Source organism: Bactrocera neohumeralis, chromosome 6 (assembly GCF_024586455.1).
Source record: "Bactrocera neohumeralis isolate Rockhampton chromosome 6, APGP_CSIRO_Bneo_wtdbg2-racon-allhic-juicebox.fasta_v2, whole genome shotgun sequence".
In the NCBI taxonomy this organism is placed as follows: Eukaryota; Metazoa; Arthropoda; class Insecta; order Diptera; family Tephritidae; genus Bactrocera; species Bactrocera neohumeralis.
This window is the reverse complement of record NC_065923.1, coordinates 47918682-47990770: the sequence shown is the minus strand read 5'-3', so window position 1 is coordinate 47990770 and position 72089 is coordinate 47918682. Positions and strand designations below refer to the sequence as shown.

General features: G+C 36.9%; 2 protein-coding genes and 7 non-coding genes across 13 annotated transcripts; 2 read left to right on the top strand and 7 right to left on the bottom strand.

Moving 5' to 3' along the window:
• Positions 1-19328: 19328 nt before the first annotated feature.
• Positions 19329-19401, bottom strand: Trnar-acg (transfer RNA arginine (anticodon ACG)). Its single transcript has one exon. It is a non-coding gene; the product is annotated as a tRNA-Arg (tRNA).
• Positions 19402-28391: 8990 nt separating this feature from the next.
• Trnar-acg (transfer RNA arginine (anticodon ACG)) lies at positions 28392-28464 on the bottom strand. The gene has a single exon. It is a non-coding gene; the product is annotated as a tRNA-Arg (tRNA).
• Positions 28465-31804: 3340 nt separating this feature from the next.
• Positions 31805-31877, bottom strand: Trnar-acg (transfer RNA arginine (anticodon ACG)). Its single transcript has one exon. It is a non-coding gene; the product is annotated as a tRNA-Arg (tRNA).
• Positions 31878-35058: 3181 nt separating this feature from the next.
• Trnar-acg (transfer RNA arginine (anticodon ACG)) lies at positions 35059-35131 on the bottom strand. Its single transcript has one exon. It is a non-coding gene; the product is annotated as a tRNA-Arg (tRNA).
• A 2100-nt stretch (positions 35132-37231) lies between these two features.
• Positions 37232-37304, bottom strand: Trnar-acg (transfer RNA arginine (anticodon ACG)). Its single transcript has one exon. It is a non-coding gene; the product is annotated as a tRNA-Arg (tRNA).
• Positions 37305-38724: 1420 nt separating this feature from the next.
• Positions 38725-38797, bottom strand: Trnam-cau (transfer RNA methionine (anticodon CAU)). Its single transcript has one exon. It is a non-coding gene; the product is annotated as a tRNA-Met (tRNA).
• Positions 38798-39177: 380 nt separating this feature from the next.
• Positions 39178-39250, bottom strand: Trnar-acg (transfer RNA arginine (anticodon ACG)). The gene has a single exon. It is a non-coding gene; the product is annotated as a tRNA-Arg (tRNA).
• A 1237-nt stretch (positions 39251-40487) lies between these two features.
• Positions 40488-47917, top strand: LOC126762589 (protein pelota). 2 transcript variants are annotated; one of them, XM_050479458.1, is made up of 2 exons: positions 40488-40582; positions 46464-47917. In XM_050479458.1, exon 2 carries the CDS (start codon positions 46467-46469, stop codon positions 47628-47630), a length of 1164 nt encoding a protein of 387 aa, XP_050335415.1. In that variant the 5' UTR covers positions 40488-40582; positions 46464-46466; the 3' UTR covers positions 47631-47917. The 2 variants fall into 2 exon arrangements, with proteins under 2 accessions (XP_050335415.1, XP_050335416.1); XM_050479459.1 differs by having other exon boundaries at positions 40539-40598.
• On the top strand, positions 40693-65134 carry LOC126762579 (homeobox protein 5). Of its 4 annotated transcripts, XM_050479442.1 has the most exons (4): positions 57256-57585; positions 60679-61213; positions 63051-63495; positions 63559-65134. In XM_050479442.1, exons 2-4 carry the CDS (start codon positions 61067-61069, stop codon positions 64461-64463), a joined length of 1497 nt encoding a protein of 498 aa, XP_050335399.1. In that variant the 5' UTR covers positions 57256-57585; positions 60679-61066; the 3' UTR covers positions 64464-65134. The 4 variants fall into 4 exon arrangements, with proteins under 4 accessions (XP_050335398.1, XP_050335400.1, XP_050335399.1 ...); XM_050479441.1 differs by lacking the exon at positions 57256-57585 and adding an exon at positions 40693-41131 and having other exon boundaries at positions 63051-65134; XM_050479440.1 differs by having other exon boundaries at positions 63051-65134.
• Positions 65135-72089: the final 6955 nt, after the last annotated feature.

The window sequence follows — 72089 nt, the reverse complement described above, 5'->3', positions numbered from 1 at the left end:
TTTTCGCCACGTAGCGAAAAGAAGAAACGACTGGCGCGCTGTTGTTAACTCGGCTATAATCGCGTAAGCGGTGTCTACGCCAATTAAGAAGAAAAAGAATACCAGATCACCCGAAAGCGGCTAACAGGGAAGATAATGCGACAAAAGTCGACGTTCTCGTAATGAGAGACCGCCGATTGATCATGCGCCAAGTAGCTAAGATCTCAACAAACTCAGAAATATATTGTATGAAATATTGGGGACAAAAAAGCTGCCGACACGATGAACATACATATGTATGCATGTTTGTCCCCCTTTGGTTAACAAGCGCAGCAACCGTGAGATCAGTGGCAGCAGTGTTCTATTTACTTCTACTATTTGAGGAACGGCATAAGAATCACAGAGCTCTATTATGTCAAATTAGTGGACCAATGCGACGCCGAACTGCATAATGACAACCATCATAACAACGCACTGACTTCCGTTTATGCCGTCACCAGTGATTTTTGGAGTTAAGCTACGAACTTCGTGCTCATTCACGGTATTTTTCAGACTTGGAGAATCCTCTCAGGAGGTTATCACCTCCAGCTGATAATATATTTATCATACGGGTTAAAGAAATTAGAGAATTGTCGGAACAAGTTTATCGTTATGAAAACAGAAATGATTATGATAGGAAATGTCGTAATTTTTCCGAAGTTTTCAATCTTTTTTTGTGTGCTTTTGGACCACCCTCGTATGTAAAATAATATTGATTTATTTTATTTGGACAACATTTACAAATTCTCAATAGAATCTCATTAGAAAGTAACAATATAATTGAATTTTGCACTCAGATTTACTCAAGGTCGATGTCTAAATTTGGTATCCCCGCAAAACTAATACGGCTATGTAAACTTTCGTTGAGCTTAATCAAAAGCTCTGTCAGAATATAGATGGACCTCTCCTAGCCGTTCGATACCAAAAGGTTTCAGACATAACATCGTGCGTCTTTGGAGAAGTTCGAGCTGCAGAACTAAACAGAGAAGGTTATATATTTAATATTGATATCATCGGCCTCAACACCCGCGCCGTTAGTTCCGCTTTCTCTAGGCTGAAGAAGAAAGCACAGAAAATGGGTCTGGCAGTAATTTTTTCAAACAAACAGTCGGATAACGTCACTGTTGACAGTCATAACTTTGAAGTCGTGATAATTTCGTCTATCTTGGAACCATAAACACCATTATATTATATATAGAAAATCCAACGCAGGATAACTCTTGCCAACAGGTGCTACTTATGAGTAGAATTGAAAAGTAAATTTCTCGACGAACAAAAGCCAAACTCTATAAGTCGCTCAAAATTCCCGTCCTGCTATATGGTGCAGAGGTTTGGACGTTGTCAACAAGTGATGAGTAGAAGTTGCGAGTTTTCGAGAGAAAAGTTCTGCGAAAGATTTATGGCGCGTTGGCCACGGCGAATATCGCATTCGATGGAACGATGAGCTGTACGCGATATACGACGACATTGACATAGTTCAGCGAATTAAAAGACAGCGGCTACGCTGGCTAGGTCATGTTGTCCGAATGGACGAAAACACTCCAGCTCTGAAAGTATTCGACGCTGTACCCGCCGGGGGAAGCAGAGGCAGAGGAAGACCTCAACTCCGTTGGAAGGACCAAGTGGAGAAGGACCTGGCTACGCTTGGAATATCCAATTGGCGCCACGTAGCGAAAAGAAGAAACGACTGGCGCGCTGTTGTTAACTCGGCTATAATCGCGTAAGCGGTGTCTACCAATTAAGGAGAAGAAGATTTGAGGAACGGCATAAAAATCACAGAGCTCTATTTTGTCAAATTAGTGGGCCGATTCGCCGCTGAACTGCATAATGACAACCGTCATAAAAACGCACTGACTTCCGTTTATGCCGTCACCAGTACCTAATTTTTGGAGTTAAGCTACGAACTTCTTGCTCATTCACGGTATTTTCCAGATTTGTAGAATCCTCCTAGGAGGTTATTGCCTCCAGCTGATAATGTATTTATCATACGGGTTAAAGAAATTAGAGAATTGTAGGAACAAGTTTATCGATAAGAAAAGAGAAATGATTATGATAGGAAAAGTCGTAATTTTTACTTTTTTTGTTTGCTTTTGGACCACCCTCGTATGTAAAATAATATTGATTTATTTTATTTGGACAACATTTACAAATTCTCAATAGAATCTCATTAGAAAGTAACAATATAATTGAATTTTGCACTCAGATTTACTCAAGGTCGAGTATTTAATTCCGTTTTCATCAAATATGCAATATTTTTCGAGCCAATCCATAACATCGGCCTTTGAGAAAGGAACTAGTTCTGCAAGAATATTTAAATGTTCCGTAGTCTTCTAGAATGAAATTCTTTCCTGCTTTTCCAATAATTGGTAGAACTTCTAAATAGAGAAGGTATCATCTTCTATAAGAGCGGCCTCGAAATCCAACGCAGAATAATTCTTGCCAATAGGTGCTCCTTCGAACTGAGTAGGCAATTGAGAAGTAAAGTCCTCTCTCGACGAACTTTAGACCAAGCTCTACAAGTCAATCATTATCCCCGTCCTGCTATATGGTGCAGAAGCATGGACGATGACAACATCTAGCGAGTCGACATAACGAGTTTTCGAGAGAAAGGTTCTGCGGAAGATTTTTGGTCCTTTGCGCATTGACAACGGCGAATACTGCAGTCAATCGATGAGCTATAGGAGTTATAGGACGACGTTGACATAGTCGAACGAATTAAGAGACAGCGGCTACGCTGGTCATGTCGTCCGAATGGATGAAAACACTCAAGCTTTGAAGGTTTTCGATTCAGTACGCGCCGGTACTGTCGGTCGAATTAAGAAGACAGGCCTCCACTCCATTGGAGAGATCATGTCGGAGAATGGATGCATCCCTGCACTTGGTTCTCGAATTGACGCCAAATAGTGAAGTGAAAAAACGATGTGCGCGCTGTTATTAAATGAGATATAACCGCGTAAGCGGTGTCTTCGCCAGTAAAGAAGAAGAAGATATGCACCTATCTTATAGTCTAGATCTGACACTAAGAGATTACTACCTATGCCTGCTTATATTAAGTTTGCTACGAAGATTGTAACAACCAGAAGGACACCTCATAGACCCTGTGTACATGGTATATACATATGTACATAAATGAACCTCAGTTTTTGAGATACCGTTCTGAAATTTTTAACCCGCTCTTTTCCTTACGAGAAAATCGCCGATATGGTTAAATATGTTTTGCTTGCTCAAAACTAAACGGAGCGAAATCCAACAAATTTTCACAAACAAAAAATTCTTGAAATAGTTCACTTAAAAATATCACTTAAAATGTCAACTCAAATGAAAAATGCGCTCGTCATTGTTGCCTCACGTGCTGCTGCTCGCTCTCTCTTGGCTCTCATACCTTTTAACTAACGTACTACATATTTATTTGTATTAATTTGTTTCGCTTTTCGTTGATTTAGAGCACATAAATTTTCCATAATTTTGTTTTTGTATTATTTTTAAGGTTTTTCTCTTTCTTTGTTTTTGTAAAAAGCTAATCTTGCCTTTTCAGACTGTTCAGACTTTTGTGTATTAATTTTCCTTTTGTTTACATTAGTTTGTACCCATATTTATGAATGTGTGTGTGTATCTGAGTATATTTACGGTAGATGAGTTTGTGTATGCTCGTTTGCGCTTCACGCTTTGAAATAGACAATATTTGGTAATCATAAATTTTTCGTTGTTGCTGCTCTTTTTGTTGTCAAATTTGAAATTTATCGTTTATTCAACTTTTTCCTTTATGGATTGCTCGTCTTGTGGGCAGAGACCAAAGCGATATAGGAAAACCATAAAGTTATTTTTACTTCGCAACAATTTTTTCTTTGGCTTTTTCGTTGTTGTTGCTTTACTGAAATTACAGAATTTTAAAAGTTGCTTGGCAAACATGCCGCCAAAGTGTTTATTGTTTTAGTTTTTGTTTGTGGCAGCATTTGCATTTCAATAATTAATCCCAATTTTGTAATTTTGTTTCCATTTCCGCATCTTTTGTGAAATTTTCCGCCTATTTTTTGTGTGTTTTCGAATACCCTGTAATTTGCATGACCCTCTACGCATTAACTTCGTTAAACCTTAAATGTGAAGACATCTGAAATACCCAATTTGAAATAGTTATTTGTTTTCGTGCTGCCTCAAGGTCGCCATTTTTTGGTGTTTTTCATCTCCAAAGCAATAAAAATTGGAAAATTATACAAAAGCATGATTGTTGTTGGCTACTTACAAATGTATGTATGTACTTATAAGAGTAGTTTTCGCCGAATAATGAGCGCAAGCATTTGGCGGCTTGTAAGTGTTAGTTGTATGGGCGCCAGCTTGAGCAGGGCTTTTGCTGTGCCATATTAATTACAAAATGCCTACATTGAGCAATATTTCTATAGAGACACTTACATACATACATATATGTACATTTATGTGCATTAAAATTTTTTAATGAATAAATAATATCAAATAAATATAGTAATCTCTGAATTCAATTTGCGGTCTCCCATAATTATTTATTATGACAAAGTGGGGAGCAAAGTAATGACGTGGGGATATTTGTATTTACATGCTGTATAATAGTTCTAATGAAGGTCAAATAAGTCATTCATTCAGTAGCGAAGTATTGCACAAGAATATTATTGGAAATATTCCCATTTATGAATGAATAAATGAAAATCATTTATAATGCGATTATTTTGATTAAATCTTTAGTTAATGCATGCATTATATAAGCGAGAATCTTTGTTATTTGCTATGCGCGGTATTGACGTATTAACTAGACCTGAAAAGACGTTATACTACATAATTAGAACCATAGAGTGAAGTGATCGACTGTATTTATGCCACGGACTATAGAAAAAAGTAATGCTCGTTTCAGAAATCTTAATGGTATAATTTAAAAATTAGAGACGGTGGTCAATAAGTAATCAATCATGGTATAAGGCTTAAGCGCCACCAAAATCGTAGACAAAGTGTTCAAATTCACTCCCGATAAAAAAGAACTACAGTATCAGTTAGTTTAAAATTTAATGGAAATTTTACATATTTTAAAGATATTCTTCTTTATTGGCATAGACCCCGCTTACGGGTTATAGCCGAGTTTACAACAGTACGCTGGTCGTTCTTCCTTTGTTTGTCCAACGGAGTGGAGATCTTTCTTCTTCCACAAAACCATTCACTCGAAAACTCGTAACATCGACTCATCAGATGTTGTCATCGTTCATGCTTCTGCATCAGCAGGACGGGAGTGATGAGTTTGGTCTTTATTCGAGAGAGGACTTTACTTTTCAATTGCCTACACAGTCCGAAGTAGCACCTGTTGTCAAGAGTTATTCTGCGTAGGATTTCGAGGCTGGCGTTGTTGCTAATGTTAATGCTGGTTTCAAGATAGGCGAAATTACCTACATATATACGCCTTCGAAATTATGACTATCAACAGTGAGCCAAGTCGCGAGTGCGATCACTGTTTGTTTGATGACAGGAGATACTTCATCTTGCCCTCGTTCACTACCAGACCCATTTGCTTTGCTTCTTTATCCAGTCTGGCGAAAGAAGAACTAACGGCGAGAATGTTGAGATGAACTGTACTCTCTTATAAAAGATTGTACCTTCTCTATTCAGATCTGCAGCTCGAATTATTTTCTCCAACAGCAGATTGAAGAAGTCGCACGATAGTCGCCTTGTCTGAAACCTAGTTTGATATCAAACGGCTCGAAGAAGTCCTTCCCGATCCTGACGAAGCTTTTGGTATTGCTCAACGTCAGTAAACACAGACGTATTAGTTTTGCGGGTTTACCAAGTCAGACATAGCGGTTTAAAAGCAGCTCCTTTTCATGCTGTCATAAGCAGCTGTGAAATCGACATTTAAATTCCAATCGTCGGGCATGCTTTCGTCTGACCATATTCTACAAAGAAGTTGATGCATGTTTATCCTGATCTGTTTTTCGCCGCCGTATTTGAATAGCTTGGTCGGCAATCCATCGGCCTCCACCGCTTTGTTGTTCTTCATCAATTGGGGAATCGGGTTTACCATCTGCTGATGTTATGCTTTTCATTTAGCAGGCTGGAGAAGTGTTTCCTCCATAATTCAGTATACTCTGGACATCAGTCACTATTTGAAGGATACACAATAAAATTTTTCAAGAAAAAATTAAGTAATTTCCCTCGCCGTCAGAGGCTCAAAACAAATCTTGAAAATCATTCAACTGAACGTCTGCAATTTAGAAGGCTGTAACTCAATAAATATTTGAAAGTTTATAGTATGATTTTTATTAATTTTCGCATTGTCAGTAAGGGATTAATAGAGGCAAATTTGGTTATTGCAGTTTTAGTGTTTAGGAGATGTGTACATTAAGCCAATTAGTGGCCCAAGACCATTTTTTCTACTTCAATCCCCTGTACAGTTTTGTATCCTAATTTAGTGCTAAGCTATGTATGTTTTCGATTAATGCCGTTTTGTGGTACAAACCCTTCAAAGACGGTCAAGAGAGCGGTAGGGAGAAATGCCTTATTCTGGTCGACCATCGACCTTTTCAACTGAAGAAATTATTAAAAAAGTGAAGGATATGGTGCTTGAAAATCGTCAGGCAAGTATTAGAGAGATGGCAAGAGAGCTCGACATCTTTCGCAAGTTCGTTCGAATGATTTTGGTGGATATTTTGGGTATGAAACGCGTGCCTGCTCGACTCGACCTGATAAAGCTGTATATTTTTCAAAAATATTAACGAAAACAGATGCTTTTGGACATGCTTCCACCTTCATGGAGGGCATTATAACTGCCAATGAGACATAGGTTTATGAGTTTGACAGGCAAACAAGTCAACAATCAGCGGAATGGAACCCGTTTTCGGTCGATCGAAGCGATAAAACAAAATTCACTGAAGAAGCTGAAGGCCTTCCCAAAAAGTGCTTATGAAAAGTGTGTTGAGTACTGAAAGAATCGTTGGTGTATTACATTTGCTGGGGATTACTTTGAAGGCAACCAAATTAATATTGATGAATAATTGAATATTTTGCGTTTTATTTACAATTTCCGTTTACTTTTTTGTCACAATATACATAAGAACATTTGAGAGTATCACAGGGATGTTCGTGTTTTAATATATTCTCTGGGAAACTGAAAGTTGAGATTTCTGTTGTGGTTCCCTTATTAGAAACAGAAATATATGGATGTGTAGTATGTACCTTTGTATGTATGTTTATACTACATCTAAATACACATATATGTATGTATGTGTGTATATAAAATCGAAAATTTACACTTCCAACGATAATTAAAATGGCATCTGTTTAATGTGCATTTCTATTAAAAATTTGCAAAAATAAGCAGCCGCAAAAGGAAATAACATGTATTTACGTATGTATGTGTAGCGTATATAAGATCGCAAAGGTCCGTACGTGCTTACGACGACGAATATGAGAAAAAATTTAATTATATATATGTATGCACTTAAAAACGTTTTGAAACTTACCAGGCGGTCAAAGATAAACAAAATGCGTCGGCCAATGGAACATACAGACGCTGAAAAAAGTGTGTATGTGTGTATTTCACTTAAATTTCGCTGCAAACACAAACGTTTCGAAAGCCACACATAACGGCACAATACACAAATTTATTTTTATTTCAATTTCTTTTTTGTTTTTTTTTCGAAATTTGCTTTCTTCTTTTGTCGGACGGCAGGAAAAATGCTACACTTGAACTTTTCCACACGCAAAGTCAACTGAGTATCCGTTAGGCGCGTGCAAGGCGCTGGCCGGGCGTTTGTGGCAGCCAAAATGTTTGCCATATGTTGCCACAACTCTGCATATTGGACCGCACAAACACTTGCAACTTTCCTAACAAAAAAGTCGCCGTTTTATTAATAGCGAAAAAATTGAATTTTCACAACGTTAAAAACATTTTGCAAGCCAGCCGTGTGGCTGTGTGTGTGTGTGCGTGTGCGGCGGCAAATAATAAGTGGAATATTACTTTAAATGCTTGCGGACTTTTGCCGGGGTCGTCAATCAATAGCAGATGCAGTTATTTGTTTATTGACGTATATACATACATATGTACATATATAAGTAATATGTACTTTAATTATATAAAACAGCTATTTACTCTGCTGATGCTTTTTGTGGCTGAATTAATATTTGAAATATTTACTTCAACTAATTGCTCAAAAAACAAATACCAAAATCTTTTCCAGACACTTTTAAGCAATTAATTTAAAAAAAAATGTATATTTATTTTATTTGTTTTTTTTAATTATATTTTTTTGATTTTGATTTTAAATTTTTCGTTATGCTTTTTTATTAAATTATATATTTTCCACAACTTCCCCAAAAATGCTAATATTTTTTCTGACACTTTTAAGCAATTTTTTTAAAAAATATTTTTTTTTTTAATATTATTTTTGGATTTTTATTTTAAATTTGTTTGTTGCCTTTTTTATTACATTTTATCTTTATTTATTTTTGTTATATTTTTTGCTTTTTCTTAATATTTTTCTATATTTTTTATTTTCTTGTATATTTTTCAATAAATTTCTTTCATATAAATTTACTTTTCATATATTTGTTTACCGTTATTTAATTTTTTTTAATCTATAACAATTAATTCTTAAAATTTTTTATTGCTCAATAATTACTCATTCGCCCTGTCGGTCTTATCATCACCCAAACAAATTATTTAAGCATTTGAAAGCTTGATTTAACTTTCTTTCTACGTATTTCGAAATAAATTTATTTGTTTTTTTTTAATTTTAATTTTTTTTTTTAACAATTTAAGTAATATTAAACACCAGAAATTAGAAGAAAGCGCGACGTTGGAAACCAAACAGCAAAAAATTCCAAAAACACACACAAAAATCTACAAACTGCAATTTGCCAAATTACTTTTTTTTATTTTATCCGCTATCGCACGCTTAGATATTTAAGCGAATTTTTATTTTCTACTGCTTTACTTGTTCACGTTATTGCATAAAATTAACTTGATCGTTTCGAACGCATATTTCGCGCGCGCAACTAAATCGTATCGCCGCGTCGGTGAACTGTTTCGTTCCGCTTATAAATGCGCACTGCTCTAGTCACGCTGGCGTCCGACTGCTCCAACTGAGCTGTGGCTGAGTGGCTGCCCCAGCGCGCACATGCTCCAACGCTCTCCATCGACTTGCGAACATGCGAACATGCGACTAACCACGCTCACTCATTGTGTTCACATTCGCCATAGTTGCTCAACGAACGCCCAATGCACTTTCCTACGCCGAGTGGCTGGCCGCTTGCATTCTGCGCGCGCTCTTTGTTAAATGTTTTAGCACTCCATACTTTATTTTATTTTTTTAGACTCTATTTTTTGTGTTTACAGCGACTCTATTGCATTGGTTCAATATTTTTAGCACTAAAATGAGTGCAGTTCGGAGAGTAATAGTGTTTTTTAAAGAAAACAGAGTTGCCATATTGCGCGCTTTTCGATACATATGTAACTGAAACTGGTGTTTTAGTTTTCGAGGGCATTAGTCAAAACATTCCTATAAGTTATTAGTAGTTCAACTTTAACTGGGTCTTAAAATTCTTAGTTTGCTTAGAGGGCTCTCTTCCTCTCTCAAGCAATGGTGCTACACATCCATTGTAAGATCAATTCTGCTTTACGGTGCAGTAGTATGGTAGACAGACGTACGGAAATCCACCTACCGAAAGCCATTGAAAAGGGATCAAAGGCTCACTGCGCTGTGCATAACGGGAGTTTTAAGAACAACTCGAACGGCGGCTTTTGAACTGGTACAAAACTTGCCTGCTCTTCGCTGAAAACTGCGCATCAAAATTGGCGATACGAATACTGGCTACAGCAGAATTTACATATAAAACCTTCAAGTATAGTTCGGCGGGTAATGGTGGTTTAGCGAGTACCGACTACTAGATCCCACTTTTCAACTGGGAAAGAATGTTCAAAGAAAGCATTGAAAAAGATCGTTGGCTTAAATTATGTTAGCGGCACGTACCACTCTAAACATTTATACTGTCCAGAGGTAGGCATAAGGCAACCTTTTAAGTTGCTGGACCACTGTAGAATATATCAAGCTGAGGCCTTTGCTATTGCGAAAGCCGCAGAGATGGCCTCTAATATACCTGCAGGCAATTCCAGAGTAAACATCTACGTAGACAGAAGTGTCTTGGGAAGCAGGACAGGAGTGGAACGTGTTACTAAAAGCAAACAACTTCACTTCTACTGTGTACCACGTCACAAAGGCATCGAGAGCAAAGAAATAGTGGTCGAAATTGCCAAGAAATGTGTACGGCTAACATCCGCAACGTGATTAAAATTGGGAAACCCATGCATTGTCAATACGCTGATCTGGACAGAAGCATTGTAAAGAAAATCAAAACCCGATGGAACGAGCTACCGGGGTGCAAACTGTAAAAGTCATATGTACACAAAATTTCTATTGGCAATTGATAGATGAAACTGTAGAAACATAATGAGTTCGAACTAGTCACTGTCTGATGGCGACACATGGCCGCATAATGGGGCTGAGAGAAGAAAAGATTGCACGAAATGTGTAGAGCAAGACACCAGAGAAACAATGGAGCACCTCTTGTGTACATGTCCCGCATTGGCAAGATTACGCTGTAAGCATCTGAGGACCCCACGGTATGATACACTGTAAGAGGTATCGAGAGTGAGGCCTTAGAGTATGTTGAAATTCGCGTCAAGCGCAGGCATTCTAAAGGAGGACTACTCCTCATGGACCCAGTAAATGAACTCCATCTGGTACCGCAAAGGACCAAAACTGGTTTATGCGTGGCTCGTTGGCCTACCAGACTAACCTAACCTAACCTATTTATCGATAGCCCCTAGGAAAAAATCTCTAAATAAAGTATGGATTTACCCATGTTTGGTGGATTCATTGGAAGAAAATCGGCCAAAGTTGATTACCTCTTGATAAATTATGTTCCTAGTCTGTCTAAAATTTCAGAACGTTCAATGGTTCAAAAAATTTTACTGAGTTCATATCTAACAATCTGTGCGAACGGTTTAAAGTAAAATCTCTCTAAAGTTGGTTTTCGGCACGCGCCTGCTAACTGAACTTGCGCTCAATTGGTTCAGCGCTAGAATGCAAGACGCCAATGGAGATCCAAAGCTCATCGTCTTTGCAGTTGTCAGAGCTTCCCCTGTGACCAGGCACCCAAACGAGCCTGATGATGCTATATCTAGTGAGAGCAAACTCTCCTTGACTAGCTTTGAACACACAATTAGCGAGTTTAGCGCAAGTATTGCCGCTTTGTTGTCGGAGTGAATGCTCACTTCCCTCGGCCATCTTGATAACAGCCACTTCTGCTTGAGACTCTACAGTGATCTAGTAGCTTAAAGCTAAGACTGGCGGAGAGTTCCCTACAGAAATTCCCTCTCCAACTTCCTTCCTAGCATCAGGGAAAAAGCTCACTGAGCCTCTTCTCCAGCGACTTCTCCCCATCCAAATCTCCCTCGTCGGTATGTGAACAGAGTGGCCGAGTGACCTCTGCGACGCAATGATCCAAGTTTTCAGGAATGCATTTGAAGGAGGAGAGAATCTCGACGTGTTCTTGTTCCAACATCTTCATAAACCCAGCTACCCTGAGCCTTAGAGCATAATTCGCAGCAATACACCTTCCTGCAATGTCCACGGGTGCTATGTTTAAAATGGCATTGGCATTCGGTAAGCTTGTAGACGGTATTTAGGAATTTTCCTTTAACCATAAGAACAACATCCTCAGCGTAGGCTATCATTCAACTATCCTCCTCCTCATGCTCTTTAAGTAGGTCGTTAACTACCAAGACTCAAAGTAATCCCCACCTTGCGGGATACCCCTATTAACCTTTAGTGATGTCTTTGCACTACCCCAACCGCTAAGACCGTTCTGTCACGAAGAAGACTACATACTTGTATGCATGAGGTGCTAGGAGTACCTACTACAGATTGTGTTGATTATGCCACTTCAGAGTATATAAGAAAAGAGAAAAGGTTTTTTCTCAAATAGATAAAGCAATTATTATGAAAGATTGTAGTGTTCATCTCGCACGATATTAATTGAATACAAGTATTTCGAAATTACAAGGAAAACATAAATGAAGATCACTGCCAGAAAATAATTATTTTAATTCAAAAATTATCCACCAATATTTTTCAGCCTTGATTAGGAATGATAATAATACTTTGAAGCATTAATTGTTTAATTCAATTTTTGTAGTTTGTTAAAGGTTAAGATTTATAAAACTTGAAGTTCGCATGAGGCAGTACTTTTGGATATTAAAATAAGGTACATAGTCTCTACATAAACATAAAGTGAAAATAATACAAAAAATGTATCAAGATTATTTTTAAAATCAATTACTTTTAAATAAAAATTTTTGAAATTACTGTTCAGTAGATGCTAATGTTTAAAATACTCGTACTGAGTAAATACCCACGTTGCTTCTAAATGCTTACTTTTTCTAACAAGAAGTACTAAAGATTTTTTATGTATAAATATTTAAAGTATATTATTGTTTCTACGCATTTATAAAGACAAATCTGCATATTGAAATTCTCTAACTTCACCCACATATTGATGCAAATATTAATTGATTCGTGAACAAAGAACAAAAATCTAGTTTAAGATCGAAAAAAATTAAAACAAAAGAAAGCAATTAATTAAGAACAACGCCAAAAAAATCTCGCTGAAATTGTGGATTGAAACATCACAAACATTCTATATACATATATGTATGTATGTATATGTAGTGGTCGAAAATTAAAAAAATATATATATGTACATATGTATACATATATGTATATGTATGGACTCAGAATCAATCGATTGATTGTAAATATGACTGAATTAATGGTAAACGCCTACGACGCCTTAGCGGATTGAGCAAAAAATGCGCGATCGGATTAAAAAAACATCAAAATATAAACGAAAAAATTAAATTTCGATTAAAAATAAACGAATTTGGAATTTCGTCAGACGCTGCAGGGGTCGGAAGTCCGACAACGGTAAGCTTAGCAGTATTTTCGAAAAGCTAATAATTAATAACAGCAACAAAAAAATTAATAACAACAAACCAAATTTGAACCGTTAACAAATGTTGGAGTCAGTTTGTATATACTATATATATATATATACATATTTATATCTGAACGTATGTATTTTTATACTATATACATATGTAAGTATATATCTTGTGTGTATGTTTAATTACTTCATAAAAAATTTGATTTATGGAATCTGGGCACTTTACACAACTCTCAAATCAGTAAATATTAGAGGAGGGCGTGACTTGAAAGTATGTTGTTGTGTTTTATTGTTTAATGATTACTTTTTTTATTCAAGATATTTTCTTTATCGCCAATTGCCATAAGTGGTCTACCTAATTTTAGACAATTTGGCTTTGAACTTGAATTTTGGAGTTCATTCACACTCTTAATGCATTTGTACATACAAACTTGTATGTATGTAGTTTGAATTATGTGAAGTTCATAATAACAAAGGCAACAAAAGGCCAACCGCTGCGAAAAGCAGCTGCAAAGAGAGAAGAGTAACAGTGACCAATTGAAATGTTATGGATTTGTCCAAAACTATTTCAATAACAAAGGCCGTCGGCATAAAATGGGCATATATACAAATAGATATGATTATATTCATTTTTTTTTATAGTAGGGGAAGCATCGAACCTAACCTACTCCCAACTCACGACTCTCCCACGGAACCACCGGCTAGGTATTACGTCGTGGGATTGACAGGACATTTAAGTCTCCTCTATTGCGCGGACTGACGGACGCCTAGTCTGTTGAAGAGATCTCAGTTTGGTCATTATGAATGTTGACGCTTCGCTGACGGCTTTCCATTTATCAGTCGACTGACACATGAGTGTCGTCAAGTTATCGACCGTAAAACTACCACCGAGTGTGGTTTTTAGCTGTATGTCCACTAAGTATTTGGGTCAGATAGAAATCTAAGTCCCCATGTCGTCTGTCTATCCACGAGTGTATGTCTCCTCTATTGCGGTATAAGTCGATGGGATCTCATTCATTATGAACACTGACGCTCCTGCCACATTTTAGTACTGACACTTGTTTCTAAAACTACCACCTCTGTCCTTACCGATACTGTTTTAGGCGTTGATAATTGATATAAACGCTCGAGCTCATCTCCCTGGATGTCAATGGGCGGCATGCTGGCTAATACTTCAGCAGCGTCGGTTGATATAGTCCGGAAAGCACTTGTTACCCGAATTGCAGAAAGCCTATGCACTGCAATTATTTGTTTTGCATACGCTTTTATATCCATTGCCTGTATCCATACTGGTGCCGCATACAGTATTACGGAACTCATTGCTTTCGCTATTACGAATCGCCGGCTGGAACGCACACAGCCTCTATTGGTCATCATTCTCGATAGGTCATTATAAATTCTGTTTGCCTTGGCGGAAGTATACTCCAAGTGTTCTTTAAATTTTAATTTGGAATCTAATATTACCCCCAGATATCTACTTCAATTGCGGCTGCGAGGTAATCTTGCATTCCCCTATGGTGAGCTCTATTCGTTCTTCTATCTTCCTAGTGCTTACCAGTAAAACTTCTGTTTTTTTCCTCCGCCATTTTCAGACTCATAGAAGAGAACCATTGGCGTAGACTATTTAAGCACTCATTACATTTATTTCTCAGGTCGGCTAGTTGTTTGGCGGCTGCTACCACCATGAGGTCGTCCCCATAAGCTACTAGTTTCACGTCTGTTGGTTGCTGTCTTCCTAGCACCCCGTCATACATAAGGTTCCATAATAGTGGGCCTAACACTGAGCCTTGTGGTACTCCACTTGAGATAGAGTAGCTCTTCGTGCCTTCGTCCGTCTCAAAAATCAGCTTTCTGTTTTTAAAATAGCTCGTTATTATGTTTATGAGGTATTCAGGGGCCCGTATTTCATCCAGGGCTTTAATTATGTCTGCCCATTTTGCTGAGTTGAACGCATTTTTGACATCTAGGGTAATCAGCGCACAATACTTTTTTGTGCCACCTTTCCATCTTTTGCCACTTACTGCACATTTCGCAATATCGACGACTTCTCGTAGTGCGTCAATAGTGGATCTCTTTTTTATGAAGCCGTATTGTCTCTCTGATAATCCGCCGGCTTTTTGGATTGCTAGTTCCAAGCGGTTTCTTACAAGTAGGTAAAAATAAATAGATTTGCAAATTTGGTCAACATAAAAATAACGGTACAAAAATTGCATATAAATCTAACAACTAGGTACTTTTGATATGTGAGTTTCTGAAACAAGAGGTACCCAAAAATCGGTCAAATTTTTATGAGTATTTGTCTTAGGAACTGCAAGTGCTTGATTTGGCTTACCGCTTCCCATCGCAATAATATACTGCCGAGTCCAGAATTAATTTATTAAAATATTTAAAGCAATATATCTTACGTCATACGATACCGGAAAACTCTTTGACTCATAACTTGCACAAAACAATAAAGCGATCTGAAACTGGCATAAATGTTTGATGTGACTAATTTCGATAACCATTAATTCGTCTGGACCACTGAAGGTATGTCAAAGGGGCCTAAATATAAGCCAATTTTCTCGGTCGCATAATATACATATGTGCATATGTACATACATATGTATATCTATTTAAATAATCATGAAAGTCTATGGAGAGAACATTGATCTCATTATTAGACATACCAATCCTCAGTACTTAATTTAAATTTCGCGCGAAAACCCATTCTTCGAAACATTTTAGTATTCGCTTGTCTTTCTGAAGTACATAAAGTGCATTCGCCGATTTTTGCGATGAGTGAAATTATTCATCAAAGAAGTTCCATTAATTTTGTGTGCGGAATCATCATTTCTGGTGCAGAAAGATTCAGAATGTTGGAAAAGACTTTCGGTGATAATTGTTTGTCTCGAGCAATTGTTTTTGATTGGTACAAATTATTCAAAGAGGGTCGAGAACGCGTTGACGACGGACTTCCTGGACAACCATTAATATCAACTGATGATCAACACATCAACGAAATAGTAAAGGAATTGATGCTTGAGAATTGACAATTAACATTCAGAGATTTAACTGGAATAACGGAAGGATCAGTAAAGATCATTTTGGGAGATCATTTGGGACTAAGAAAAGTGGAGGCACGATTGGTTCCAAAATCACTAAATTTTTTCGAAAAACAGCTTAGTGTTAACGTCTGTGAAACAATGCTTTTTGACTACCAGGATGTCATGAAACGTATTATGATTGGCGATGAGTCGTGGAGCTATGCTTACGACCCGAAAACAGACGATCAATCGGTCGAATATCGTGGCAAAGGTGAGCCGAAGGCGAAAAACCCACGACAAAGCAGGGCAAAAATAAAGGTTATGTTGACAGTTTTCTTCGATTATCGAGGTCTGGCGCACTCCGAAATCCTTCCGACCGGCCAGACTATCAACAAGGAATACTACTTGAGTGTTATGCGTTGTTTGCGTGAAGCTATTCGTGAAAAGAGACCAGAATTTTCCACCCATACCGTTTCGCAACCACCGTATTCGCCCGATTTAGCTCCATATGACTTCTGGCTATTCAGCAAACTCAAACGACCGGAGAAACCGTTTCGATCCAATTAAAGACATTATACGTTGGCACAATAGTATTTAAAAATTTTAAAATTATGAACACAGTTTTACAATTTTTTGCTCATAGTAGTATACAAGAAAGCTTAACAGATCGATATCATTAAACTAAACAAATTCATCTTCTTCTTCTTTGGCACTACAATCGGGTTCGGTCTGGGCCGAAAAAACATATCCAAAACGCAGACAGGACGCTGTGTACTTGGTCCTTCCATTGGAAGCCTGTGATCCATGTGAAGAAAATGGCCTAACCGCCATGTCTGTTAGGTTTTTATGCGCTTAACGATATCCATGTCGCTGCAGAGCTCATACAGTTCGTGGTTCCATCTAATCTGTCATCAAACGACTCGGAGAGGTCCTTCACGATTTTGGCAAAGCCGATAGTTGAGCACAACTGCATAACTGTATGAGTTTCGCAGGAATATCAATTTTAGATCTGGCGTCGAACATGTAGCTCCTATCAGTGCTGTCGAAAATGGCTTTGAAATCAACAGAAGGGGGTGGGATCTGCTTGTCGAGGGTCTTCTCCGGAATGTGACGTGTTGTGAAAATCTGGTCTTGGTGCACTGCCGCAAAGCCGCACTGATAGGATAACGTAGCCAATCTACGAGGTTACTAGATGCTGTCGCTCGATCGGTTCTTATAACCGGTCAATAATTAGCTTTATGACGCCAAGGTTTTGTGAAAAAATTGCAGGCCCGATGATGTTTAGACTAAATGTGATATGGGATTAAACTCGAATCACACTTGTCCTTCATTTAATGGAGAAAAAGATAGTGGATGGCCCAAGGTCTAGCGCACGGTTGTATTAGCTAAACTGCAACTAAAGATATGAACCATGACCTGGTTCTAAATTATTCCAGCCATCGTCGTTATCTGCTTGCAATAAATATTGCTTGCAATAAATTTTAAATTTTCTTTTGATTAATAATTCTTTAAGCTTGTTGATTGTCCTATTAATGCTACGTTTATGGCATCCAACACCGAATTACAAACGAATAACTGCCGAACGCGGTGACCACCGAGTGAGCTTTGACGAAAAGCGCCGCCTCAATTAAACTATCTGGAAAAATTGTGTTAGCAAAATGATGATTAATGTTTCAAATCGTATTTTTCACTTAAATCGCAAACATTTTGCTACTACAACAACACAAACAACACGGCGACTGCTCAGTGAACGATTTATCAATTTTGTATTGTGCGCAACTGTTTAATTGACACACTGAGGTATGTATGTATATGTGCACATAAGTGAAACATACATATATACACTTATACATATTTACAAACATACTTTCATACAACCATTTAAAATCCACCTTTGTCTGCCCACTACATTTGACCTATATTTGCAGTGAGCTCAAGTGCTTATGTATGAATGTATGTATATGTGTGTGTATATAAATTTGTTTTTGTATTTTAATGCTTAAGTAGCGCTAATCCAATAAACTTATTTCTCACCAATAATTGTCTATACATATTTATATGTACTTACATACATATATGTGTATGTATAGAATTTTCTTAGGGGATTAGGGGCGCGCTCATAGCGGTTGGCGGGTTAATGGGCGGCTGCCTTGCTTGCTATTAACGCACAAATTTTTATTATTTTATTATGAGAATAATCAATGTTGCCTTTTCGAAGCATGTTTGCGCATTTTTATGATTACATGCTTAAATATGCATTTGTATGTGTGTAAGTATGTATGTTCAATAGGCATTTGCATGTTACATAGCTTGTTCGCTGACTTTTCCATGTCAATTCGAAATCATCAATCACAATTTTATGTGCGTAGCCGTGGGCTAATTGCAACAATTGCTACTTGCAATAGCAACAAAAACACATAAATAGTTTGGAGACATAGTAAAACCTAATTTCACAGTGCCATTTATCATTAGGCTGCGAAAAGCCACTGGCCACGGACAGATTAACTATTCGACTGACACTTTAGAAAAGTTGCATAGAAACATACATACATATGTATGTGTATAGATACAAGCAACAACATTAGCTTAATAAAATATATAAAAATATGTACATATGTAAATGTATATGTATATACATAATCACATACACATAAATTTATGAATTCGTAATAGAAGTTTGTGCACTAAGCAAGATCACGTCAAGGGGACCCCCTATTTACCACTTGATCATAAAAATTGAGTCCATGAATTTTTTCATAAATAGTTGCAATGAAAAATGTTACCCCATAAATCTTTTTAAAAATATAAATTTGATAATAATTTTTTTCTTTTATAATGAATTTTTTTGATACTCTATCCACTAAGTTTCAGAAAAAACCGGGTTTTTCTTTGAGAGTTTTTTTTTTAAAGCGACATTTTGTCTAATAAATAAATAAAAAATGTAAATTCAAAGAATTTTATATAGAACTTTATTAAACGGCTAATCAATTTGTAAAAATGACGTAACCCTTTCTCCCGTAGCCGATCTCTAGGAAAACCTAGAAAAAAGTTGTCTGAGGTTGAGGAAGATTCTTTTCAAAACCAAAAAATTCAAAAATGTATTGTTGCTACAGATTTATGCAGGCAAAGATTGAATAACTAATCTAACTTTTCATTTAATACAATTTGGGCGGACTCTCTATCAGAGGTAAACATTTTACATCTCCGGTTTAAATTCAAAAATTGTTTAATAAATAAAAAAAACGAATACAAAAAAAAAAAACTTTTTGTCGATCCTGCCAGGAGTCGAACCTGGAATCTTCTGATCCGTAGTCAGACGCGTTATCCATTGCGCCACAGGACCGTGTGTTTGAAATAAGCCCAATGAATTATTTTAGCTCAGAATTACGTATTATGTGTGTCAGTGTTGTGTATACTACGCGTTCTATGCGTGGCTATTTATAGCACTTACTGTAGTGTGGAAAATGAAAGTAAAACCATATTTACAAGTGGTCATAATTTAATGATGATTTTTTCCATTTTATGTTCAACCATTGATTGGAGCTTTTGACTAAGGTAAGCTTTATTGTAATAAAAATAACGGTATTGATTAGTGTAATGACAGATCATATTTATGTGTCGAGGCATTAGCGAGGTTCGTTTAATATACGACAATCAAATCATCTAGTTTAGCTACTGGAACGTTAGAAAAAAAAGTCACAGGTGAAAAGCAACAGGTAAGAAGTAAAGTTGGTATCGTTTCTATGAGAGACAGCCACTGAAATTTAAACGGTATTATTTCTGGTTAGATCTAACCTTCAAAAGACAGGCGAATATTTTAACACTGCTTTAATCTTAGCTAAAAATACGGGAGAGTATACGAGTAGAAGTTATTTTTGGATTGATATTTGGATTGTAGTATATAGATAAGTGATTAAAACAGTAATTTGCTAGAAATTACTTTTTGAATGTTATTAGATTGGTTAGACAACGAAAATGAAGTAAAAAACTCCAACAGCGAGGATGTGGAATATGGAAAAGGGAAGAGGTGTCATTAGATTATATATTCTATTTCGTATTTTCTATCTCCATACAAGCTGGCATCACACAAAAACTTGATTCACTCATTTATCATCTGTCGGTTCAGTTGGATTTCAGTTTTAACAGACTCTGCAGCCTCACTATCGATAGCAGTGTATCATACCGTGGGATCTGGATGCTTACAGCGTAGTCTTGCTAATGTGGGACAAGTGCACAAGAGATGCTCCATTGTTTCCCTGGTTCCCTGCTCTAGAAATTTGCTGCAGTCTTCTCGATCTGTCATCCCCATCCTGCGGGCGTGTGTCGCCACCAAACTATGACCAGTTGGTATTCCCGTAATGTTCCTACAGTCTCTTCTATCGAGTGCCAAGAGGAATTTTGTGTACTTCCGATCTACTCTTTGATAATATTGTTATAACTTTTGCTTTCCATTTGGGAACCACTGACAGCAAACCAGCAAAGCACTGCAGCCTTTGCATTGGCGTTCAGCAGTGATCGCACACCCACAATAGGAACTACAAACTTGACACTGACACTTCTTTACCTCTCAGCAAAACTTGTTTCCAGAAGACAAGAATACATACATATGTACATTCTTACATGACATTGACACATTTTCCATAAATAATTTACAACACCTATAATAATTCTTTTGATAAGACGACTAGGAGTAAAAAAATTGTTATTACAAATCGAAATCACTTTTTAGTCATTCATCAAATTCGCCGTAGATTTGACAGCGAACAATCAATAAATGTTTAATAGCTTTGAGAATGAGAAATTGCAAAATATGTGGATGTATTACATTACTGTTTCTACATATTCTTTCACGTATATTTTATAAATTCAAAAACAAAAAAATGTTTTGTACAAATTTTAATAACTCTCCGCAATTGCTTTTCTAAATTAGCTTACTTCTAAGTCTTAGCAAAAAACGTCTGACCTAATCAAAAGATCCGATAATTTATGCATATTCGGAAGATATACTATAATTGGAATGCTGTACGATTGTGCGGTTTCTTATGAGAACAAGGAAAACTACTGTGGTATTGTAAGATTCGGGAACACCTGTAGCCTGAGCCTGTCGTTTCGAGGTGAGATTAAGCTCCTTAAAAACACCTCAACACCTTCAGCAGAAACTCACACTTTTCTCCACTAATTTCATTCGAATTAAGCTTTAGACCAGAGACCTAACAACCATATCTGATAACTATCGGTCTGTTAACTAACTTAGAAAAAAATATTTATGTAGATATATATTGCATACGCTCTAGAGATTTTAGGCTCAGAACAGGCTCAACGAACCACAAAGCGCCGAATCTCTCTTGCTGGTAGCCTGAAAGGACTTAACTTAGTATTTCTTTGCCAAGTTGTTCCGAAATATACTTGTTTTTAAGCTCTTGAATTCATCTTAAGCTAACAAACTCCTCATTTGTTGGACACCCATTCATTCATATTACACTCCATAAACCGGAATTGAAGCTTAAACTAAACCTTTCAAGGTTCCGTGCGACATTCCACAGTTTTTAATGAACAAAAAAATTAAGTAGATTTTTTATATACATTTATACATACATACATATGTTTGCATGCATTCAAATTTCGGGTTACAAAGTTAGCACGCTGCCTTAATAGCTTGTGACAGGCGTGACTGTCACTTGTCGCCTGCTCCACTTGCCGTTGGTGCAATTTAATTGAACTATCGTTTTGTTGAAATGCCACCGGCGAAGCGAATTGCACGAATATGCATAAAATGCATATTTACATACATAAATTTGTACATACATACATATATACATATTTTCACAACATTGAAACAGCGAATCCGGTGAATGCTGCCTCGAAGTTCTTTACATGTTGCCACACAGGGGCGGCGCTAACATTGAATGCTGTCAGTTGTTGCAACATCAATCATGACAATTGAGCTACGATTAGTGTTTGGAAAATTTTCAAATCATAATTTTTCAAAATGTTATTGGCGGCTTAAGTTCTGAGTATAAATGTTTGCTATCGCTCACGATTTGTCAGCTTAAGTGCTTTATTAGATACGAAATTATTGACCAAACAAATTTCATAGTGCAATGTGCAAAGTGATTTGTAATGCTAAGAACATGCATTTGTTTAACCCTCTTGCGGTCACATGTACTTGACGGACCTTCCTCTTCTTTCATTTTTCTTTCGCTATCGTGATTTACCCAAATATGTTGTTTGGATACGAATGAAAAGAGTTGTTGAATTCCACTAAGACTATGTTTTTATTATTACCCATCGCATCATCTGATTACTTTTTAAATATAATTTTATTTACTTCTACATATTCTACTTACAATTTTGAGTAAAGATAAGAAACTTTCGATAAGTGATAAATAGATAATAATTGAAGTTTTGCACTGCGAGCTATAGTCCTCTCCTATATCACATATGGTCACAAAGGTCCTGCACTCTGAATAATATCAGGAGCTTGCTGGGCGCGATGAAGGTAGATGGATCCAAGGTCCTTGAGCTAGCTTCCACAAATTGTTGGGAAATCTAGAATCAGGTGTTCTGGAACATCTTGTTCCATGTCGCAAAACCGGCAGTTTGCGCAACAGACTATGCTCATGTTGAAATAAGTGTTTCTTGAGCCTGCATTGCCCAGTATAAAGCGAAACAAGGAGACGAAAGTTGTCTCGGGGGTGGTTGCTCATATCTCCAAACTTTGATTCGATGCGATACTTAACATATCATGTATTTTTGAAAATTTTTGCTAGATTTGCTTAATTTTTAGTGCCGAACTCAATCGATCCGGAACTCTCAATACGATTACTTTTTCTGTATTCTTGCTTTAGTCATAAAAACGAGTTTAGCTGAATTTAATTAGTAGATATAAAGCAAAAAAGGTATAACATACAGTGTTTTTCCGGAAAGTAATAGAACTGAGTCGATTTAAACAAAAATGTATTGTACCAATCGTTAAAATTCTTTAAAAACTTTCAAAATACGCCCCTTCTGCATCGGTGCAACGCTGCCAGCGCGATTTCCAAGCATTGAAGGCGTCACGGCAGACATTTTCCGGAATAGTCTTGAGAGCCAAGTTGCATGCTGCTTGGATCCCCTCTGTCGTCTTAAAATGCTTGCCTTTCATCGGCTTTTTCAGGCAAGGAAACAAAAAAAGGGCCGCGGGGAAATCTGGGCTGTAGACCTGCTGCGGAAGCATTGGCATGCCGGCCTTGGTTAGGTGGCTGTTCACAAGAAAGGCGGTGTGAGCTGGGGCATTGTCGTGGTGCAATTCCAATCGGCTGCGATGTCTTGACGGACCCGATCGACGCTTGATTTGAGTCTCTTGAGGACTTCCACGAAAAACTTGGCGTTGACGGTTTGTCCAGGAGGAACAAATTCATGGTGGACGATGCCTTTGATGTCAAAGACAATGAGCATCGTTTTCACTTTGGATTTGCTCATTCTTTCGGTCTTCATCAGCGACCTCTTTTCGGCCATCCAAAAAGGCCTGGTGCCACCGAAACACACCACTTCTTGCTCAAGCAACATCTGAGTAAGCCTGCTTGATCATATCAGACGTCTCTGTCGCAGTTTTACCGAGCTTCACTCAGAATTTAATCGCATACCTCTGCTCTAACAAACGCTGCATTTTTGGCTTGAACTATTCACAGAAACACGTCGCGCGAAAATGTTTGTCCTGCCGCTCGTTCGTTAGCTAAGAACGCTCTCCACCGAATCCAGTCAGTCCTATTACTTTCCAGACAAAACCTGTATATGCACTGCAAGCCTGCTTAAAATAGACAAATAAGAATACAGGAATCAAAATTCAATATTGGAATTGAGACTATTCCAATGCCTTTAAAATGTTTACATATGGAATACTAATTGAACCAATTTCTAATCAAACGATTCACTCTAAGCTGATCTGCGCCTGTGTAACTTCGGCGCGCTCTTATTGTGCGTAAATTGAAATGCGTTTAATTTTGTTTGTATGTATATGAATATTACACTATACACCCCCGTACCCCCCACACATAGCCTGCTTGCTTATTTTTATTTTTGCTGGCATAACATTCAAATACTTGAACCACTTAAGTTAAACTCCCTAAGGCGATAATTGTCATTCAACAACGCCTCAAACAACAACAAGCAAAAAAAGCAAAAAGTAGCAATAATTTATGCAATCAATTGTAGTGCGAAGCGCCAATATTTTTTCTATATTAGTTACAAATTTCTTCTTCTTCTGCCTATTTATTTATGTTTTTGATCTTTTTGCTCCACTTGGCTCGTGAGCATGTTGCTGACATTTGCCGATCACAGACAAGATAGTCATGTTAATTTAACCGTTTGCAATTTGTTGTTACTCTAATCGCATGCGCATTGCAATTGCCCATTAGCCACATACTCTATATACATACATAAACGGTGCATATGTGTATGCTTAGATGCATGGCTCGTTTTGCAAATTGACCCAGCTGTGAAATTCAGTGGTTCCAACCACCTAGCTCCTTATAATCTACTTTATTTTGAGAGCTTCTTTGCTCCATTCGTACGTTACAATGCTGGCACAGCTGTCATAAGAACCCCAAAGAAATTTCAAAATCAAATCAAGCGGTGGTAGAGAACTTGGCTACCCACCTTCAGTGCGCTTCTAACACAAGCTGTCCACTTTCATAAACCATCTGAACAAAACTTATCCGAACTGACGTCATTATCATGAATTTTAATACAAATAAGCAAATACAAGCATGCCAACGCTTAATCCAATTTTTGAAACACTTATTTTGAGTCTCGGGTGGGATGTCCTTCAGTTCTTTCAGTGAGTTTTAGTTTTTCGGTTTTGGCACAATTTTGGAGCGGTTTTCGCTAGATTGTCGGACAGTTTCGACGTCGTGTCCATAGACCCACGCGTCGTCAACAGTAATGATGTGTTTGATGAATTTAGAGTTCCCAGTTACGTTGTCAAACAACTCTTTTGCGACCTCTACTCGTCGTTGTTTTAGAAAAAGATTGAAGTGGCTTGGTACTAGTCTAGCTTTGATACGCTTAATACCTAAAACTTTAACCAAAAGTTCTCTAGTTGAGGCCATAATGAATGCAGGATGGAGCCGTGTGTAGAAATTCACGCAAGTGAGGAAAGTTCTTTGAGCGCCATTCACTCAAGAAGCTCACGATTTAGACCAAGTTTCCTTTGCATAGCCAAAAAACTTCCGTTTAAAGGCGAGCTAAAGTGAGAAGGCAAATCACCCCTCCCTTGGGTTTTGAGCAGAGTTTGAAACCCGCCACATAAAAAACACCCCCAATGAAGTAGACACAACAGCCTCAGATGAGAGATTCCCCTTTTGATAACGACCACTGCATACATATTAAGGATTACAATTTAAAGACGTGTACCTGGAAGGTCCGGTCCCTTAATTGGGAAGATGTCCTCGCAAAAGTAAAGGCTCGCATCAGCGCCGTCCAAGAAGTGCGATGGACGGGCCAAGGACTGAGACGAGAGAGTCCGGTGTGTTTTACGTGAGTACTTGCCGGCGACGGCCTAATCTCACAGTGCTTTCTATTTCTAGAAGCACGTAGATCAATACAATGCGTTGATCAGCGCCAAAGCATAAATGCATTCAGCACTTATACCTTGGTTCCAATTGTTTCAGGTGGATAGGGATAGGTTCGTCGGGTGCGAGGCCTACCCAAAACTTTGCCGTACTCTGGGTCCGGCACACGGCCGCAATGCGACTCCATATTGGACAAAATGCCCTGCCTGAATTTAAGTTCAAGCCACAGCCACCATGATTCTCGACAAAGGGCCAAACCCAATCAGCAGATTGGAGTAAACTCCAAGGGCTAACTGCTCCCCGTGGTACCAGGTTTAAGTCTCTGGTGAGACCTTGTAGCTTTTGCTACTACCAGTTGAGTCCCCAAAAACTCAATGACTGGTGACATTTTTAGCTTGTTCAACAAATGCCTTATATTATGAAATAATATGAAGCCTAAAATATGACTTCATGCTGAATATTTTAGCACTATTTCTGACATAGACTATGCTGACATTTCAAGGCAAGCCCAGAATGACAGACATAGTGCATATGGATTTTAGTCGCCTCTTACGATAGCCATGCCTTACCACGGGTATATTCTTCCCCCTGCAAGCAGGGGGCCCCTACCCGCAGAGGAAAAGGACTAAGACGAATAGGTACTTGTCGCACTTACTACAGTGGCCATAGAAAGGAGAGCAAATTCGGTGTGGGATTCGTGGTGGGAGAGAGACTCCGTCGCCGAGACCTGGCATTCACCACTGAAATGAGCAGCTTCTTGTGGAAAAAATTTCAGACCGGTATCTCAAAAACTAAGAGACTAACGGACGGACCGATAGACTAAATCGACTCAGTCCGTCAAGATCTTTTAAAAATGTATATATTTTAAAGCGTCTCCGACGTTTCCTTCTGATTCGTGCAAACTTAATACACCCTCTTCAGTGTATAAGAATCTGGCTAGGCAGTACATAGCGATATACAAACTACCTGGTGTAACTTTAGTTGGCTTACAACTAGTTATTTATTACTGTTTAACGCAATAAATACTGCTGACTCTGAATAAATATTTGTACATATACCTATATATGCCTAAATACCACAGCACGCATAGAGGGCGCTTACTGTTGTTGTCATTGAATGCCTCCGGTCTTGGAGTTGCAACCACAAATCGTGCTTTCGGTGTGAGAATTGTTGGCGTTGCAATGTCATCTCTCCGCGTTCGGGCGGTCGCGCGGTCTTCGTCACTGTCGCCGCCAGACATCTCAACAATTAATCAACGAAAGCAATCAGACTGACGAATACGAATGCAGGCATTTCGTTTCATTGTAATTTGGGTGGGAGTTGATTTTGAAGTGCAATTTGTGAAGTGTGACTGGAATTCATTAATTTCAATGATAACTTAATTCTTTACAAATTATTTATGTGCATTTTGTTCTCAGGTTTATTTTGCATTTACGACTATAAATGCTGGGAGTTCCCAATATGTAACCAACTGGAAATAATCAAAAAATAATAAAGGCAATTACAGTCTGGTGGTTTTCTTTTGTTTTGTTCTGAAAGTACTACTTGTTAAATGAAACCTCGGATTTTGCTAAGCAACATTAGAAATACCTTATCACACATATCTCACACATGAACTTTGTCCAATTTCAATTTAAAATTTAGTTTAGGTCGAGATGGCAAAAAGTTGTGTCGGCTAGTTTGTATGTCAGCTATATCGATAAAATACAGTACTAGAATCCTCCAACCGTCATGCAAGCACTCTTTCGATTCCTTAAGCAGTACAGAAAAGCCGTTTGGAACAACTAAAATAAGGCTGGAACGAAGCTCTTTGTATGGGACATACACGAGTTAACGCCAAAAAACTTTATTGACTGAATTGCCATCTTGGAATCACAACAGAATGGATCCATTCTGAAACGATTGATTACCGCCGATGAAAAGTGGGTCACTTACGTCAACTTCAAGCGAAAACGGTCGTGGTCGAACCGCGGTAAGCCGTCGCAAACGATTGCCAAGCCAGCATTGACGGTCTGCTATATGTTTGGTGTGGAAGGCCAGGGAATTATCTAACATAAAGCTCCCTTACGGCCATACTCTTTATTCGAACCTAACAACAATTGAACCGCCTGACAGAAAAAATCTTTAAATGGTCGTCAACTTTGGCTAATAGGGGAGATATTGTGTTCCATAGACTAAGGAACTATGGGAGCTTGGATGGGAGCTCTTCATCTTATAGTCAGGATGTGTCAGCAAGTGATTACGACACGTTTTGTCTATGATGGTTCGACTCAAGAGAAGAAATCGTGTGTATTTTTTGCCAATAGGCACGAGAGTTTCTATGGAATAATATGACACAGTGGGGGGTGATCAATTTTCAAATATAATATTTTATACTTAGCAACATGTTGCACAGTTAAGTTATAACTTGGCACAATTGACTAAAGCTTCGTTGGTTGGTTGTTCGTTATTGGTGGATCAGCTAAAATACTGCAACTCAGTAAGGTATCGTGCTGCGAAACGCAAATTCGGATAATAAGGCTATATAAGGAGATGAATGAGTGAGTTTAAAAGTCGCAAAGTTCTCGACTCTTCACCATAAAGCTTAGCAACATTCGTATTTTAATGAAACCACGCTAACATGTGACCAATAGTATAATTGTTTTGAATTCCCGAAGCGATCTCTGTTTCGCAGATAACTCTAAATATTAGTTGACTTCTAAGAATAGTAGAAGTATCTCAATCTTTTACATACAAATGAGCCTTTCTGATTTCGGAATTTTAGTAAAAAATGGAGAATATTCGATCCTGCCAGGAGTCGAACCTGGAATCTTCTGATCCGTAGTCAGACGCGTTATCCATTGCGCCACAGGACCCTGTATTTCACTTATGAAATTGTTGCATTTTTTTAAATACATAAATTTCAAACTAATACAATATAAGAATTTTTTTGATTAATTAAGAAAAGCATCGAATAAAATATAAAACTCATAGTAAATGTATAATAACTTTTAAAGAGTTAAGATAGTTCAAGTATCATAGAAAATAAATATACACACATATACTATCATTATAGGCATATAAACCAGTTATCAGCATATTAAGAAGTCATCTTCAAATCTTATGCTAATTAGTTGACAGTTTTGGAGCCGAAGCATGTTATTACTATATACACTTGCGGTCAATAGAAAGACACCACCAAATATAATTGAAATAACATCACATGAGCGATTTGTTTAGAAACTAAGAATATTAGGCCCATTTTTATTTGTTTGGCTACACAGTGTAAATAGTTGTGCACAAAAATATTTTTCGAAAATGATTCTTAATTTTATCTTCAAAATCTATGTCGTCCCCTCAAAATAATCCCCAAGGTCCCAATACACTTGTGCCAAAGTTTTTTCCAATTCTGGAAAGAGTTGTTAAAGTCAATTTCCGTTATGAGCTTCAATGCGAGTTGTGTTTAAGTTTAATGCCTTTAATTGATTGAAAACGGTTCCCCCCGTTTGAGCTTTCTGAATGAGTTTGCCAGAAATCACAAGGAGCTAAATCAAGCTAATACGGTGGTTGGGGCACGATAATGGTAAAAAATTTGTCGAAAAACTCACGAAGAATCAATGCAGTGTGCGGCGGTGCAAAAACGAACAGTTGTCGGCCCTTAATTCTGGCACTCATTACACTTAAATAGTATTCCTAGTTGACAGTTTCAGAGTACACCACACCAATCGAGGATAACTGTCAACATAAACTTGATTTTTGACGTTGTTGTTTCGGCTTCGGCTCACATTTGTCGAGATATTCGGCCGATTAATCGTCCGTTTCTGAGGCGTAAGCCTACCTTCAAGACCCAACGCCAGTAATAATTCGCTTCATAACATCCTAGTAATCGGAAAACATTGTTTCACAGACGTTATCCCGACGCTCTTTTTCGTAAAAATTGAGTGATTTGGAACCAATCGTGCTTTCACTTTTCTTAGGCTCAAATGATCTTTCAAAATGGTTTTCACTGATCCTTCCGATATTCCAATGATGCCGGTAAGATCTCTGACTGTTAATCGTCGATTCTTAAGCTTCAATTCTTTTATTTTATTGACGTATTGATCATCAATTGATGTTGCTGGATGCAAATTAACGCTTTCTCGACCCTCTTTCAATAATTTGTACCAATCAAAAGCACTTACTCGCGTCAAACATCTATCACCGAAGACCTTTTCCAACTTTCTGAACGTTTCGGTACCATAAATTTGATTCCGTACACAAAATTTAATGGAACTTCTTTGTTGAATAATTTTACTCGTAGTAAAAATCGCCCAATGCACTTTATGTATGGTACTTCAGTAAGACAAGCGTAGGCTAGACTGATTATTTTGATGTAACATTTGGCGAAGATGTCTCTTCTTTTAGCAATTTGGAGCCAATTCGAGATACCAAGTACAGCTGGGTCCTTCTCCACCTGATCTCTCCAACGCAGAGGAGGTCTTCCTCTTCCTCTGCTTCACCCGGCGGATACTGCGTCGAATACTTTCAGAGCTGTAATGTTTTTATCCATTCGTACGACATGACCTAGCGAGCGCAGCCGCTGTCTCTTTATTCGCTGAACTATATCAATGTCGTCGTATATCTTGTAGAGTTCATCGTTTCATCGATAAATCCATAACCATAACCATAAATCTTCCTCAGATCATTTCTCTGGAAAACTCGTAACATCGACTCATCAGGATGGAGTCATGTGTTGAAGTTGGAAAATAGAGCCATGTGTAGAAATTCACGCCAGTGAGGAAAGTTCTTTGATTGCCATTCACTTGCCAGAAACGATTATTTAAGATATGGCCAAGTATCCGCTGGGTAGCCAAAGCACATCCGTTTGAAGGTGCGCTAAAATAAGAAGACGAACCATCCATTCTAAGAATGGTGTGCTGGGTTTGGGACCCGCCACGTAAAAAACGGCCCCAATGAAAAATAAAGAACAGCCTCTGACAGTCATAACAACCTAAAAAAAACTTCGGCGAATGGGTTTTCGTGCGAAATTTAAATTATAAAGTCTTACTACTTTTTGCTCACAGTAGTTAGTGCTCAATAGAGTTTAAATAGGGCGAGTTTCCATGCCAAGCGTTGAATTCTTATCTTGTATAGATGTTTTATACAAGATTTGTTTCCAATCAAAACTTAGCCATTTTGCCCGATGGCATGGTGATGACTCAGCGATTATGAGAAGATTATGAGTTCCGTATAAAGATAATACTCTTAAATTTTGGTTATTAAAAATTTGTTACCACTGTCGCACATTTCTGTGCATTCATTAATCCGTCAAAAGATGTAGCGTTCTCTGAACATGGTATGAAAAGCGGTATCAAATAACTTGTCTTTGAGGAAACTTAATTTTCTCTACTGCTCAATTATACTGGAACCTCTACTGCCTGAACGGCGCACGTAAAGCAAATTTTATGACCTTAGAAAATAAAATTTGCTTCCGTCAGACCACACAATCTGCTGTCAATAATTTTGATCTCAATTTTGGTACCTTTTAGTCCAAGAAAGTCGTGTAGCTTTCATTTTTTGTGTTAATAGTGGCGTTTTGTGTGTCTTCCATATAAACCCACATCTGTAAGCTGTCGGCGTATGGTCTCGACATTTAAATCCATTTGGTAAAAATTTTGCATCTCTGCCATGTGCATTTTTAAAGCGGCCGTTTAAACTTATCCGCCGCAGTATGTTGTCAGTTCTCTCAGTTGACTTACGAGGACGATCTGATCCCTTTTTACCCTCCAAAACAACACTATTCTCTTTGTTTTGTAAAATGCGAACAATAGTTGAATGGCTACAACCAATTTCTTCTTCAACTTCTCAAATATACAACCAAAATACGATTATAACTGAAAAGTGTCCCCTCCAATTTCGTAAAATATTATTAATTTCTCAGTGCCCACTAAATGTAGTAGATTTTTTTTTCAAATTTACAGTTATATAGCTGAAGATAGTCTACAAAATTGGTGGTGCGTTTTTGTTGACCGCAAGTGTATACATATGTATATACTACGTAAATTGTTGTAATATTCAAATTTTAAGAATAGAATTTGTGGTTTCTTTGGAATGGCTCGCACACTCAACAAAATGATATATGTAATTATAAAGCCTCTAGAACCTACTTTTCGAAAAAATAATGATTAAAAAGTTTCCTTTTTCTTTACATAAAATAAAAAAAAACATATTTTATTGCGATCCTGCCAGGAGTCGAACCTGGAATCTTCTGATCCGTAGTCAGACGCGTTATCCATTGCGCCACAGGACCCCTCATATTATATTCAACTGTACAATCGAACACTCGCTAACACATCATAGCTATTTTGAGAATTACAACAAAGTAAATTTATTAAAATTTAAATTTATTTGCGATTATTTTTAAATTTATTTATTTTGTGATTAAGCACTATTTTCTCTCAAACATTTATTATTATTTTATTAAAATCACCATTCATCACCGCCCACCAGAGGCCGTGATGAATAACTAGACGTTTAACAAACAGTAAGTGCCAATTGTCAGTAATCATAAAATGTAATTGACGCCGCTTGGAACTGTCAAAGTCAAAGCCACTAAGCATTTGACAGCGATCATTTGTGGCAACATTTGTGCATTATGTGGCAGCTAGATGCGCTCACAGTTCGACGGTTTGAAGGTTTATCAATTAACAGTTAAATAAAAAGTTTTGCAGCTGTCGTGTTGTAAAATTGGCCCATAAAAATGCAAAATTTTTGCAGAGGCGCCGATGAGCTTCGTTAATCTTCAGACGCACACTGGGCCACAGGTTAAAAAAAGGCTTCCAATTGAGATTTTGATGTATGTACATTTTTAGAAAATATTTTAATGTAAAGTTTTCTAAGGAAATTTTTTTATTAGCTTGTTGTGCTAAAATCAATCCCAAGACAAGATTTGACTAAATTTTTCGGTGGAGAGAATATTTATATTTTACTACACTGTTAAAATGTGAAGATTTGGTTCCATATTTCTTGATTTTTTCTGCTCGAAATATTACTTAGGCTTATAGTTCCAATTTAACAAATTTTGATGAATTGCCGGCCGAGCTTTCAAACACGGCGGCGAAGAACTGATAAGGTGTATTCATCAGCTTCTTTGCAAAATATAGTCGGAAATCTACTATCGACCAGGTTTTCACCATGAGCCAAATCTTGGAAAAGACCAGTCAAAGGAAGATCGACACAAACCACCTCTTCCTCGATTTTAAAGCCAGATAGAGATTTAAGACAAGGCGACTTCTTATCGTGCAACTTCTTCAATCTACTGCTGGAGAAAATAATTCGAGCTTCAAAGCTGAATAGAGAAGGTACAATCTTCTATAGGAGTGTACAACTGCTGGCCGATGACATCGATATCATTGGCCATAACACCCGCGTCGTTATTTCTGCTTTCTCCAGTTTGGACGAAGAAGCGAAGAAAATGGGGTTTGTATTCAAAGGGGGCAAGACGATATAGTTCTTGTCATCAAACAAATAGTCGTCACATTCGCGAATTAGCTCGCACGTCACTGTTGACAGTCAACTTTGAAGTCGTAAAAATTTCGTCAATTTTAGAACCAGCATAAAAATCAACAACAATATCAGCTTCGAAATCCAACGTAGAATAACTCTTGCAACAAGTGCTACTGCGTAGGCAATTGAGAAGTAAAGACCAAACTCTACAAGTCACTCACCATTCCGGTCCGGCTATATGGTGCGGAGGCATGTACAATGCCATCATCTGATGAGTCGGCCTTAGGAGTATTCGAGAGAGGAAGATTTATGGTCCTTTACGCAGTGGCAACGGCGAGTATTGTATTCGAACGATGAACTAAAGATGCATGTCGTCCAAATGGATATCCAGCTCTGTCGACAATATGGACATATTCTCCAGTTGCTTTAAGTATTCGAAGTTTTTTATTGTAGAGGAAAAACTTGTCTAAAAAACACTGGAAGTTTCATTAATTGCGCGCTGTTTGCATTGCATTTACATTTTTTCGAATTCTTGCCCACAGTGCTGCGCCATAAACTCCAGGCGGCGTGTTTGAAGAACCTTTATGTATGAAAATAATGTTTTGTAATAAAAATTGCTATCCAAATTCAATGAATAGATTTGTATATTGAAAATACATACAAGCATTCAGCGCGTAAAATTACTTTTTCACTAAATGTGACTTGTAAGTGAGGGGTGTACTTAAAAACCCCATTAAAATAGTATAATACAGTTATTATAAACAGTCGTAGGCATTTTATTAAGCACACTTGTATTTTTATTGATATTTTTTTTTTAATTTCCATTTTTTTGCAAAAGCACGCAGCATTAATTAAGAAATCATTTTAAAAATAGTTTTTAATTGAGTCACTAATTTTTTTTTTCAAAATATTTTAACTTAAAAATACTTAGGCATTTGATTAAACGAATACGACTTTTTGTAAGGCATAAGTCTGGCAATGAATTTTTTTTGTGGTTAATGATCAGTTGTTTAATAATGAATTATACTTCCTTTGAATGTAATAAGTTTAAAGACCGGTAAGGACAACGTGTTCTATTTCCATCCAGGCGTTGAATTCTTAAGTTCGGAAACCGTTTTAAATTGCATACAATTCGCAAATACCTTTGACGCCAGTAAGCCCCATAAATTTTTGATGGGATTGCAATCTGGACTACATCCAGCCAGTACAATAAATCGATTTCTTTTCCTTGAAACATTCTTTCGCTTACTTCGACACATATAATATGTATGTATATGGCGGCATTGTCTTGATGTAGAGCGTTTTCTGTTTCTACATTGTTTTCTATAATATAATTACCACATCGTCCAGAACCTCTATACACTTTTTGGAATTCATTTTTGTAGTAATGAAACACAGCGACAGCCCATACCATTACAGAACCCTCTCCAAAGTTGCCCCTCATTCTTTATCCATGTTTTTCGCCGGTATGCTAAAGAGAAGGTCAAACCATCAGGTCCATCTAGATTGAATTTTTTCTCGTACGAAAATATAACGCATTTCCACTCAATGTATGGTTGTATTCTAGAATATTTTATACTAAAATTCTATAATAAATTTTATTTATAAATTTTGCATTGTGTCGGTTCCAGATTTTCTTCAGTCTAACGGATCTTTTTTTATTATTATATATAGGTTATCCGAGTTATATGTATATACATTAGAACTTTTTCAGAACATCGAAGTCCGATCTACTCTTTGCTCAAGAACTCCTATTATGATGAGACACTTATTATTGAACAGTTTTTGTAGTATTTTAATGCGAGAATCTTGTAAGATCTCAACCATAAAATCTTAAGATCAATATTTCTGGTGTATAAACTTTCGAGAAATCTGTTTTTGGAAAACTATTAAAATTATACTATTTTTTGCCCTGTATGTTTCAGTTCTTTCTATCTTTTGTAATTATATAAAAAGAGGGTGGCTGTGTTGCCACCTTCAGATAGCGATCCTGCCAGGAGTCGAACCTGGAATCTTCTGATCCGTAGTCAGACGCGTTATCCATTGCGCCACAGGACCCTGTAATTAAATCCTTTAATGTAAAGATCTTGATTAATATAGACCAAACTTAAGCGAAAATCTATTAACTTGTTAGTGTTTAAACTTAAATCACTAGCAATATTATTATTATAGAAAATGTTTGGTGTTAAAAATAATGTCTTTTTACTTATTTATCTTTTTGAAAAATAATTAATTTTTTATATTAATATTTTTGTTCACTAACCGTTGTTTTGCAAAAATAATAAGTCTGTATATACATGATCAGGAAGAGGAGAAAATTGAAATCCAGCCTATAATGCATTTTGAGTAGGAATAAAGATATCTTAATGAAACTTGGAAACCGTATAGTAACCGTTGTTTGTACCACTGCCAAAAATAATAAGTTAGATATAGCTAAGGAAATTTAGATATATATTGTACATATGTATGTATGTATATAAATGATCAAAAATTTTGAGAAGAAAATTAAAATCCATGTGACATATTTCCTAAACTACTGTTCGTCCAAGAAAAGAGTACAAATTTTATGGAAGCCGGTGTGAAAATTGGACGATGAGCATGGCGCCGCCCACTTTTTGGTGAAATAACATATCTGGGGATCCGCCCGACCGACAAAATTTATGGCGTTGCCTTCTTCTCACATCCCTATGTCACAGTGCAAAAATTGGCGCAACCACGCCTACCTCCCCTTTAGCACAATTTTAAATTCCTTTTGATTCTTTCACTTCCCAGTACACAAATCAAGAAGCAATTCATATTACAGAATAAAACTTAGCACGAATATTGGCTTTAGAGTAAATATGTCACTTTATGACCAAAAATTGTCCAAGTCCAACAAAAATTGTTCACTGTTGGTGCCGAATATGAGGATCCAGTATCTAAAGTTGTCTTTAAGCCGAAAATAAATAATTGAAATTCAGATAGAATATTTACTTGATAATAATATCTCTGTGTATCAAAAATGGATTGAATTGGGTCACTTTTTTCTCGGTCCCCATATACCTAATAAAAAGGTTTTCGAACTTCTGGGTGACTTTATACAGCATATATCGGCCAATATGTGAGGTAGCTCAATGACAATGAGAGAGCGTGTTTTACTCATAACAGTGTATCTTTGTATGTGAGATACTTTATGAAACTTAGGAAAATGTTTTTATGATTAACGTTTTACACCTTAAGATATTTCCCTGGCTTTGATTCCTGCTAGTTGAAGAGAATAAATGTTGGGTTGCATCCGAACTTAACTTTTTCTGGTTTTTATTTATACTTGCCTTAATTCCCTACTTTTTTGGAAATCTGTAAACAACTAAATATTCTAATCTATGTAAGTTCAGTGGGGGAAAATTTTTCCTATACAACTTAATAAATTTTTTCTATACGAATACGAGACGTTGTATAAATTTTTGAAATTATATAATATAAAGAATTTGAACTATTCGTCGCGGTGATCGGTTTTTGAGATGACTCGAACGCTGCATATATAAAGCTTTTCGAATTGATGAACCTATCAAGAGCACAGGGTGGTACAGGGGGAACACATGATAGTGTGAGGGATTTTAGTGCCGGGGGTTTCACAATGGGCTTCTATAGGCGTAGATCCGTTTCCAGACATGCACCCTGCGTACCTACCAACCTAAACACATATGTTTTCATGCGACTTGAGCAGTTTTAAATTTAGAACACCCCGATGTGACAGTAATGATAAATATTATGACCGAAACTTTCGAAAACTTACTATTTAAAGACTATACTACAACTCAGTACTTTACTTAAGAGCGGGAAAGAAATGTTTCTAACTTTCTTGTGACGATATCCAGGATGCTTTGACTTGAAACGGTATATTGGGTATTAAAAATGAGTGCAATCAGTTCGTAACTCCTTTTATGTAATACCTAGAATACTCTAATTTCTAGTTAGCTACTTAGTAAAAGTTGTATGCAAATGATATAAATTAATTTAATATCCGTCGAACTGACCTCACCCACCCAAAACCCTCTTGCAATTTGGTCTAGTCCAATACTAAGATTTTATAATGCAATTTCGTAGATATTTCGAAATTTGCTTAACCACACTTTTTAAATTTTTGTTAGTAATTTTGGTAAAAAGTCGCGAATATTTCGATCCTGCCAGGAGTCGAACCTGGAATCTTCTGATCCGTAGTCAGACGCGTTATCCATTGCGCCACAGGACCCTGTATTTTAAACCCATTTTCCAACGGCACTGTTATTATGGCTTAGTAATTTTGAAATTAGTTTTTATGCTTTTCTTATATTATTAAAACAAAAATTATTTTAATCTATCTGTGAAGGTATACATATGTACACACATACATATATAATAAAAATAATTAATCAATTTATTTTTAATAAAAAAATATTATTATTTTAAGTTAAGAAATTGTATCTCTTTCAAACCGAACACATAATCCTAAATTTCTTTATTTCTTTGTTATTTATAAATAAAATGTTTTTTTTTTATTAAAAAACATTTTTCAGAGTTTTTTAAGAATTCTTTTCAAAGTTTGTTTCCACGCTTAATAACTTTTTGATGTGTTCTGCAATTGCTCAATAAATTTGTGTGAATATTTTCATACAAAAACAGCGACAATCATTTGCTTGACAGCTATAAATCTCAGAGATTTTTATCTTTTAGCTGCTTAATTAAGAAGGCGAATGCTCAACGAATGATGCTTATGCTCATTAAGATAGTTGGAAGCGACTAAAACTGTAAAAAGATAGGTACATATAAACATATAAAGATATATAGACGTACTACATACATTTATAGTTTAAAACATTGTTTCAGCATTTCGGCACTTTTGTAGAATTAAGAGCAATTCTAAAGTTTATTCAGAAAAGCGCCAGAAGCAAGTATGTAAATGTCTTTATATAAGTCAGAATACATTGTTTTTCAAATATTTTATTTTTCACAACAACACTGCAGTTAAATATTCGACATCAATTAGTTCATGTGTCGTCTATTTGTTAGCCGGTTTCCATCCAGCAAGCTCAATGACGAACTTAAATATTCAAACAGGCGACCATAAATTTGCCTTCGAAAACTAAATTTGTCACTTAATTTTTTGTTTTTGTTTTTAATTTGCTGAGGAAAACATAAAATGTGCTTAAAAACGCAGCATTTGCAATTGAATGAAGATTTATCGCCTTAATTAACGATTTTAATGAACTCAACTTGTCAGCAAACGCTTAACAGCAGCGGTGTGTCGGGGGCACGCCGAGGTGGAGTAATCTTAATGGCGGGCATTTTACTTGCAAATCGATTTTATGTTCGCATATTAATTGGCATTTTGTAGCTTCGGTTTCAGCCACACAACGGTGCTGGCACCTGTTGACCCGCGTAGACGTGAATGATGTGACATTCCGTTAACGTGGACACACGCATAAATATGGACGCATAAAAATATGTGTAATGCGAAATCAATGCAACAACTGTTTTGACATAAATTATACAAAATTAATAGCATTTCGATAAAACGCACTCGTTAATTTGCAAACAGTTCGCAGGCTGCCGAAAAGCTTCGTTAATTTTGTGAATTGCAAGCAGTGAATATTCAATGAAAAAAGTAAAAGTAAAATTAAAAAAAAAAATAATGCCCCGGGTGAGGCTCGAACTCACGACCTTAAGATTATGAGACTTACGCGCTGCCTACTGCGCCACCGAGGCTACATTCTCTAATCTGTCAAACTGCACATTTGTACCTGAGCCAGCATTATAATGTTCTAAGCATTCCTGTGAAATTAAATATTATTTAAAAAAGTTGCCAGAGTGCTGGCACAATTATTTTGGAGAGTGGAATGACAGTTAACACTTGAATGTGTATTATTGTAGAGAAGTATGACAGCTGGAATATATTGCAATACTTGACAGAATTGTGTTTAATTTTCAAAATTTCTAAATTACATTTTAATACAATTTAACGATTAAAAGTTAATTTATATTCCATTAACAAATTATTGCATAAAAGCGTTCTGAAATAGATTTAGTTATGTAAATCCATTTATATAAGCTTTCAAAATATTGACACTGGAAAATATATCAATCAACGATCCTGCCAGGAGTCGAACCTGGAATCTTCTGATCCGTAGTCAGACGCGTTATCCATTGCGCCACAGGACCCTGTATTTAAATAAAGAAATTTATTGAGTTTTGAAATGTTTAGAGTTTCTAAATAATATTTGAGTTTTTTGCACGATTCTTAGAAGTTTTACGAAAAGTTTTCTAAGTTATAATTAGGAACTATTATTTTTTTATGCATAATATTTCGAAAAAAATATCATTTAATTTATGTTAAATGGTCAGTTATAAGATAACAGTTTTTTATTTGTAAAATATATTTAAGTGAATGTTTGCAAAGAGGTAAATAAAATTACATTTATTTCGACTTTAAAAACTCCAAAAAGTGCAAAAAGTGTTTTTTTCTGTACCATATATCGTCGCCTAAAATTCAAAACAGCGTATCATCCACAAATCGAAAATCGCTGACAGATATAATAACCAATATATAAAAAATTTGTAACCAAAACACAAGTTTTGCTTCAATATGAGTGCATGATAACCAATATATAACCATTTCATAACCGCAATTCAAAGCTTGTTTCAATATTAGTGCATGATAACGAATTTATAACCATTTTATAACCGCAACCCAAATTTTGTTTCAATAGTGGTTTCTATTATATCGTTTTCTTTCGCCTGTAAACTTACGAAAAGTGATGTTACGTTATTTTGTATTTTAGGTGACGATATATTAAAATTTTTCTGAAATTCAAAAAAGAAACTAGTACAATGTAGCATAAGCAAATAAGAAAAGTTTTTATCAAAACATGCAGAGTTTAAAATTTAAAACAATTGCTTTCACCATCCTTCTTCGTTTTATGGGCACAGTAAATTTTCTCCAAATATAAACGAAATTAAATACTGTAAATTAAAAAAAAATTACATTTCATTCTTCGAAATTAATTCTAGATATTGATTATTTGCATTCTATAAAAACTTTCCATCCCAAAACTATTTTTTACTACTTCTTAGTACTTAAAGTAAAATTAAATTTTTTACTCCTTCTTAGTACTTAATGTAAAAATAATGTTGAATTGCATGAGAAGTTTGATTTGCTTTCGCCACGCATTACTGTATCATGGCAAATAAACTAATTGCGCATTGGGTGCAATTAAAAAATTAATTAAATAATTTTCAAAAATTAAAATATGTATATTAATATTTACGAAGCATATGCCTTCACAAAACAATTTATGCATTATTTCGCTAATAAAAAGAACTATCGATTATATCAACGAAATTTATCGATTTTTAGTACAAACGAAATTTTCACACCTTAGCAATATGGCAGCACTACGCAACTGCCAGCGCTATGCTTGACATTCCGTGCAGTGCCTACCTGTCATCTTTGTTGACAAGAAGACTTTACAAAATTACAAAACCAGCGATAAGGTAAAAGGTTTATTAAGTGTGTTTTATATATAAATATATAGCAGAAACGTGCGCCATTGTTAAAAGTATAAATTCCTTCAATTAAAATAGTGTTTTATTGGGTTAAAGACCAGGAAGTTACTTGTGCGTTTGCTGTGAAATATCTGGGCGAAACATTTTGTTATTGTTTTTGCATTTTTTCTATCTGACAGTTTGCCTGCGCCGCACATGTGTATGTGCTGTTTTTTCACGATTTGTCTTTGCATTTTTTTGCCTGCGTTTTGTTTTTGTTATGCGGGCGTTGAAAGCGCCATCCATGTGCTCTGCCGATTTCGCTACCCCAAAAGAAGAGCAGTCGAGTTTTGTTTTTGGCGGTGTTTTAACGTGTGTGCAGAACGTTTATCGTGGCTTTGGTGTTTATTTTTTTTTACTTTCTTGAATAAAATTGTGATTAAAAGACGCCGGAAATGTCAGAACAAGTGTTTAATAACTAAATTGTAATTCCAGTGCCAAGCGTTGTGCAATAAATATTTAAAGTCACTGACATTTATTGAACTTTACAAGTGAAATGTAAGTGCAAATAAAATATTCTAGTCACACAAATGAAACTTTTGCGGACACAAAGCTTTTAAGCTTCTGTGTTTAAATATAAAACTGTCCGTATGAAAAATTAAGAGTAAATTATAATGAAAACAAAGTGTTAAACTATTAAAACTCGACTTCGTTTTTTTATTATGTTTTTATGGCGTATGTGATTACAGCAGTGCTTCACACAAATATCAGTGCTTTAATGAAATTACTAGAAGCGCCTTAAAGGTTATTCAACCTCACGCTTGATTTGGCTTTTAAGCTCTGGCATGTTCTCTTCTCGTCGCTCCACAACCAGACAGGCTACAAGGACTCTTTATGAACATACTCTTGCATTATTCGGCTTAAATTGTAAATTTTGTGCGATTTTTGTGCTTTCTTGGCCAATCTTGGCGTCATTTTTTATTGTGCCAACTAAAGCTTATTGCTTATACTATGTATGTATGTCTCTTACATTGTCGCAAGTGCATAAATCCTAAGTATTAGGTTGCCACCGTTTTATTCCACAAATCTGCAATTTTTGCTCGTCTACCTGCAGGTTTCTTTTTTTTCTTTTCTTTGTGCAAACATTGTAAAGCTTCCTGCCTATTGTTACAGATATTATACGTAGGCATGTTTCGAATATCTATTGTTGCGGTTGGTTAAATATATTCATGTACCCACATATTTACATATTTTGAGAGTCAAATATCGCAAATAAATACATACATAATGTATTAATCGTTATTTATTCTATAGCTTATATAAATACTTGTGCTTGTTAGATATTTCGGTAAAAAAAATTATGTAATTAAGTTTTAAAGAATGACTTCTGTTCTCTATTATAATAATGCTAAAAACATTAAAAATTGAAACAGTGATATTAAATCCTTGGATCCAAAGTGCTAAATCTGATGGTATATCTATTTTATGAAATATAGTAATATGCGGTTAATTTTGAAATATGTATGTATGTATAAAAATCTAGAAATAAAATATATCGTTTCATTGAAAATTACGTAAAATAAAATTTTGGAGCCTTAACCTTGAGTAATTTTTATACATACATATGTATTTGATCTATGAGCAGTTTTACTATGATATTCCTTCTAAATTAAAATTTCCAGCCCCCAGAAAGTGATTTAGACCGTACGAATTCGATTTTATAAATGTGTTATCGTGTCTCGGTTGTCAGTTGAGCTATGTTATCAAAAAAGTTGAAGAGAAATCTTCCGTTTCCCATTTTGAGCTTGCTACTTTTGGTCTTTTTCCTTTGTCAAAAAATTCAACAAAAAAAACATTAGCATAAATTATTCTATTGCATAATCTCATTTTCTCCATCCATTTATTTTCGTTTCGCCACTCACTCTAATTTGACTTAAAATCTTATTTGTTTTTTCTTTGAAATTACAAATTATTTAACTTAAAATTCTAGACTATTATTAAATTTGAAAAATTAAACGTACCAATCACATTTGTTTTAAGCAGCGATGGCTCACTGTTGTAGAATTTATTCATTGTTTAATATACGCTCTCCAAAGCACGTTATTCCGCTGATTTTTGCTTTTCGTATTCACTTCTAGCTTCACTTTTAAAACTTCCGCAAGTTCATCAAATGCGTTATCACACGCAGACTCCACTTTAAAAGCTCTTCCTAACCACAAGCATTTGTGGTATGTATGTATGTGTATGTACGGCTCAACTTATTTATGTATATGTATGTATATAGTAGATATATGTGTGTATATATTGTATTTTGCGGTCTCCGACAATAAGGTTTACGTTGAGTGTCTTATGTCAGTGCCGCTTAATATGAGTTTTATAGGTATCCCTATTCATTCAGTAGAATTAATCATCGGTGCTTTGCGTACAAAATAATATCAATCAAGTTTAGTGAAGTAGTATTTTGTTGTGAGCTCTTAATAAACTCTAGTTTCTTGTTCCTTCAAATTAGTGAGTATTCTCTCTGACAGCAGAGCAGTAGTTTTGGATTTGAACGTGATACTTGTGTATTAATTGCATCGGGCTACTTTGTTGTGCCATTTTGAAACTCCTAAGCTGATAAGCTTTGAAATAAGGACTCTCTCAGACTGGGTATGGCTGGCTTTTCTCATGGGCAAAAATAAAAACTCAACTCCTAGTGAAAGAAAAGTCATATGGCAGTGTTATCAAATAAAAATATTGTGAAAATTACGGGATACTTGTTTTTTTCTACAGGAAGGGTCAAGAATGCCTTGCAAAATATAAACTAATATAAAACCTTTGAAAATTTGCCCCGTAAGAAAAAAGGAGAAAGACAACACCTCCAGGGTTTGTCCGGAAAGTAATAGCACTGATTTTCTTCCGCCGCGATTGTACTTCGGAGTGTGCGCGCACAGACTGGATTCGGTAGAGGGCGTTCCTAGCTAACGAACGAGCGGCTGGTCAGTTGTCTCCTAGCACCTGGAGAGTCAGGACTAACATTTTCGGCCGAAGTGTTTTTCTGAGTGATACAAGCCGAAAATGCAGCGTTCGTTAGAGCAGAGATACGCGATTAAATTCTGTGTGAAACTCGGTAAATCAGCAAAAGAGACGTTTGATATGATCAACCAGGTACCCTGATGTTGCTTTAGCAAGAAGTGGTTTGTTTCGGTGTCACCAGACCTTTTTGGCACACGCCGGTGTCTCCTCGCCAACAAAAAAGGGAAGAATGAGCAAATCCAAGGTGAAAACGATGCTCATTGTTTTTTTTTTACATTAAAGGCATCGTTCACCATGAATTTGTTCCTCCTGGACAAACCTTCAACGCCAAGTCTTACGTGGAAGTCCTCAATAGACTCAAACGAAGGATCAATCGGGTCCGTCAAGACATTGCAACCGATTGGAAGTTGCACCACGACAACGCCCCGCCTCACACCGCCTTTCTTGTGAACAGTTACCTAACTAAGGCCGGCATCCCAACGCTTCCGCAGCCGCCCTACAGCCCAGATGTGGCTCCCCCGGATGCACCTCGACTCTCAAGGCTATTCCGGAGAATGCCTTTCGTGACAGCTTCAATGCTTGGAAAGCATGACAACGCGCTGCATCGACGCAGAAAGAGCCTATTTTGAAAGTTTTTAAAGAATTGTAATGATGGTTCAATAAATCTTTTCAAATCGACTCAGTCCTAATCCTTTCTCAACAATCCCTGTAACGACGATAGACAAATAGTACCGATGAGCAAGGTAGATCCTGTTTTGGCGTGAAGGATAATTGATGCACAAATTAAACATTAGCATGGTGTACAAGCACAGACAGTAGATTACAGAAAAACTCCCTAAATGGGCGAATTGCACGACGCAAACAGAACGTTTCAAAAAAGAACAACAAACAAAGGCTAGCGTTTGCGAGAGAGCAAACAGTAAAAGGATTCAAAGTTCTGGGGTCTAGTGGTATGAAGTGATGAATCCAAGATGGTAGACCCTATGTCAGGCGACTATCACTACAATATTTAAACCAACGATATACAAAGAAAGCTGTGAAACATATGGGGTAGGACCACTTGTACAAGTTGAGAACAAAATGACTGTCAGTATGTACAGAGACATTTTAGCAGGACATTTAAATGGAAATTACGCCGATGATTTACCATTACCTTGGTTTTTCGTTTTCGGGATAACAACGACCAAAAGCACTGCTCCAGGATGGTTAAGGACTGACTAGCAATAAATCAGAGCAAGTGTCCCTAGTGGCCTACCCAAAGCGCGAACTTAGTGAATTTAAATGATTTTTGTTTTAGCAAAAAAGTTTTTTGTTGTCGGTGGCTTAATTATATGACCACGAAAAATACATACTAATAAGGAGGAAACAGATTTTTGTTTTTAAACTAAAATTCAGCTTTAAAAAAAATTAATACAATCAATTTAAAGTCAATTTCTTAATTCCGTGGAACCTTTTTTCGAATTCTTAATAATATTAAAGTTTTATGAATTTGTATATCATGACGTTCATGTGACTTAATTGTGTGAGCACAAGTATACGAGTATGTATGTATATTACGAAGTAAAGCTTTAGTCATAGGCGAATTGTCGAACTACTGGACAACGATGGATTTTTCAACATCGTTATATAATAGATCTTCTTAGATCTTTTTCAATACTTTAAGGGGTTAGGGGTTCAGAATTTTCAAAAAATTATTTTTTCATTTTCGTTCGTCTAATATCTTAAAAATATTCTCTGAAAATTTCACGTTGATCCGATAATTAGTTTTTGAGTTATTCGACAAATAACAAAGAGAGCTCGGACACTTCAAAGCGCTAGTGTGAAACTTTAAACGCGTTTTTCTCAAAACTATGTTTTTTCAACTGGTAACAACTGTAACTCGAAAACCGCTCAGTAGACTTTAATGAAATTTATACGGCTTTTAGAATATATAATAAACTCAGGCCTGATCGAACAATTTTTTTTTTAAATTTCGATTTTTAAAACCAAAAATTTCCCAAAAATTTAGAACAAAATTTCCTGAGGCCGCCATTTTGTTAATTTTTGAAAAAAAAAAAATCCTTCGATCAGGCCCGAGTTTATCTATTTATAAAACAAATTTTTTTTGTCCGATTGATTTTAGATGAATCTCCAAGGACTTATGGTTGTCACCGCAAGCACGTTTTTTTTGGAACTTTGTCAACACAAACAACTATAACTTTGGAAATTAAATTTTTTTTTTTTAATTTTCGTGACTTCAAGTCAACACATTCTATAATAATGCCATATTACTACTTTCGTAAAATAACATGATTTAATAGCAAAAAAAAATTACTGAAAATTGTCATTTTTTCGTGCCTCTGACTACCCCTAACCCCTTAATATCGAACTTACCCAACCTAAAATATTATTTCAGTTTGTACAAATATATTCTCGGGAAGACATTACTCTAAAAATGTGATTTCTGTATGCCTGGAAAGAGAAATAGCTACCTTATCCTCGTAAAAAATCGAGTACTGCTATTTGTTACTGCGTTGTCGTGTGTGTTTTCAAAGATTTGAAGTTATTAATTGTATATTAACTCAACTGATACAATCCGTCCCAATATTTTTGCTATTTTTGATCTCAGAAACTCAAAGATGAAAATTCTGTGCTTCTTCATTTTCAAATTTTTTTAGAATTGAGTTTCAACTTATACAATTTCGTTTATAGGGTTGTGGCTTTAGATAAAAATGCAAAACAAATTTCAAATGTTTTATTTTTTTTTAACTCTAAACTTATCTTTAATATATTTACGAGCAACACAAAGCAAATGGCGCGCGTTTTCTGAAAACCTTTAACAAAATATTTTTTTTATTTCATAAAAGTTTTCTATTTTTCCCCCAACTTTAAATAGAACATGAGGCTGGTCAGCAGAAATTTTGATAAAGGCGCACAGGGCTCCGTTACCCTGATAGCGGAAGAGCCCGAAGATATGTGGCACACATACAATCTGATTGCCGAGGGCGATCAAGTGCGCAGCACAACCATACGAAAAGTGCAAAATGAGTCAGCGACAGGCTCCTCGACGAGCAATCGTGTACGCACCACACTAACAATAAGTGTTGAGTCCATAGACTTCGATACACAAGCATGCATGCTGCGCTTAAAGGGACGTAACATCGAAGAGAACCAATACGTCAAGATGGGCGCCTATCACACACTCGATTTGGAGTTGAATCGAAAATTTGAACTGCGCAAAGCCGAATGGGACACAATAGCGCTGGAACGCATTGAAATGGCATGTGACCCCACACAATCGTCCGACTTGGCGGCGATTGTGATGCAAGAGGGTCTCGCCTATGTATGTCTGATTACCGCTAGCATGACATTGGTGCGCAGCAAAATCGAGGTGTCGATACCGCGCAAGCGCAAAGGTCACACGCAACAGCACGAGAAGGGACTGGTAAAGTTTTACGAGAGTGTCATGCAAGGCATATTGAGACATGTGAATTTCGACATAGTCAAGTGTGTACTGATCGCCTCGCCGGGCTTTGTACGTGATCAGTTCTTCGAATATATGTTTCAGCAGGCGGTGAAAGCTGACATCAAACTACTGCTGGACAATAAGAGCAAGTTCATACTTGTACGCTCGTCGTCGGGCTTCAAGCAAGCACTCAAAGAGGTGCTGCAAGATCCCAGCGTTATGGTAAAAATATCCGATACCAAAGCCGTTAGAGAAGTTAAAATACTGGAGCAATTCTATAATATATTACATTGTGAGCCCGCTCGTGCATTCTACGGCAAGAAGCATGTGTTGGAAGCGGCCAAAGCGATGGCGATAGAAACCCTACTCATATCGGATAATCTATTCCGCTGTCAAGATGTGAATCAACGAAAAGAATATGTAAATTTAGTTGAATCCGTACGTGATGCCGGTGGCGAGGTGAAGATATTCTCCAGCATGCATATATCGGGAGAACAACTCGCCAATCTGACTGGCATAGCGGCCATTCTGCGCTTCCCCATGCCTGAACTTGACGACGAAGATGACGATGATGATGACTCTGCTGACTCAGAATAAGTTTTATGCGTAGCTTAAGTGGCTTTTAAGCATTATATGTTACAAATTTAGTAGTTATTAGTAATTTAAACCACGAAAACATTTCGACAAATAATAAATTTTACTAATTAATGTATATAAGAATAATCCATTGGGTAGTCAACAATATCTCTTAAGTTGTTCGTGTATAGTGAAGATTATTTTTTATTAAATTAAAAATGTATGGCTGTTCCACTGATACGCCAACCGATTTTCTTACTATTTAAATAAAATAATTCCTCTGTTAGAAAACCCTTTCAATTTCTCGACATCTGCTATATTTTGATATCAAGGACCAAGGATACCTGCAACAAAGTGGCGCATGAAAAATTGTTTTCTTGTAGACAATCGGGTAGTGGTCAGTATTGATACCGATAAAAAACAATGTAGTCGATGTAATGAATTCAGGTATCATTGGTTTGAAGTTCGCAACAGAAATTGTATCAGTTTTGAGTGCCACAGAAACCAATTTTGTCGACTTTTTTTAATCAGAAACAAAGCAAAAAGAGTCGAATTAACTTAATTCAACGTCCTTATTCCATATTTATTCTGCCGTCAATGTGATAAACAAGTCAACTGAAAAGTCCCCTGTCTAAGGTGAAATGTTAAGTTTAGACGTCTTAAAATGAGCACCGAAGAAGGTAAACGCACAGGATGTTGTTACCGACGAAAATATCAAAAACATCCACAAGATAATTTTCGATGCCCGTAAAGTGAAGTTGTTCGTGATAGCAGGCACTCTAAAGATATCAACTGAAAGTGCACATCATACCATTCACGAATATTTAACTTTTGACTAAAAACAGCGACGAGTTGATGATTTCTGAAATCACCCCTGCAGCCATCTGCTTGGAGCGGAACCGCCTCCTAGGGGCATCAAAAGGTCATTCCTCGACTACGTCGACGACGTCGTACAGTACGCCGACCGAACTTCGGACGCAACTAACTTTCGACAGGTACTGACCGACATTCACAGCGGAGCCATCAACACCTTCACCGACTCCCTTCCCGTGAATGGCGTTCTTGGAGTCAAACCACCACCCATAGCAGACGAAGAGCTCCAGCTGCTGCGAGAAACGCGTGTGACCCTTGCGCAACTTCGTTCTGGATACTGTAGCAGGTTAAACTCCTACTTATCCAAAATAGACCCTGACATACCGAATGTATGTCCTGCATGCAACGAGTCTACGCATGACACTGACCACCTCTTTGCATGCCCCACGAACCCTACTCATCTAACACCCTCCTCCCTTTGGTCCGACCCCGTCGAAACAGCATGTTTCTTGGGCCTCCCGTTAGATGACATCGACGACAACACAAATGACACTTATCATCCCAACGGAGATTGAATTTCCGTTAAAACAACAACAAGAACAAGTTGATGATTCGGAGCAGCGTTTGGAGATGTTCAAGCTTAAAAAACCGAAGTTTTTGCATCGATATATGACAATAGATGAAACATGGCTCCAATATTTCACTCCGAAGTCCAATCGACTGTAATCCCAGTGAAATGCACACGATGAACCTGCTCCAAACAGTGGAGCTGGCAATGATATGGCGTTTGTATTTAGGGATGTGTATGGAATAATTTTTATTGAATAACTTGATAAAGGAGGGACTATAAACAGCGACTATAACATAGGGTTATTAGATCGTTTGAAGGGCGAAATCGCCAAAAAACGCCCGCATTTGAAGAAAAAGTCCTGTTTTACCAATACTATGCATCGTGTCATAAGTCAGTGAAAACGAAGGCAAAAATCCATGAATCGGGTTTCGAATCGCTTCTGTGTCAAACGTACTCTCCAGATCTGTCAGTGACTATTTCGTGTATTCAGATCTCAAAAGAATGGTCGTTGGGAAGAAATTTTCGCCAAACTTGAGGCGTGATCGCCGAAACTGAGGCCTATTTTGAAGCTTAGGACAAATCGTACTACAAAAATGGTATCGAAAAGTTGGAGGGTCGCTTACTATCGTGAGCCGAAGTATGGAAATACATACAAGCTCGTACAAGTAAATGCTGGCCAAATTTCACTTACGATTCCCCTGGGGCATCAAGTGTATTTTTGTGATCGCTTAATATCTTCCTCCAGTAAAATAAAGGCAAAAATAGCGAAACTCATTGTAAACTTTCAGAGAATTGCTTTCAAATTTATTGATTTTAAAGTTATGTCGCATTAGTAAACAGTTGTTTCAAATATTGGTTTTGCGTATTTTAGAATACAGGAAAATCCAATCAGCAAATCTATCTGTTTGGGTTCCATAACACCCGTCAATATTTATACCATGAACAGGGATATTAAGTTTGTCATGAAGTTTGTAACACCCAGAAGAAAGCGTTGGAGACCCTATAAAGTATATATATAAATGATCAGTATGTTGAGCTGAGTCGATTTAGCCATGTCCGTCTGTCTGTCTGTCCGTCCGTCTGTCTGTTCGTCTGTCTGTCTGTATATATACGAACTAGTCCCTCAGGTTTTAAGATATCGTTTTGAAATTTTGTAAACGTCATTTTCTCTTCAAGAATCTGCTCATTTGTCGGAACTGCCGCATTCGGAGCACTATAACATATAGCGGCCATACTAACTGAACGATCGGAATTGTATGGAAAACTTTCCCATTTGACAATGTATCTTCACAAAAGTTGGCACAGCTTATTTTCTAAGATAATAATGTAATATACGAGTGGCTCAAGGATGCAAATGTGACCTGTATGCAAAAAAAAAGGAACCTGTGTATTAAAAACCCGTGGACGGAATAAAGATTAACTTGAATTTTTTGTTTTTATTTAGAAAAAAATATTTTACACCTATTATTTTATATTTTATATTTTCTGGTTTTGAAAAAAATCAGGATGACGAAACGACTTCAATTCCGAGTAACTGTCTGTCTGTGCAATCTATAGTATAACTGGGTAAAAATCGAGATATCGTAAAGAAAATTGGTACACAGTTTTCCTGGCGAAAAAGAGAGAACGAGTTCATAGATGGACGTAATCGGACCACTACTATGCCCACAAAACGCCACTAAATGAACCACCTATGAAGTGCCATAACTATACACTAATTTAGGATATAAAACTATACTTTGGTGTAAGGAATCGCAATAGTAAGCGACTGTGGACTAACAAATTTGAAAAAAATGGTCGTTGCCCCATATCTCCAAAACCATTCAAGCTAAAGTAAACAAATCGCTCCCCATATAACGGTATTTTAAAAACTACAATGCCTGAATCGAAGCGGGCTTGTCTGCATAAAATTTAGATATCACACGATCTTGGTGGCCAATCTACCAGCGAAAAACGTAAAATTATCTGCTCACCAAAGTGTTCTCTCAATAAATCCATTGATTGATGTGATATGAAGTGGATCCGTTTTGTTTAAACCAAATGTCGCCGATATCACGAACTACAATTTCAGTCAATTCAAATAGTCGGTTGAATGGCGTGATAACGGTCGTCATCGACGGTTACGTTCTCTGCGGTATCATTTTTGAAGAAATATGTATCGACGGATCAATCCACCGGCTCACAAACCACCCCAAACCATTTTTTTTTAATAAAGTGGTCATGAATCTCTTCAGATTGCTGTTCGTCCCAAATACAGTAATTTTTCTTTTTTACCCAATGGGCTTCATCACTGAACAAAATTTGGCTCGAAAACTTCGAATCTTCTTGGAACTTTTCAAGAGCCCACAGAGCGAAGCGATGTCGCTTGGCGAGGTCGAGTGGCTTCAGTTCATGCCCAATCTGTATTTTGTACGCTTTCAATTTAAGATCTCGAGGTAAAATGCGCCAAGTCGTTCCATAAGTCAGTTGGAGTTGCTGCGAACGGCGTCGAATCGACTCTCCACGGTCTTTGTCTACCCCTCAGCTAGCAGCCGTAGATGCGTGCTGGATGTGGTCTATTCGGTCGAATATTATCCAATAATAAATGCTGGATCTCAATATGGGTGATGGTATTGCGAATAGTACGCAAAGTAGGTCGCTTATGTTCACCATAAGTTGAGCGAAGAGCGCGAAGCACAAAGTTAAACGATTTGTAAACGTTGTTCAGTCGTAAGTCTTTTCATAATGAAATACCAAAAAATACTCAAAAAAAAAAAAAATAACAAGACAGCTTGACACGACTCACGCATGATCTGTCAATCATCTGGATCACCCGTTATATTAAGTTTCTGAAATGAATATCTCCAAAAATTCGTTATTAGTTCGAAGGAAACTTAAAAATTGCTGGACAACACCAAGACACATTCGCCTAATATTTAACAACTTTTCTTTTTTTATTTTGACGACAAATGTATGGGATATATATGTATGTATTTATTTTCAACGTAGATTTGGGAATTAAGGGCTACTTGTATATACTATGAATATTAATGCGAACGTGAACAATTATATACTCTTGCAAATACACCCCTGCATATACATAAAAAGTTAATTATTTACATTCAAATAAATAGGCTTTATAAACATGCTGAACATAATAAGCATCGTAAGCCTTCACCAACACATATTGTACATACATATACATATACATATATATATGTATGTATGTACATGTACATATGTACATATGTATATGCTCAACAGTGTGTCCTATGCAGTTTAGAGCTTTGTAAAAGCTTTATTGTCATGCAGTTTTTATGCGCATTCACTCTCAGAATCAACGTCTCTCTACCGTTCTCTCGCTTTATTCAATTGTGGTTATTTTTGGTCATTATATTTTTCATATTTGTTCTTTACTTATTTGATTGCAATTTACTACCACTTTGGTAAAATAGAAATATACAAAAACTTATATTTTGCACAAACATATAAATACATTTGATGCTCGACACTCCTTATTCGGCTCGAGTCGGGTGCAACGCGCATGGAGTTCTCGAGTTATCTCGGCTGCGCAGCGCACTCAAAGTCAAAGGTTGTTGAACTGTGTCACAACATGGAGGCGAGTTTCAATGCCATGGCGGCTTTTAGCACACACATTTACAGACACTCGGCCATACAAACGTGTGCATACATGCACATGCATGCGAATGCACCAATAAACGCATGCAGCTTTGCAGTTTTGTGCATAGAATTCGGTTTTGCCCGTCGCATAGACACTTTCCGAGTCTCTGGTGGTGGTGTATTGCTGTTGTTATTGCTGTGCGAATGCGGCGGTGCGCTGGATCGGAATGAAGTGCTTGCGGCCTAGCACAAAAGCGCTAAAACCCATAACACATTCGAGTACATATGTATATGTATGTGCTTGCATTCAATATTTTTGTTTTTTTATATACAAGCTTTATATACATACTTATATGTATGTGTGCATGCATGTATGTAAGTATATATACACATAAGTGCATTGTTAAGTGGGCTTTGTAGCGCAGAGCGTGTATTTTTTATTCTCATGCATACATACATACATATATACGCGTAAAATTGCATACAAACCTATTAGGTCTTGCACTTTTCTCGCGAAGTCTCGTTTTGAGATCAAATTATGTTGACAAAATTATACACATGCATTTAAGGGTTGGTGCTACTGGTCAAAAAATAAAAACAAATAAGGCCTACATATTAACATTCATTTAATGGTTTGTCTTAATTAAATATAGTTTTAACTTAAATAAAGTTTTTATACCCTGAACAGGGTATATTAAGTTTGTCACGAAGTTTGTAACACCCAGAAGGAATCGTCGGAGACCCTATAAAGTATATATAAAAATGATCAGTATGTCGAGCTGAGTCGATTTAGCCATGTCCGTCTGTCTGTCTGTCCGTCTGTCTGTATATATACGAACTAGTCTCTCAGTTTTTAAGATATCGTTTTGAAATTTTGCAAACGTCATTTTCTCCTCAAGAAGCTGCTCATTTGTCGGAACGGCTGATATCGGAACACTATAACATATAGCTGCCATACAAACTGAACGATCGGAATCAAATGCTTGTATGGAAAACTTTCACATTTGACAAGATATATTCACGAAATTTGGAATATGTTATTTTTTAAAGCAACAATGTAATCTCCGAAGAAACTGTTTTGATTGGTTAACTATAGCATATAGCTGCCATACAAACTGAACGATCGGAATCAAGTTCTTGTATGGACAACTTTCACATTTGACAAGATATATATTTACGAAATTTGATATATGTTATTTTTTAAGGCAACAATGTAATCTCTAAAAAACTTGTTTAGAACGGATTACTATAGCATATAGCTTCCATACAAACTGAACACATAGTTACTAACAGAAATGCACCTGTGAAGGGTATTTAGCTTCACCGACAGCAACCGAAGTTAACGTTTTTTCTTGTTTTTTTTTTTTATATCGGGTGATTTTTTAAGAGCTTGATAACTTTTTTTAAAAAAAAACGCATAAAATTTGCAAAATCTCATCGGTTCTTTATTTGAAACGTTAGATTGGTTCATGACATTTACTTTTTGAAGATAATTTCATTTAAATGTTGACTCATGTGGTTTCAACAAGATGGCGCTACATGCCACACAGCTCGCGATTCTATGGCCATTTTGAGGGAAAACTTCGGAGAACAATTCATCTCAAGAAATGGACCCGTAAGTTGGCCACCAAGATCATGCGATTTAACGCCTTTAGACTATTTTTTGTGGGGCTACGTCAAGTCTAAAGTCTACAGAAATAAGCCAGCAACTATTCCAGCTTTGGAAGACAACATTTCCGAAGAAATTCGGGCTATTCCGGCCGAAATGCTCGAAAAAGTTGCCCAAAATTGGACTTTCCGAATAAGACGCAGCCGCGGTCAACATTTAAATGAAATTATCTTCAAAAAGTAAATGTCATGAACCAATCTAACGTTTCAAATAAAGAACCGATGAGATTTTGCAAATTTTATGCGTTTTTTTTTAAAAAAAAGTTATCAAGCTCTTAAAAAATCACCCGATATATTTAATCGCCACTGAATTGCAAACTATTTTTATACGAACAGGACAGTTGGATACTTATATTACGGGTAATGAAGAGAATGCTTTTTCTGTTAGTCGAAATCGATACTACCAAAGTCAAAACCAAATTTCGCCAAAAGGGTTCGTTTTATTTTAAAATTTGGCTTGAAATCTGCTGAATAATTCGTAATAGTATAGCCATGTGTTCTTCTTCTTCTAAAGGTAGTCGATATAGACCGCACCTTATAAATACCAGGTTTATAGGAAAGCCTTCGTCTTTGGAGTGGATTCGCCGAACAAAGTACGCTGTTTCGACTGTTGCTTGGAGTGCTCGTGTGTACCAGTGGATCCATGTTTGGTTGATGGCCAGGAAACGGCACAGAAATTCGGTTTATATTCAAACAGTGCTGTAAAATGACTACATTCATTGAGCGAGCTGAGAGGAGTGAGCAAACGCGGCGTCCACAGGACCTCAACTTTCTCAGTATTTCGTATTGAATATATGATCCATGAATCTGAAGAAAATGTTTACTGTCTCAGCTATATCATGCACCTACAATTGGCGGTCTGTCTATTTTGAGAGGTCGAACTTTTGCCGTGTTGTGTTGTAGTTGTAGCGGTAGAAAACATTCATGAAGTAATTTGGAGGAATGGTGCCAAGTTGGCAGTCCTTGGCCGGATAAAAATTCGGGTCCGTAGCGGTTACTTAAACCCAAATTCCGTGGGAAGGGCAGTATTCTGGATAGATGACCGTGTTCCATCCAAAAGTGACGTGCGACCACTTTGAAGTTCGTTAAACTTATTTTTAATGATTCTTAAAACTAATTTAGATGAAAAATACAAGGTCTGTCGCAAAAGAAACAGGACTGTTAAAAAAAAAACAACAAAACATTATTATTTTTCAAAAGTTACATCTTTTTATTTCCCTGTGCTTCGATACAGCGTTTAGCCCGGTCAATTAGCATTTCAAATAAGTGTTTAAAGTCATTTTTAGGAATGCTCTTGAGAATATCGGTCGTCGCGTTTTGAATAGCTGAAATGTCCTGAAACCAGTGTCCTTTCATGGGCAAATGAAGTTTTCCAAATAGGTAAAAATCACAGGGTGCCAGATCAGGTGAGTAGGGTGAGTGATTAATGGTTAATATGGAGTTTTTTGTAAAAAATCAGTGACAAGCGTCGACCGATGACACGGCGCATTATCGTGCAACAGGCGCCAGGACCCTGCCTCACGGTATTGTGGTCGAGCACGACGAATGCGTGACAAAAGACGCTTCATAACACCAAGGTAAAACACAGCATTAATCTTTTGGCCAGGTGGCACGAACTCTCGGTGTACAATACCCTCGGAATCGTAAAAACAAATCAGCATTGTCTTTATTTTTGACTTCTGAAGACGACCGACTTCTGATCGTCACAGAGGTCCTCACGACCTTCTTGGAATCGCTTAAACCACTCATGCACATTACTACGGGATAGGCACTGATCACCATAAACTTTTTTCATCATTTGCAATGTTTCAGTAAACGTTTTCCCAATTTTAAAACAAAATTTAATATTGGCTCTTTGCATTTTACGACCGATGACCAAAAGCTGCTGTCACTTTTTGATCGATAACATCGACTGTAGTTATCCAATTGTCTTAAAATTTTTACGAAATGTCAACAAGAGATCTAACTTTTTATTTCATATACCCACCAATAGGTGGCGCCATCCGAAACAGTTATATTTAAAAAGTGCTGTTTCTTTTGCGACAGACCTTGTATAAACCGAGCCCAACATGTTGGTTTTCATTTGTTTAAAATCCGCGGACACGCTCTATACCACAGGTTATAAACAAACCCCAAAGGCTGAGCACGGACTTTTAACAGCAACGTTCTATGAGAATGAATATAGTAAAGCTCTGTTGCTATAGTGGAAGCACCTGGTTAAGAATGGGCACACCTAGTGAGACGTATAAAAACGTCGATTTCTGCGATTTTTTTAAGCAAACTACTCCATCGATTGTATTGAAATGTCATGCCCAGGAAAGTGTAGTCTAAATAGTACACATGTAGATATTCTTTGCTGCCAGGTACAGGCTAGTTCAAGCCCATCTGCTGGTCATAATAATAATAATAATTAAAATAACTTTATGTCACAGCGTGCATTGCCGACACCCAACAACAAAAACATTGCGAACTCTATTAAGTGCAATGAGAGAGGCCAGACTCAATGCTGCACAGTACTCTCTAGAATGGAGTAAATGCAATATAAACAACAACAATCACACTTGTATAAATACACGCACTAGCGCATATGTGTAAATCGCAAAATACATAACGTTATATAAATAAATAAATAAGAACGAAGCGCTTTTATGCTTTTACATTCACTCTCTCCAGCGCGCTCGCATTGCCATTGACAACGGCATTGATAGGCGGCGAGTGTGAGGAACTTTAGTGAAGTTGCGGAGTGCAGCACATGCACGAGTAAAGGTAGATACAGGAAACTTTTCGCGGGCAAGAACTTCCAAATCAACTTTGGACTGCTGAGCCGCTTTCGCTTAATTATGTATACACCGTAAAAGTTTGGAGCGCAAGCATGCAGCCAAAGGACGCCAAAGGGGAAAAGCATTCAAAGTTTCACATATACGCGTATATTTGTGCATATTATATACTACATCCATATATGTATTTATAATGTATATAATTGTGAGAGCGCCATAGTATGGAGCGTAGTAGGCGCAGTGGCGGTCGCGTTGTCTCGAGGATGTGCCAAGCACGGCAAAAAGCATAGCAGCAAGTGCGGAAAAGCGCACTTGAAAGCAGCCAGTCGAGCCCAGCCAAGGGGTTGGTGGTGGTGCGGTGGTGCGGCGAACGTTGCATGGGATTCTAATTTTAAAGCTGCAGCTAAAAAGCAGAAGAAATTACACATCCAGTAAACAAAGAACTCCGGACATGATCGGTTGATCGCGGTGATGGCACAGACGTTTCGTTTTAGCAACCGTTGCACTCACTTACTCGCCATACATATATTGTGGACTGAGAGTTAAGGTGTGTGTTTGTGTCTTGTTGTTGTAGCTGTTGTTGTTGTTGTAATTTTGTTTTAAGAAAAATTCAAAAATGAAAGAAACAGTGGTTAATTAGAGCGTGTTATTGAATAAGTAATACATAAGGGGAGTGTATATACATATATTATATATATATATGTATACAATGTAATGTTTATATGCATATAATAATGAAAACGGCTAGCGCGACAGCATTAAGACAAGCGCTGCAATTCTTCTAGTGCATTTTGGAAATTCGTATTTTGGCTAGTTCGACGTAAATTTTGGCGAGTCCATGGACCGCCACTCGGAAAATTGTTAGACTAAAGTATGTAAAGTGTGCTACAATAAAGCAAACAACGTGTATTCTAATTTGGTTATGTATTTTTACATATCTACATACATATGAATGTATGTATGTGTGTGCATAGCTTGTAGTGGCAGCGTTTTGTGCAATTTCAGTAGTTTTAGCATTTAAACTTGACCTTAAACTTGTTCGGCGAGTTCTTGCACGCAGCCAATGCCAGCGCTAGAGCCTAGTGTTGGCGTTAGCGACCTGCCTCTGTACGCCTCTACAATTCCAAACTATGCTACTGTTGTAGCGCCTGCATATCCGACTCCACATCCGGCAGCGCATTCACTAGCTTGCGTGTATATTTATAGTTTGCCAAAAATAAAGTAAAGTACAACAAAATCAGATGCAAACAACTTTTGTTCAATAACAACGCTTTCATTTCTTTTATATTTTGCGTGTGGAAATGCTTTTTTCAGTTACTGGAAGTTTCTGGCCAAACCAGTGCCAAATGTATTAAGTTCCTATTGGCTTTGTAATGTATACCAAACTTAACGTGACTGTGTATTTACATATATTCACGCGTATGTATGTTGGTTTATGCGCCCGGTCGGCGTAAGCAGTGCATTGTATTTATAGGCGTATATATGCTTGTTGTCTCGTAGAGCTTTAACTGCATACATGCACCGTTGCAGAAAATCGCCGGCGCTAACTTGTGCACGAGCAACTGAAATTCTATAAGTGCAAAGCTCAGTGGCTAAAGCTCACTTCACAGCAATGACAGCGGTTAATGTATTCTCTGCAGTCTCAAGCTTTTTATATATACAGTGCTGTGCGGAAACATAGCACAATGACTTGTGTTAATCGAGTTTATGTGGTGAAAATTTTTTAGAACATATAATGTGATGTTATTATATTTAAAAGATCAGCATGTTGAGCTAAGTCGATTTAGCCATGTTCGTCTCTATATAAGCGAACTAGACTCTCAGTTTTTGAGATATCGATCCGAATTCTTAAACTCTTTCTTTTCTCCCAAAAAACTCATGTCTTTGGAAACGTCGGTATTGGTAAACTATAACATATAGCTGCCGTACAAACTAACAGATCGAAATCAAGTTCTTGTATGGAAAATTTCTGATTTGATGAGATAGTTTTACGAAATTTGTCATTGAGACAACGCTACAGTCTTCAATATTCAGATTTGACCACTATAGCTTGTAGCTGCTACACAAACTATGATGTGATGTAAATCCAGAATAAGATATTTACATATGTATGGTACCCTTGCATGTTTTAAAAAATGCATTTGTCAATATTATTACAGTGTCGGTGGAGCTGAGGCCAGTATGTTTTTTTTTTTTTTTGAGAAGAGTACGAAAATCAAAATGAAGATTTAATGAGAAATAATACAAAGCTAAAGCAGATCCACACCAAATTGAAATTTATGTTGATAAATGGTCTTTTGAATGGTTTCGTGTTCCTCGCAGAGAGAGCCAGCATCTACTTAGACAGCGAAACAGCAATCAAGGCAGTAACCTTGTATCGCATATCGGCCAGAAGTGTCTTGGGAATCTGGGCAGCAGTGGAAAGAGTCACCAGAAGCAAGCAACTACACTTCTACTGGGTGCCAGGCCACAAAGGCATCGATTGCAATGAAAGAGTGGACGAGTTTGCCAAGAATGGTGTACGGCTAACATCCGAAAACTTGATCAACATTGGGAAAACCCATGTATTGTCTATACTACAGGTATGATTTGGACAGAAGCATCGTAAAGAAAATCAAACCCGATGGAAGGAGCTACCTGGGTGCAAAATTGCAAAAGTCATGTGCAAAACGGTAGATCGGAAGTACACAAAATTCCTATTGGCACTCGATAGAAGAGACTATACGAACATGATGGGAATACTAACTGATCACTGTCTGGTGGCGACATACGCCCGCAGGATGGGGCTGACAGATCGAGAAGACTGTTGGAAATGCATACAGCAGGGCACCAGGGAAATAATGCAGCATCTCTTGTGCACTTGTCCCGCATTGGCAAAACTACGCTGTAAGCATCTGGGGTCCCACAGTATGATACACTGGAGGAGCTATCAATAGTGAGGCAGTTGAGTCTGTTAAAATTCAAGTCAAGCGCAGGCATCCTATAGGATGACTAACCTAACTTAACCAGCAACAATTTCTTGTACTCTTTATAAGGCTTGATAACCATAGCAATATATTTGCATTTCTATTTTTCACTTTTAAATAATTATCCGGGGTCCAGTTAAAGATTTTGGAATTTTATAAATACTTTTTATGTAGACTGTTTTTTTGGACTGGTTATTTTGATGTGCAGTTATTAATAGGCCGATTAAACCGTTTTCTATTATGAGGTAATTCTTTCTTTCTCGCATATTTTTGTTTTTTTACAATTTGTTCGTGCGAATTTTAAGATATTTTATTTTAGTTTTTTCATTAAATAGCTAACCAATTCATATACACATATTTTACATACATTATCTTTCAACTACAATTAAAAAAAAATTGATTGATATTTTATTTTTAACATTCAATATTTAAACAAATAACACATAGTTTTCATCAACTTTAAATAAAATACGAAAAGCTTTGCAAAAGCTCACTTCTATATCATTGCACATCACTATACACCACAACACTTACCAACAAACGCACACAACAAGTGCTTCATTAGGAGAGTTCTACTCTTTAAAACTCCATAACAATTTGAAGTTCTCATTTTTTATTTTGCACTTTTTGGCTCAACATAAACTTCACCAAACTTGTTTTGCTTGCTATTGCAGCTGCCACATTGACAAGTCATCGTCGTCATCGGCGCCGTCGTTCGCAGCATAAACTTCAAGGTGAACGACAACAAAAACACCAAAAGCGCACTTGAAGAGCAGAGGCAAAGGACGAAGAACGTCAACGCACTCCGGCGCACCAAACAGTCGCTCATTGGTGGTGGTCTACGGCAGCATATGTTGCAGAAACGACAACAAAGCATAAACAGGCGAAGGCGAAGAAGAAGCAGGGGATTTGAATGAAAGAAAGAGCTGCGGCAATTGTATGCGAATCAAGGGTCGTGCAACAGCCAAACAAAAACAATATACCTATTTAAAGACTCAAATATACGATTGCATACGATTACATAAAGACTAACAACAATAACAGCAGCAATCAGCGCAGACGATGGCTAAGACACGAATAAAAACAACACCGACGCGCTTGCAGAAGGATGCGTTAATGGCATCAGCCGGCACCGTCACTGCCGCCGCAGCCATAACAAAGCCAGTGCTAACGACGTACCAGACTGCTGCATCGACAGATGATGTCAAGGTAATGCGATGATGCGATGTTTGGGTGTGGGGGAGTATAACTTCATTTTCATTTCAATGCGTGTAAGAGTGTGGAGAGGTATCAACTGTGGTTGTGATTTCAATGAAATGGGTGTGATGTGATTTGGTTGATAGATTCAATATAATGAGCATATTTTATTCATATTTGGGAAATACATATTTATACGGGACCACAACGCAATACATATTATAGTATATACCCAAACTGTATATATCTTGTGATTAAGTTCCTAAGTTATGTTCGTATGTCAGGCACCCGTTTGCAACCGGCGGATACAGTGAAATATCTAGGGCTCATCCTGGATAGAAAGCTTTCATGGGAACCGAATATCGATTGCCTTATACTACTTTAGAGGAGTCATTGGCAAAAGGTGGCGTCTCCCACCGAAAATGGGTTCTTAAAAGAGCACGTGTATAAACACTTGAATGTTCTCACATACTTTGACTGGTCACCGGATCACTTGAATCATGGAATCGTCAAACTGAACTCTGGCGGCTCCTTCTCTGCCCATAGGTTTACCGGCGAGCTCTCTATGGAGACTATTGCAGTGTTTTCATCCAGTTGTAGTGATAAGGACTAGATCTACTGCTGGGTGCTAGGCCGCAGGGTTGGTCGGAATCAAAATCATAGTCTCTGTGTGATAAGACCGGTATCAGCGGAATCACAGTAAATTGTAAAGCTGATCAGCTAGCAAGTGTGGGCACCTTAGAACCGTTAACAGTAGAATGGGAGTGCGTAGCGATGCTCCCGATCCTATTGGCTTCAGCCGCAACAGTTCTAGTGATCTCTTTGCTCTCAGTAAGGCTAGTCTCTCCCCAACTTGGGGGTTTTACATTGCCCTATTGACGTCCACGCTGCAAAGCTGGAAATCTTACCAGGGCCATCTGCAGAAGCTGTATGGGGTGGGTTATTGGTAATGGTGCAATCTCTGTAAAAATTGTTCAGATCGGATAACTATAGTATATGCAATACAAACAGACCTATCAAAAAATGGTTACTGATGTTGGAAATTGGCCATTTATGAAATGGAAAATAACCAATCGCGGATTTACTGTCAGGTAGGTTTTACTAACTATGTGTTTAGTGAGAATGGCAGGAAATCCTCAAGTATGAGCTGTTCGTCTACGTCCAAACTCTACCGACACGGATCTGTACTGTTAACAAATGGATCGTTCGAAGAAAACAATCAGCCAGAAGCGGTCAACTTTGGCTAATGTCAGGATTTGTGTTCCATCAGGAAAAGGCCACGCCATACAGAACGATAGTCACTCGCCACAAGCCAAAGGAGCTTGGTTGGGACTAGTAGCAAGTGTGCTTTGCATGAGATCATGGTTACACTAGTGATATATATATTAAGTGATATATATGATAATAAGTGATATCCTATATACATATCGGCAGGATTAGATAAAGTTATAGTGGTGATCTGTGAGTTTATGACAAAGTTATTTCACCCATTAGATGTAATATGTAAGTTGGGTTGCAAAGACGGTAACATTTTTTAGACAATGTGGGATATCATCTTGCAGGTGGCGAGGTGAGATGCAGGAGTATTTTATGAAAAAAATGGTATTAGGATAAGGTCGGTTAGGTTTTCACTATAGCATAAATCACTTATTTGATAATAATTGTTTGCATGTTGCATGTGAAGCTTCAAGATTTTTCCACATTTTGGATTAGAAAATTATACAAATCTTTTACTTGCATATCTGCTTCGTCGGGGTTTGAATGGCTCTACAATTTCCTTTCTTTAGTATTTTTGCATAAAAACTTTACTTTTACTATGTAAACGTAAACATATTTTTATTTTCCATAGAAACGCCTACGTCACTCAGCGCTCCTGCCCAAGCCTATGCAAAGCGGTACCTCGACGATCATTGTTACAGCACCGAAACGTACAAATTCCATTTCATCTATCGCCTCATCAATTTCGCAGATCAGCGATGCACACTCCGACACCGAATCACCTCCACCACCCTCCGTGGCATCCACTACAACAACAAAATCAACAAAGTCTCTACTCACTACAAACACAACCTCACAAGCGCCGCGCACGCTCAACAGTTTGCTGTGCAAACCCACGCCCACACACTCAGCGCCGCGCAATCGCAAAGTATTTATGATTACCGAAAAGTCCGATGAACCGCACGGTGCCGAAACGTCCAGCACAGCGACGGCTGGAGCGACGACCGGCCAGAAGCGGAAGATGTACTTGATTATGGAGGAGAACAGTTGCGCCGAGGATGGCGAGGAGGATGAAGGTGACGATGCTTTAACAAAAGATGCACATAAGTATTTAAAACGAGAAAATGGTCTGATTGTAGGTGCGGGCGGTTCGAAAAAGTTAACGCTTTTTGCGGACAAAGCGGACAGCGGCACGCTGACGGAGAAGTTCGAAAAGATACTGCCGGAAATACTGAATCGCATACAGGCCAAAGACACGAGTGGCGCCGCACCAGTATTGGCGCCACTAACAGCGACGTCAACGCCGGCGCCGGCGCCGACGCCGACGGTGACCTCAAAACTGCTGAACGGCAGCACCAATCTCAATGTCATTAAGTCTGAGCCAATGCAACACCAACAACAGCAACAGTCGCATTTTCAACTGAAACAAGAGCACAACAACAAAGCGCCGACCGAGGCGAACAATGAAAGACTACCAATTACACTGCCACCAAAAAAGAATCGTACAAAAATCATTACAACTCACCTACAAAACGCAGCCTACAATGGCGCACATTTCACCGACAACGCGAATAGCGTTTGGGGCAACTACAACAACAACAGCAGCGGCAGCAACAACCATAATAATAACAGCAGTCAGAAAATTGGCGCACAGTGTCATATTAAGCAGATCTCTGCCGCGACGCCGGTCATTGTGTCGGCGGTTACGATGAATGCACGCCACAACAACAACAGCAACAATAACAGTCATGCTAATAACACGACAAGCGAGATCAAACGCTTTGCGCCTAAGCAGAGCAACAACATTAGCACAACAAACAACACGAATATTAGATACGCGAGCAATTGTAACGGTCAAGCCGTCACATCCATGGCCCAAGTGGAATTGGTGCCGCAGAAGAACATTAACCTCTCCACCGATTTCCATTTCCTCATCAAAATGCTGCCGAAGCTGGAGAGCATACCCGAACCACACAAGAACAATGTGAAGAATTGCATCGAGAAGATAATCACACAAAACGCGAGCATATTTGCCAAACAGTAGCAGACCTACTTCGAAAAATCGGAAATAGTCGATTTCGATTTCGAATATTGCTGCATTTCATCACGTGAACATTTTCAGCTAGTTAGTCAATAGTATTTACTTATAAGCAAAGTAAAAGAATGATTTTTTCTTATTTTTGCTAAAACTTTGCATTCATTTTATGTAAGCCAGCGCACTTTTCCAGAAGTCATCGCCTTTTTTACAAACGAATGTCGGGCATTCGCTAAAATTTCGTAGTTTTCGTAAAGCCGTAGTTCGTAAGACTTTTGCATAAGTATTTGAAGTGTATTTTAATTAAGTTTTGCATATCAAATGCTGTTATACATACATACATATATATTTTTAGATAAGTGCATTTTCATATACACTCATACGAACGCGTATGTGTGTGTTTTATGCTTTTTTCAAAGACATAGACTGACGGCGGTAAGGCTGCAAATTATATTTAGCTATATACTTCAAGTAAATTTAGTACGAAAATTAAAAAAAAAACATGTATTACATACATATATACATATTGTGAAATACATATAACTCGAAATTAAATTTCTCGAAAAACATACAAATATACATATACGAGTATTTGAATAACTGTAAGTGAATGAATCATTCTATTTTCTTAATTGGTAACTTAAATACATACATACGAATAAATTACAACAAAAAATTGACTCATTGTGTATGATTTTTTGGTGCAAATGCATTTAATGTTAGTGCCTAACTTGAAGTTTGGGTATTGATGTACGGATTGATGCTGTAATATCCACAAATTATATACCTATAAATATATGTATGTATACAATATGCCTATAATCTTCTTCTTCTTTATTGGCGTAGACACCGCTTAGGCGGTTATAGCCGAGTTTACAACAGTGCGCCAGTCGTTCTTCCTTTTCGGTGTTTGGCGCCAAATCGAGATTCCAATTGCAGCCAGGTCCTTCATTACCTGCAATGGAGTGGAGCTCTTCCTCTTCCTCTACTTTCCTGGCAGCTGGAGTGTTTTTATCCATTCAGACGACATGACCTAGCCTACTTAGACGCTGTTTCTTAATATATTGAACTATGTCAATGTCGCCGTATTTCTCGTACAGCTCATCATCCCATCGACTGCGGTATTCGCTGTTGCAAATACGCAAGGGACCATACATCTTCCGCAGAACCTTTGTACTGAAAACTTGTAACGCCGACTCATCAGATGTCGCCGTCCATGCCTCTGCACCATATAGCAGGTTGGGAATGATGAGTGACTTCTAGAATTTGGTCTTTGGCCGTCGAGAGAGGACTTAACTTCTCAATTGCCTACTTAGTCCGAAGTGTTGGTGAGAGTTATTCTGCGTTGGATTACCTATATTATCTATATTTTATTAAAGACTAGAAATATGATACATAGACAAATTACTTAACGGATAAGGCCAGGCTAGGATTTTTCAAATTTGTTTTTGTTTCAAGTACAATAAAAGTTCATAAAAATATTCTGCAGGAGGTGGGGGCTTGGCTCACAACGCCTCATGCGCCCAATAAACCTTCGAGGAAGAGGCGAAAAGATGCCGCCTTTAAACAAGCATCCACAACCCCCAACGGGTTTGCATCAAGGGAGAACTTACCCATAAGAGGGAGGCAACAGAGCGACGAGGGAACAATACAGCGATCAGCACCAAATGTGCATACGCGTCGACAAAAATCCTGGGCACTTCAGAATCGAGGACAACGTCCGGTGTGTTTAACGTGGATACCTGCTGACGACAGCCTTACCCCACGGCGCTCAAAAGCACAGCGGATCAAATCAGTGTGTTGATCAGCGCCCTGAGAATGCTAGGCATTTTCTATTACCAATTACACCTAATGGACACACTAACCACCTTGGTCTTGCTCCATCTAAATCCTCTGCCGTGCTTTCTCCGGCATAATCGGTCAATGCAACTCCACATTCAACTGACAGAGAATTGAGGACAACTGTCAATGTGTTTTAACGTGGGTAACTGCCACGTACTTCTCCACGGGCTAGTCCGCATGAGCAGATTGGAGTAAACTCAAATTAATGCGTTGATCAGCGCCCCAAAGTGTAAGTGCATCAGGTATTCAACCAATGAGTGCCGCCCCACACACAATCAGGGGTTGGTTCCACATAGTGAAAACCAAAGGACAACAACTAGCCACCTTTTCGAGGCCCCTAAAACCTCTGCCGTACTCTGGGTCCATACATCGGCCGAGTGCGACCCTGACACACATTGGACTTTGCCCTTCCTGCACAAGCAAACCACAATTCAGGCCCACGAATCTCAAAGGGTCCCAAGACCGCAAATGAGCAGACTCCCATTCGAACTTCAGGGTCAGTGGCTTCCCGTGGTACCATGTTTAACTTTAATCGTCCATCAGCCAGCTACTGCCAGTCGAGCTAATCCCTTAAGAACCCACTGTATGATTTTTTTGTTATCCCTTTCATTTTGTGTTTGTTATATAATCGCAAACCCATTCAATGAATTTGATAGTATTTCGATATAGCACTTTTCTGACATCTCTCACCATGCCGACATTCAATAAACAAGACATGCGAATGTCGGACATAGTGCATTTGGATTTTAGTCGCCTCTTCCGACAGGCATAATTACCGCGGGAATATTCTTATCTCCCTCCCCGCAGGGAGAGAATCGAGGACAGTAAGATTCTGATTATGATGCACTGGAAACACGGAACGTCTCATTAAAACCTTCGGAGGACTTCAAGTACGTTCAATACATCTCGCCATAATTTTTTGCCTATACAAGCTCAGTTGAGACGAGCTTCTGATTTGTGTCCAAACCTGGCTCTGAACATAAGCTCCGATAAGGACTTGTGTCAATCCTCGCGTGGCCTCCCTGCTTGCATACATAATCACGGTACTCATAAAGGGCAACTGTTACAACGTGCGGAGATAGTGGCTGGAGGTGGAGACACACTAAACAATATGAATTCACAACAACAAAAATCTCAACAGAAAGAACAAGAAAATAGAGATTGTCCAGACGAGGAATATGGGACCATCTTTCCTAGAAGTAGTAGGATACTTACATCTCCTATACTCACCATCACTCCAAAACAACCGGATAACTTTGGAGAAAAGATAGACACCATCAGCAAAACAAGGAGAAGGGAAGTCAGTTGCCACCACAGAAGGACCTCAAAGTCGCAATTTTGTATAAAAATGGTTAAAAAATGAGAATATTACTTACTGAGATGGCAGACTTCGCACTTAATTGCTATTATCTTATGTTCGCACAGTGTTTTAAGATCTACCATATGTTTTGGCGAGCCACTTTTACGATGGCAAGGCTAAAAAGTGTGGAACAACTCTGCATTGGATTACTCTCAGCCCAACCGTATCCTAAGTTGACATTTTTCTTTTGCGGCTATTATGCTCTTGCAACATGTTGCTACAATGTATAATATTTTTGTTCAACTAACGGTTGCTTGTACCACCCAACAAGTTAGGAAGGGCTTAGTTCGGGTGTAACTTGCAAAGATCATGCAATCGAATTTCAATAGTCCATAATTCGAAATAGGAACACCAGGTGTTCATATATACGGTATTTGGGGACTTGAATAGTTTTGGTCCGGATTAAACAAATTTTGGTCATAAGGTGACACACCGCAAAGGCACTGTTGGTGCAAAGTTTTCCTTGGATTGGTTCTTGATTTGTATACAGGAGAGTGAAAGAATATGCTGAAATTGAAAATTGTGTTATGTGGGACATAGGCGTGGTTTTCGTCTGATTTCGCCCATTTTCGCACTAATATAGGAATGGTAGCATAATATTACCTACCGAATTTGGTTTAAATCGGATACGAATGAGCGGTGACACGTCTATCGTCCAAACTTGACTATCAAATTTTTTCATTCGAAGTATTGCGGCACTTCTCCACACTATACTTCTAGGTCTCGGCGCAGACTTTAACTTTCCTAACGAATTTCATATTTCAAAAATCGTATAATGTCGATACTTAAATAATACAATAATGCTACGTGTGTAAGGAAGATTATTAATTTAAATGATTCTCGAGTAAAGAAACGCCACAATTCAATAAACGGCATAAACTTCAAACTCTAGGCCACATACATATGTACATATGTGGAATAATTTTTGCAGCAACCTCATACCATCAAGATTCTAAACTTCAAACCACTAAGCGATAAATCTATAACTAGATATGTCAGAAATATAAAATTTTACACTTGAGATGGTATGGGAGGGTTTTATGGGAGTCGGGTAAGAACTGGAGAATGGGCGTGGCACTGGCTTCTTTGCAGAAAGCACTTGCGTTTTCGCAGTCATTTGCATCTTCATTCCAAGGCGCAACTTCTGCTTTGAGCTTCGATTTTTGCAGTTCTTTGTTATCTGGCAAGATTTTCCCGAAACGTCTAACAAGGCGTTCAATGATTAGATTTATATCTTTTTCTTCCAATATTAGGTTAAATTTTGGTAACATCTGACTCAAATTGAAACTTTCAAGAACTTCGTCGGAAAACCGACAACGCGGTGAGAGAGAGAGAGAAGAGAGAGAGAGAGATTTCTACCACTATCTCTCGCGCAATCGAGGAAATACGCTTATTTTGAATTGAATCCTCATAGGGCAAATAAAATATATTATATTAGCAATATATTTAATAACGTAATCACAGGCGACGACTCGTGAATTTTTGGGTTTGATGCCGAGACAAAGAGACAATCTACCGAGTGGCACACGCCGGCAGAGGGGATCCAAGCAGCATGCACCTCGGCTCTCAAGGCTATTCCGGAGAATGCCTTCAACAAATTTTTCAACAAATATCGTGCCGAAACCGTAATTTTCACCTAATTTAGCTCCGTGCGACTTCTGACAAACTGAAACGACCGCTTCCTGGAAGTTTTTTTTGAGTCTATTGAAGACATTAAACGTGAATCGCTATGCGCTTTGAAGGCTATCCCGGAAATTGACTTTAACAACTGTTTCTTTTATTCGAAAAACGTTGGCACAAGTTTATTGAGGCCAAGAGTGATTACTTTGAGGGGGACGACTTAGATTTTGAAATTAAGAATTTTAAAATTATGAACAAAGTCTTACTAGTTTTTGCTCTTAGTAGTATGTGTACCGATCGGTCAAGCGCATATGACTGATGCTATAAAGGGTAATAATTGGATCTTCAAAAAATAATACAATTAAAAAAATTTATATATTTTTACTTCTACTGGCTAAATCTCTAAGAAAACTTGGTTTGATGCATAGTCCAAGAAAAGGCTACATTTGCTATTGAGTATTACTTAGAGGAAATTGTGCTACTGAAACAACCGTTGCAACTGTTTCCGAAATTTCATATTTCTCGGCCCCTGAAGTCCCCATGTACCGCATCACAAAAGTAAAAGACTCCCATTATGTTGCATAATAATTTCCAAAGAACTTTTATTCAGTTGAAAGCATTATTATTATTCTTTTCTGTATTTCTTTTATTAATTTTTGTTCTTCATTCTGTATTTGTTTTTTCGTTTATATTTTATATTAATTTTTTCCATTAGTACGTCTAATTAATTATAATATTTAAGAGTAAATGTAAACAAAATATTATTTCAGTATATATATACTATATATGTAAGTATGTACGTGTTGACTAATAAATATGCCATATTTTTACATTTCTAAGAAGCAATTGAATTTTATGCACTTGAGTAGCATCAAAGTGGAAACAAAAACAATGCGCCTAATTTTTCACATTCAATTCTAAATAAAAAGTAGTTGAAATAAAATGTACAAGTAGTTTACTAGTAATTACGCACATCTACTATCGAAATAGTTGTTAATTTATTTAATTATTTTTTGTTCTTGTTCTTGTTTTCGTATTTGCATTGATTAGTTCGAACTTGGAATTATACTTGTAAGTATGTGTGTGTATGTAGTAAGTAGTTTAGTTAATTAGTAAATACATATAAATACAGAGACTCACATATTTGCTTTGTTGTTGTTTTTTTATTAAATTTTCAGCTTTTTCTATATTACTTTTTACACTTGCATATATTTCATTTAAATATTTTGTTTGCTTTGCAGCAAAAATTGCATTTCATTATTTTTAGTTAATTTATTAGATTTTGTTTGTAATTCTAAGTACTTTTGAAATAATTTACAAATATTTACATATTAATTAGCCACACAATTAGTGTCGTCGATTGTTTGCCAAATTGTGATTTCCAATTGGAAATGTGTTTCCTTTACTTTTCTGATATTTTTTTATTAAATTAAATAAATTTTTTGTTGTATAATACAATGGTGTGCGCATGTATGGGTGTGTATGTACATTTTTTTAATGAAAAAAACAAAATATTTATAATAGACATTTTGAATTATATTTATATGCATATGTCTGTGTATATGTGAATACTTATTGCAATATATTTTTGCAATATTTTTTTTTATTTTATTTTTTTAAATAGAAAATTATTTTAAATATTCACTCAAAACTTTTGAAAGTTTACAATTTAAAATTTATACGATTTTTATTATATATTTTAGCATAAGTTAGCGATTTTGTAAAAAATTTTAATTAAAAAATATGGGTGTTTGTTGTAAATAAATAAAAAATAATAATTAAAGTTTTTTAAATTTTGCTTTAAAATTTTTGTATTCTGAAATTTATATAAAGTTTTTTTTTCAAAATTATTAAAATTTTTTTTCAACATCATTTTTCAAAACTTTTTTTTTCAAAATTTTGTTTTTCAAAATTATTTTCAAAACTTTTTTTTTTCAAAATTATTTAAAAATTTTTTTTTCAAAATCATTTTTAAAACTTTATTTTCAAAATTTTGTTTTTCAAAATTATTTTCAAAAATGTTTTCAAAATTCTTGTTAAATTTTTTGAGAATTATTTTTTCAATTTTTTTTTAAATTTTTTTTAAATTCAAATACATACATATGTATTTATTAATTTTTTTATTTCTCAAAGTTTCATTAGCTTTTCCAAAAATTGTTTTTGAACTCAATTTGTTTTATATTTTTCGTGTTTTATGGTATAAAAGTATTATTTTGGTGCATCATGCTAAATTTTTTTCATGATCTATCAAAGTGAATACCCTTTTTAACGCATTCAATTCTTATTTGAGTTATTACTTTAAATATTCACTCCAAATTTTTGAAAGTACACAAATTATAGTTTATAAGCTTTTTATAATACATTTTAGCATAAATTACCAATTTTCGCAATTTTTTTGATTACAAACTATTTGTGTGCGTAATAAATAATTTAAAAGGTAAGATTTGCTAAATTTTGCTTTAGAGTTTTTGTATTTTGAAATTCAATTTAAATTTTTTTTCAAAGTTTTTTTTGAAATTTTTTTTTGAAATTTTTTTTTTCAAACATTTGGTTTAATTCTTGTCAAATTTATTTCACAAAAAGTTTTCAATCCTTTTTTTAATTTAAATTTTTTTTTTTTTAATTTTTCCAAGTTTCATAAGCAAATTACTTTTAAACTCAATTTGTTAAATTTTTTTCGTCTTAGTGTGGTATAAAAGTATTATTTCGGTGCGTTGCATATCATTCGAATTTTTTCCATCATAGTGAATACCCCTTTTAACGCATTGCATTTTTATTTGAGTTGCTTGTTTTTTAAATTTGTTTGTTTGCAT

What these genes read in the sequence shown, in the direction of transcription:
- LOC126762589 (XM_050479458.1), top strand. Translation starts at nt 46,467, where the DNA reads ATGAGGCTGGTCAGCAGAAATTTTGATAAAGGCGCACAGGGCTCCGTT.
- LOC126762579 (XM_050479441.1), top strand. Translation starts at nt 61,067, where the DNA reads ATGGCTAAGACACGAATAAAAACAACACCGACGCGCTTGCAGAAGGAT. An exon ending in CATCGACAGATGATGTCAAG is followed by an intron (nt 61,214 to 63,050) that starts GTAATGCGATGA and finishes TATTTTCCATAG; the next exon opens with AAACGCCTACGTCACTCAGC.